The sequence below is a fragment of the Notamacropus eugenii genome, chromosome 4, assembly GCF_028372415.1.
Source record: "Notamacropus eugenii isolate mMacEug1 chromosome 4, mMacEug1.pri_v2, whole genome shotgun sequence".
Classification (NCBI taxonomy): domain Eukaryota; kingdom Metazoa; phylum Chordata; class Mammalia; order Diprotodontia; family Macropodidae; genus Notamacropus; species Notamacropus eugenii.
In genome coordinates this window covers 43919453-43991541 of record NC_092875.1, presented here as the reverse complement: position 1 = coordinate 43991541, position 72089 = coordinate 43919453, and the positions used below count along the sequence as shown (strand labels likewise).

Below are 72089 nucleotides of genomic sequence, written 5' to 3'. Positions count from 1 at the left end.
TAAGCTTGTATTAAGTACCTACTATATGCTGAACTCTGTGCTGGACCAAGGTAAGCAAACAAGAAACTTTTAAATATGTGCTATGTATGAAACACTGTGCTAAGTATTGGGGAGACAGAGAGAGGCAAGAAGAGTCTAATGGGGTAGACAACATGTAAACACTGAATACAAACAAGCTGTATTTATGAGAGTCAGGACAGTAACTTATCTAAGTTTTTTCAGGTTAAATTGCGTCTTATCTAAGATAGATTGTAGGTAATCAGTAAAAGGAAGACACGAGTTAAAGGGGATTGGAAAAGGGTTCCTGGAGAAGGGGGTATTTTGAAGGAAGTCAAGAAAGCCAGAAAGCAGAGAAGGATGTTCCAGGTGTGAGGGCAGCCAGAGAAAATGTCTTATGTAAAAAATATCAAGGAAGCCAGTGTCACTGTGGAACACAAAGACAAAAATCAATGAACCAAATATTTTTTAATCACCCACTGTGTGTCATGTCCAGCTCTAGGCCCTGGGAATTTAAATACCAAAGTAAAACAATCCTCTTCCTTAAAGAATTCTCATTCTAAAGGGAGAAAATAAATCTTAGTATTTAGGTATATGCAAAATAAATGCAGCTTAATATTTTGCAGACTCTATCAAGAGAGAATTCATCACTTGTCCCTCATTCTTATCCAATCCAATAAAATAATTTCCAGTAAACATTTAAGTACCTACTATGTTCCTAAGCTATAGAGATATAAATAGCAAAAAGAAAAATAGTCTCTTCCCTCAAGAGACTTATAATCTAATGGGGCAGACAACACAAAAAAAGGAGTCAGGAAGGTGGGGAGAAGGACCGGAGGGTATCTTGTTCTGTGGGGCTGAAACCAGACTTAACAGCAGATGGGAGTGGATAAGTCCAGTTTCTGCCCTTTATAAAGGAAGGCATTGGGAGGAGTTTGGTACTCTGCCCTCCAGCCCTCCAATCAGAAGGAAGAGGAAGCTGAAGGAGGTGTTGCCAATCAAGGTCATGGCATGACCAGATTGCCTCCTTTTCTATTCATATATGAATTTGGTAATGTCTTTACAAAGCTTGATACATGCAAGGCACTATTATAGAGGTGAGCATGGCACAGAGCATCAGGGTAAAGATCAGCAGAGGCAAAAACAGAGCCAGCACTGTCATCAGAAAAAAATAATAATATAGATCACCTGAACTGAAAGAGGAAATGAATGAAATGTTCAGGGAACAATTTGCAAAACCTGGCAGAGAGGCATGAGGAGTAGCAATCGAGGTTCTCAATTAACTGGATTTCAGAGCTAAAAGAAAACTTAGAGGTCATCTAATCCAATCCCTCGATTATATAGCTGAGGAAAATAGAGGTCCAAGCAAGTTATATAACTTGACTAAATTCTCACAGTTTGTGAGAGGCAGAAGTAGGATTTTAATCCAGCTTCTCTCATTCCAAATCTAATACTTTTTCCACTTTATATCTATCTCATATCTCTTGCTCTGCCCAAAGCATAATAGTGAACACTCTTGACTTTCCTTGATAATAATTTCCTTCCTAAAAGAAAAGATGGTGATATCACTGAGAGGGACTGTTATTCTGAATCTGATTCTCATTCACAAGGAAGGACCAGTTGCTGGAGTGGAAATCATGAGAACCTTGGGGAAAATGACTGTTCTCCCCTAGAATATATTAAAAAGAAGAGAGGAGCTGGGCAGTCTGCCCCTTACCCTTGATTTGATTTGGGTAAAGAAGATTTTGAAATATTCAGAGAAAAAATAGGCAAGATGTGATGGCCTAAAATTGTGAAAAGGAAGTCATTCCAGGAGGCTTTCAAAAATGAGGTGCTGAATTTGTGTGTATGTGTATGTGTGTGTGTGTATGTGTGTGTGTGTGTGTGTGTATAGATATATAGATATACAAAATAACATGCTATCAGAAATTCCAAGCACAGATCTTGGTAAATCTGGACAATGGAGAGTGCTCAACTGCCACAGGCCAGGAATTAGAGCTTTGATACTTGGTACCATAGTGCCTCCCAGCCATTCCCCCAGAATGGGAGCCAACTGGCCCAAAAGGCTGAAGCATCTCAGTACTATGCTTCAAGGTGGCTTTCTGTACTATCCAAAGCAGATTGGATCACAGTTTGAAGCCAGAGGTCTGCATGGAAAATGGGGGACTGGATTTTCAATAGATTTTGTTTTGTGGGAGATTTTGGGGTATGCTTCCTTGGTTTGATTTTAGCCAAATCTGGCTAATTTTTTAAAGGAAAACTCTATATATTACACCTTTTAAACGCTAATGTTTAAAAATAGGCATTTTCACCAATTCATTGTTGGTGGAGCTGCGAGCGCATCCAACCATTCTGGAGAGCAATTTGGAACTATGCCCAAAGGGCTACAAAAATGTGCATACCCTTTGACCCAGCAATATCGCTACTAGGACTGTATCCCCAAGAGATCATAAAAATGGGAAAGGGTCCCACATGTACAAAAATATTTATAGCAGCACTCTTTGTAGTTGCCAAAAACTGGAAGTCAAGGGGATGTCCATCAATTGGGGAATGGCTGAATAAATTATGGTATATGAATGTAATGGAGTACTATTGTGCCATAAGAAATGATGAATAAGAAGACTTCAGAGAGGCCTGGAAGGACTTATATGACCTGCTGCTGAGTGAAAGGAGCAGAACCAGGAGAACTTTGTGCACAGCAACGACCACAGTGTGCGAGAGTTTTTTCTGGTAGACTTGGAATTTTGTAATAACGCAAGAACTTCTTAAAAAAAAAAAATCCCAGTGGTGGTTTTCTAAGGCAAAATGCCTTCCACACTCAGAGAAAGAAATAGGGAAGTCATTCGCAGAATGCAGCAGAGCATGTTTGTGTATGTGTATGTTTTTGTGTATCATGTTTTGATTTGTTATATGATTTCTTCCATTTATTTTAGTCCGACTACATAGCATGACTATAGTGAAAATGTACTCAATAGGAAAGTATATGTAGAACCGATACAGAATTCTATGCAGTTGTGGGGAGAGAGGGGGGGTAGTGGGGGGTAGGTGTGGGGGAGATAAAATCTCAATTGTATGGCAGTGATTGTTAAACATTAAAAATTAAAAAAATTAAAAAAAAAATAAAAATAGGCATTTATATATTTCCATGACTGACATCCAATGCAAACCTCATTGTCTTCCCTTTCACCACCTTATTCCTTTTCTCCCTCTTTGCATACTCTTGTATTGGCTCCAGTAAATAGTTGCTTTTCAAATCTGGAAAAAAATAACATTCTAAGGAAAGAAAATCAATCAACTGAGGAAGAGGACGGCATATTTTCTAAACAGACTATAGAGAGCATACTGATTATATTACAAAAAAATAAAAATAAAAAAGTATGGACCAAAGATGAAAACAAGGGATGGTAAAAAAAGATGAATACAAGAGTGTAGCATGGTCCTGGCAGCAGAGTGTCAGAACGTCTAAGATTCTGAATGAGCTGAGGCTGGTGAGGAAAGTTAAAGACAACAAAAAGCCTCTTCTAGCTAACTTGGTGAATGGAGGAGAATTTTAAAAATGGGATCGCATGGATGCTTAGGATATATGAAACAATGAAAAAAGGTGATAGAGACAAGGTAGAGTTGCTTTACTCATCATTATCTTGTTTTCTCTGCTAAAGAAAATGACCTTTGGACTGAAAAGGACAGAACAAAACTGACTAAGAGGGAGTTGATGCCCAAATAAGTGGAAAAATAGCAAGAAAGCAACTCAGTGTCCTTTGTGAGTCCTACATCCTAGGGCAGAAAAAGAAGGGAAGGCTAAAAGAGAATGAAAGGGAAGGGAATGAAAAGGAATGACATTTATTAAGTGTTCACCATATGCCAAAGACTGGGAATATAAATTTAAAAAGCAAGACATACTCTGGTCTCATAAAACTCATATTCTAAAGAAAAACTTAGTGGAAGATTCTGATTGAGTGCAGAGAGAAAGACTTGGTGGTCCTAAGAGATCAGGGACTTGGTGGGTGACAAGGTCTAAAGAAGTAGAAGATGAGTCTGCTGAGCTAATGTTTTTGAAAGATCATGGAGAATGGGAAAGGCACCAAAAGTCTCTAAAATCTGCCCCAATTTTCAAGAAAGGGAAGATAATGGATTTCATTAACTATAAGCCAATTAACTTGATTTCAATTTATGATAACAATTTAGAGCATATTATTAAAGAGATGGTTAATATACATTTAGAAAAGGAAGCAGTGATTAAAAAAGCCAACAGGGTATCATTAATAAGAGTTTATGCTAGCCTAACTTAATTTTCTTTTTTGACATAGCTATTATGCTAGAAGATCAGAAAAATTCAATATGCCATGAAGAGATATAATACTTAGATAAGACATAGTGCCTTCCCTCATGAAACTCACCGTCCATGAGGAGGATGTTCTATCAATCCAATACACATAATTAATAATATATTATATGATAAATGCATAAGGGATATATTTAATATATGCAAGACCTAGATCCCACTTTTCATGTCTTAGAGTCCTCTCAAGAAATGAATTTATGCACTGCAATTTAAGAATCACTCTTTGAACCTCTGCTATTTAACATTTTTTTATGAGTCAATTCCCAAACATTGGCAGAGAGGGCATGTTTATCAGATTGGCAGATGTCCTCACACTGGAAGAAAAAGGTAGCACATTGAATGAGTCATATTTAAAAAAGAGTGCAAACAGGTAGAATATTGGCTCAAATATAATTTAATTAAATGTAATGAGAGTAAATATATAAGCTATTACATTTGAACTCAAAAATTGATTTCCCAGGAACAAGATTATAAAGTCATGGCTAAAAAGCAGTTTTCCTGAAAAAGTTTTAAGCATTTAAGCATTTGAGAGGTCTCCAAACTCCATATAAGTTGATAATGTGGTAGAGTAGTCCCTGAAACAAAAGAAATCTTAACTTATATTTTTTAAAAAGGCATAGATAGTGTCCAGGACTAAAGAAATGAAAGCCCTACTGTAACCTGTTCTAAGTAGATGATATCTGGTGTTCAGTTCTGCGCATTATATTTTAGGAAGGACATTGACACAGTGGAGAACATACAGAGAAGGGTGACCAAGAGGCTAATGGGACTTATGTGATTAACTTAAAGGAAAGGATGATTTATTAGCCTTGGGAAGAGAAGCCTTGTAGGAGACATGATAACTGTCTTCAAGAATTTGAAGAACTGTCCTTATGTGGAAGATGGGTTGGAATTATTTTGCTTGGCTCCCAGAGACCATAACCAGATTATCTCCCTCAAAAGATGCAAGCTCCCTGAGAGGCGAGGGCTTCTTCCTCTTTTGTCCTTGTATCTCCAGTACCTAGCACAATGAGTGGAATAATGATCGATTGCTTGGTTGTTGACCTGCATTCTCAAAAAGGAGCAAAATGGCATCTGTATGTTGGGATCAAAGTACGGTATGTCCACTGTGGCTGATCAGACCAATACAAGCTTGGAATGCTCCACCATAGGTGGGGCACAAATCATCTAGGTGAACATTTAGGGTGGAGATGTCTTTAAATTTATACATCTGGAATATAGTAAGTGCTCAATAAATGTTTGATTGAGTAATCGAATATGACTAAATTCCCAAGACTTAACTACTAAATTAAAAATGGACTGATATCTGCATTTGGTAGAAGGAGTTCCCATGCTGCTGGGAGTTGCGTCTGCTGATGAAATCAAAAGAGATTTGCATATTGTCATAATGATATTAATAAAGCTAACCTGCAATGAAACTGTTTAGACTAACCATATATGGAATACATCAGTGGCTCCCTTTGAAAAAGGACCTAAACATTCCCCAGCTAGCAGACATTCTGTTCTAAGGACCAGTCCTGGAACATAATAGAAAATAGCACTTGGTTTCCTTCTTTTTGGAAAGGCCTGGCCAAATAGAAGACACAAACAATTACTTCACAATTTTTTTTTAAATTTTGCTGATTCAGATTCAAGAAAGTTTAGTGAAAACCATAAAGTAAAATAAATCTCTGGGCTCAACATTTTTAAAAGTTTGCTTAAGTCGTCCAAGGACTATAGAAGAGGCATTGGTTTAAAAAAAAAAACAAAACCCAATATGGAGGAGGGGAAAACCCAGAGAGCATGACAGAAGAAGAAAAATGGGTCGATTTCAGGAGGGTTTTTTTTTTTAATTTCCATTTTTTCCTCCTCAGCGGTATTTACTTTTCCTTTTTATATTTGAGATTAATGGCAAAGGTATTGCTCATGCAATACAGGATAAAGATAAACAATTTTTTATATGGATGGCATCTTTCTGGACACATGGCCTGATTACGAAAATGTAGTCTGTTTACTTCACTTTGTGGCAAACTGTTGAGACGAGAGAAAAACGTGTATCTGATTCTAAAAGCTCTAGTGCATCTGTGGTCACCCCTTCCTTTTTCCCCCTCCTCTTCCCTGAGCTATTCAGACTACTACCTACCGGTAATAATAATAGCTGTCATTTATATAGAATTTTAAGATTTGCATTTATAGATATATGCATGTATATATATATATATATATACATACAGACCAATACATATATACGTATCTATGTACATATATTTACTCATAGTTATTTGATTATGTATTCAAATAAAAACATTTGAATGTATGTTAATTCATTTGATTCATTGAAATATATATTCATTTGATTATATATACATACATATGTACACACACACACATACATATATGTTACTCTTCACTTGTGTTTGAATTTTCGTGACCCTATTTGGAGTTTTTTTGGAAAAGATTCTAGAGTGGGTGGACATTTCCTCCATCTCATTTGAAGAACTGAGGCAAACAGGATTAAGTGACTTGCCCAGGGTCACACAGCTAAGTGTGTGAGGTCAGATTTGAAATCAGGTCTTCCCGACTCCAAGCCAAGTGAGCTATCCATTGTTCCACTTAACTGCTATCTCTCTAAGTATTTCTATGTATACATGTATGCATGCATATAAATGATATATACATATTAATATATGCTTGTACATGTATGTGCATATATATACATATGTATATGTGCATGTGTACCTATATGTATATTTATTTAATCCTCACAACAACCCTGGGAGGTAAGTGCTATTATTATCCCCATTAATAACCTACTCTCTACGGTGGGAAAAAAAAATGCTCCCATAACAGATTTTTAAGTTTACTCTCATTATTAATCTTTTCTCCATCACTTTCTTAGGTCTAGACCACCAATGAAACAAGTCATCAAGTCCAGTTGTATAGTATTTGTCAGTTTCTAAGGAGTAAATGCTCACATTGAAAATTTAAGTCAGTTCTCACCATTCCAGTTAGGTTCAGCCCATCCTTGCTCCCATTCCACCTTTATATAGATGTTATTAGGCAATGGCACAGCTTCCTCTATTCCAACTTCCATCCCTTGTTCCTAGCTCTGCTCTCTGGGACCTAGCCAAGCAAGACTAACCCTACCTTCCAGGTGAAGACAGCTACCATCCCTCCAACCCCATACCCCTAATCTTCTCTTTCCTAGGCTAAATAGCTGAAGTTCTCTCAGCTTCATATGTCATAGACATGAGGATATTTATCAATACAAGGTCTTGCATGTAGGAAACCTTTAATAAAGGCTCATGGAAAGAAGATGAATTCATTTTCTAGAAGAAAATCAAATGGTTCTGTTATTTGGATACACATTTTACTTTGTGAGCCCACCAAGGTGAAGACTTGGGTCTTAGGAACAATGACTTCAAAAGGACAGCTGAGATCAGTCACAGGATCATGAGAACAAGGGACCTCAAGGATCAATTAGTCCCCTCATTTACAGACGAGAAAACCAAGTCTGAGGGTAATGAGGTGACTTGCCCAAGGTGACCTAGGTAGTAAACATCATAGAAAGGATGAAAACCCAGGTCTTCTGATTCCAGAAAAATTGGCTTTGAGGTCAACTGAATCAATTGAAAGGCTATCCAGAGACTCTTTTTTATTGAACCATGTTGGTTTTTCATTTAAGGGTTTTGTCTCCCCGAAGCATTATCTGGATGAAAGAGAGGATGCATTTTTACTTCTTATCATTTGTAATCTTGATATGATGCTTTTTTAAGCCTCTTATCACTTGTAATGGGGGGCAGTGGGGTTACCCTCCTGTTCTTTATAATCATGATGTAGATACTTGTCATCAACCTTCCTCCTTGTGCTCCTACTCGTAATGAGACTTTTCTTCTGGTTTCTTTCAGACTTGGGAATTACAAAGCACTTTGCAAAAGATTAGTGGAGTGGCACCATGGACTTCCAGTAGGTTAAAAAGCAGAAACAACTTCCTAGAAATGGAAAAGTGAGATCCAGAAAGGGGGTGATTTTCCCCCAAAAAATGCAGGCTAAAGCAGTGATCATATCCAAAAAACCACCTCCATGAGCCAAATGCATTTGTTAAGTTTGTCTCATTCTTGGCATCCACCTCCCTATCACTCCAAATAAAACCTAAGTTTTGTCTTGCTTGAATGGCTAGATTTCCCAGGAGAGCTAGGGAATCCTGCTAAGTGAGGGAGACCTAGAATTTGACCTTTAGAATTTTCATGTGCCTTCATTTGAGTTCATGAATTCTGAAAACTCATTCCCTAATGGTAAAAGTTACTAGTGAAAGAAGGCCAAGAAAACTGGTTTCTTTATAGCTAGGGACCTAAAAACATCATAAAAACTTAAAAATAAATATTTCATTAAAAGAAAGAAAGGTAGGGAGACAGAGAGAGGGAGAAGGTGAAGGAAGGAATTTAAAATTGTGGTCTGATTCAGTTCCATACCTATCCAGAAGGTAAAATATTTTACTTTCCTTCACTGTTTCCTTCAGTATTTCCTTTATCTCTTCTTCCTATTCATCCCTTTCATTTATTCCTCCCTTCTTGCCTGTCTCCCATCCTTGCATTCTTCCTTTCATTACTCTCCTCCCCAGATTCATCTCTCTTTCCTTTCTCCCTCCTTTCCTTTCAGTCTTTCCTCCATGCTTCCCTTTCTGCCTGCCTTTCTTTCTTCCCTTCCTTCCTCCCTCCTTCCCTTTATTCCTTCTTTCCTTCCCTGTTTCCCTTTTCCCTCTCTCTTTTCCTTCTTTCTTTCCTTCCTTCCCTCCCTCACTCCTATCATTTTTCTTTCCTTTCCTCTTTCTGTCTTTCCTCCCTTTCTTCCTTCTGTCCTTTTCTTTCTACCTTTCTTTTCTTCCTTTCTTCTTTCCTTCCTTCCTTCTTCCTTTCTCTCTTTTCTCCCTCCCTCCCTTCTATAACTGTTCTTGATCTAAACACACACAGAATTCTTGGGTCATCAAAGGAAAAAGAGATTAGGATCAGCCCTAGTACAAAAAAAATCTTGCTAAGTGGGTGTTAAAACCTATTGTTTCTGCACTGGGACAGTATTGTAAGTTCAGTCAGGGACCCCTAAAATCATCACTCTGGGCCAAAGTTCTGATTGTTCTAACTATTTACGGCTGTTCAAAGGTGGGGGGAGGTGATATTTAGCCTTGAGCCCTCTGAGACAGTTCTGGGCTTCATGCAGGCCAGTTTGGAAAAGTACACAGTCAATGTCCCCTCTGTTCAAGTAAGTGCACACAGCTCAGTGATTTTTACTCAAGCCCCAACCTCCTCAGCTTGAGCTTTGAAATACAGCTTCTGACTAAAAGTACAAAAGCTTTGGGGCTTCTTTCTTCTGAGTGATTTTCAGATTAAAAGCATATATAGGGAAGTAAGTGGAATCTATTAAAATCCATGCACATGAAGTATTCTGAGCATTTCCGGGGAAGATTTTGAAATAAGCCATGGGGAGGATGTACCAAAGGCAGGAGCCGTGAACCGCTGAGGAGGTTTCTGGTCCTTTCCAGATGGAGAGGGAGTTGGGAGCTGCGACACAGAAGCAGTGATCTTAGGAAATAAAATGTCATCTCCCACAATGAATTTTCTAGAAAGAAAATAAAGAGGAAAAAGTCACTGCCTGAGGTTATTGTAACTGCCATGATTCTCCCAAACTGAGAAAGGGCAAAAAGCAAGATTTGGAAGAGAGATTGTGTGAGAAAAAGAAAAAAGCAGATCTCTTTATGGATATCCAGGGATCTTTCTAGAAATTTGAATTCAGAGCGCTAGAGAAGAGACCTGGGTTTGATATCAACTAGTTGAAGCTAGGCAGCTAACTTACCCTCCCAGTCTCAGTTTGGATCAAGAACAGTTATGGAAGGGAGGGAGGGAGAAAAGAGAGAAGGCAAGAAGGAAGGAAGAAAAGAAGGAAGGTAGAAAGAGAGGACAGAAGGAAGAAAGGGGAAAAGAGGAAAGGAAAAAAATGATGGGAGTGAGGGAGGGAAGGAAGGAAAGACAGAGGGAAGAGGGAAACAGGAAAGGAAAGAAGGAATGAAGGGAGGGAGGAAAGAAAGGCAGGCAGAAAGGGAAGCATGGAGAAAGGACTGAAAGGAAAGGATCCTTGATAAAAGAGAAAGTGTAATAGATCACAATCTACTTCACAATGTTTCTTCAGTTAATCAATCACCAAACATTTATTAAGCACCTTGTCCCAGGCATTGTACTGGGGATACAAAGGCAAAAATGAAATCCATCCATCCCTGCCATCAAAGAGCTTATAATCTCAGCAGGGGAAGCAACATGTTCAAATACAAATGTGTGTGTGTGTAGGTAGATAGATGATAAACAGACAATTCAACTCAATAAACTTTTGTCAGGTACCTACTATGTGCTGGGCACTGTTCTCAGTGCTAGGGATACAAAGAGGCATAAGACAGCTCTGCCTTCAAAAATCTAGAATTATTCCTCACTTTCTACAAGCAGGGTATTATCATCTACATCTCTGAGATTATTGATATTTCTCTCAGCAACCTTAATTCTGTCAACTAGGATAGTGAGGACATTGGCATAACTGGAACTTCTTTAGACTGGAGAAAAAACTTGGGAATGGCTAGACGGCACAGTGAATAGAGCGCCAACTCTGGAGTCAGGAGGATCTGAGTTCAAATTCGGACTCAGACACTTTGACACTTCCTAGCTCTGTGACGTTGGGCAAGTCGCTTAACTCCAATTGCCTTGCCATCCCCCCCTCCCAAAAAAATGAAGAGTGGGAGGATTTTGAAATATGTGAAGGGCTATGAAGCAAAATAATAATAATAATAATAATAGACTAGCTCTCTTGGTCACAGAAGAAAGAAGCAGGTGGAAGGAATAGACTGTTAGTGAGGGCTTATTTAGACTCAAATAAGGAAAACCATTTCCAGAATTAGTGTTAACCTAAAAGTGAAATGAGCTCCTCAGAAGATAACGTTTCCCCTTTCACTGGGGCAACTAGGTAGCACAGTGGATCAAAAACTGGGTCTGAAGTCAGAAAGATCTGAGTTCAAATGCAGTCTCAGACATTTACCAACTGTGTGACCCAGGGCAAGTTACTTTAACCTCTGTCTGTCTCAGTTTCCCCAACTGTAAAATGGGAATAATAATAGCACCTCTTCCAAGGGGTGTTGTGAGGATCAAAGGAGATAATAATTTAAAGCCCTTAGCTCAATATACATGTTACCTAATAGTGGGGCAACTAGGTGGCACAATGGGCAGAGAGCTGACCCTGGAGTCAGGAGGACCTTAGTTCAAATCTAGACTCAGATGCTTACTAACTGTGTGACCCAAGGGGCAAGTCACTTAACTCTATTTCCTCCTCTGCAAAATGAGCTGGAAAAGAAAATAATAAATCATTCCAGTATCTTTACCCAGAAAACCCCAAATAGGGTCACACAGAGTCAGACAGCACTGAAACAATATAACATGAGGAGTAATGGTAATAATAGAGGTGGTGGCAGTGGTGATGTTAGTAGTAATTGTTGTTGTAGTACCAGTACTACCAGTAATAGTCATTCTAGAGAGTGGATTCTTGGTCAAATTTATGGTGAACTAGACGGTCTCTCAGATCCCTTGTAACTCTGAGAATCTGTGACACTGGTGAAGAAGACAAAGACAAATAATAAGATGAAGAAAGAGGAGGAGGAAGAGGAGGAGGAGGAGGAGGAGGAGGAGGAGGAGAAGAAGAAGAAGAAGAAGAAGAAGAAGAAGAAGAAGAAGAAGAAGAAAGAGGAGGAGGAGGAGGAGGAGAAGAAGAAGAAGAAGAAGAAGAAGAAGAAGAAGAAGAAGAAGAAAGAGGAGGAGGAGGAGGAGAAGAAGAAGAAGAAAAAGAAGAGGAAGAAGAAGAAGAAAGAGGAGGAGGAGGAGAAGAAGAAGAAGAAAAAGAAGAAGAAAAAGAAGAAGAAGAAGAAGAAGAAGAAGAAGAAGAAAGAGAAGAGGAGGAGGAGGCATTAAGGTGAATTTAAGGTTTGCAAAGAATTTTACACATTTATCTCATTTGATGCTCTCAGCAACAGTGTGAGGTAAGTGTTGTTATCATCATTGTACAGTTGGAGAAACTAAGGCTCAGAACAGTTATGTGACTTTCCCAGGGTCACGCAGCTTTTAAGTATTTGAGGCAGCATTTGAATTCAGGTCTGCCTGACTTCAATCCCAGCTGACTTGAAGGATTCACTCCCTTTTAAGTGGCTTAATTTTGCACTTTCTTCTCTCCAATTCCACAAACATTTATTTACTTGTCCAGAGTGAAAGTCAGTTCCAAATAGTACACTATCACCAGAGAATGGGGCCAAGGGCTTCTTTTAAATAACGCCTTCTGCCAGGTAGGAGGCAAGAAGAAAGAACAGAATTTCAAACTTGGCCGATCTGTCTTTTAAAAGGAGAAAGGAAAAGAAAATACCAGCAACATAAAGTGTACCACAAAATCTGGTGATATTTAAATAAGATTTAAATTCATTCTGCATTTAAACGAAAAATGAGAAGTGGTCTTAAATTCACATAAATTCAGGATTATGCCAACCAGAGTCGGAAATATTAAGTGAGCCCAAGTAATGGAAGAAAGAATGGCAGGTAATGGGTTCAGAAAAGGACTTTGACTTTTAATAGATCGTTTCTCCAAACCATCAGCATTGTAAAGCGGTAGTTAAATTATTTGACATGTCCATTTACTCATATTTTAACTAAAAGTAATGAATGAGCTTTATCAGCTTACCTAGGCAACCAGTGCTCCAGAACCAATTCTCAGAGCTGAAATCTGAAGGAGTGAGTTACTTTCTGGCAGAGATGAAAATGGCAATAGGGAACACGGGAAGTAGAGATCTGCTTCTTTTGACCACTGGGACTCTGCATAATGTTATTAGACCCTCTTTTTATTCCACCTTTTTTTTTTTAAAGCTGTCAGGGTTAAGTGACTTGCCCAGGGTCACACAGCTAGTAAGTGTCTGAGTCTACATCTGAACTCAGGTCCTCCTGACTCCAGGGCCAGCACTCTATCCACTCTGCCACCTAGCTGCCCGATATTCACTTTCTACAGTAATAGGTAAACTCCTTGAGGGCAGGGACATTTTGCTTTTCCTTTTGTATCTCCAGAATTTAGCCCAGTGTCTGGTGCAGCATGAGATCATAGCTCTAGACCTAGATATAACTATGAGAGGCTCTCTAGTCCAACTCTCTCAATTTAGAAGAGGAAAGTGAATTCCAGAAGTGATTTTCCAAAGGTCACAGAGGGGAAATTTAATTCATTTCATAGCTTGTACAGGACGGAGAAAGAATTGGAAAGGAACTCAAAAGTCAATAAATTATTTCATTTTACAGATAAGAAAACTGAGGCTGAGGAAGGAGAAGAGACTGACCCAAGGTCACACAAGGAGTAAGCATAGGGATTGGGGAGTAGAGGCAAGGATTGAACTCCAGTGCCACTGCTTCTTAATAGCTATCATTTCTATTTTCTTTAAGTTTTACAAACAACTTTGCAAATATAATCTCATTTAATTCTCACAATGCCAGGAACTAGGTGCTATTTTATTATCTCTATTTTACAGATGAAAAAACTGAGACAGATAGAAGTTAATAGACTTGCCCAAGTTCAAACAACCAGTAAATTTCTGAGACTAGATTCGTACTCAGGTCTCCCTGATTCCAGGTCCAGCATTTTTTCCATTGCACCACCTAGATGTCAATAAAGAATATTTTGGGATGTTACCTAAGGATTAACTGTATATCTAAAGCATGTGAAAAATAGGAATAGCCCTAAATTTGGAATCAGGTGATCTTGGCTAGGAACCCACTTGGATCTTACATTTCCTAAGTGGGTGCACCTAGGCAAACCCCTTTACTTCTCTGAACTCTTTTGTGGTTCAGTCGTTTAGTCATGTTTGACTCCTCATGATCCAATGGACACCATGGCCCTTCTATCCACCACTGTCTCCTAAAGACTGTCCAAGCTCATGTTCATTGTTTCCATGACAGTATCCATCCATCTCATCCTCTGCCAACCCCTTCTCCTTTTGCCATCAACCTTTCTCAACATCAAAGTCTTTCCCATTGGGTCCCATCTTCTCATTATATATCTTCTCATATACATATTTAAGCTTCAACTTCAGTATTGGACCTTCCAATGAATAGCCTGAATTAATTTCTTTAAGTATTAACTGATTTTGATCTCTTTGCTGTCCAAGAGTCTTTCAAAAGCTTCTCCAGCACCACAATTTGAAAGTATCAGCTCTGCGGTGCTCAGTCATGCATTGTTACTGGAAAAACCATAGTTCAGACTATACAGACCTTTGTCAATAAGGCTGTGTCTCTGCTTTTTAGTTTGCTGCCCATATTTGTCATATCTTTCTAGTCAATTAATCTGTAAATTGAGGAGAGTCATATACACTCCACCTAACTAACAGGCTGTTGTGAAGAAAGTTTTGTAAACCTTAAAAGTTCTGACAAGTTCTTGTATTGTGTCTTCTCTTAATCATTAGACTGTCAATTTCATAAAGTCAGGGACCATTTCTCATCATTTTTGCATCCCCCACATAACCCAGTTTTGCCTTCTGGAGGGTGTAATGAGCCTCTCTGTAAATCTAGCATGTTTATACAGCTTTGGACCCAGGGTGACTCTTCTTGTTCCAGGAGGTCATGAGTGAATACTTAAATATCTCTGAAGTAGGAGGTATTGAAGGACTTGGGGTGGGGAGTATACACATGACACACTTCAAAGTTTCATTGGCATTATTATTAGCATTTTTTCCATTCCTTTCTTAAGCCTAGCTGATCAACAAAACTAGGTCAAGTCCTGATTTGTAGCATTTGCTGATTTCCATGGCTTCAGTGCTCACAATGAACATTTAACAATTGGCTCTTACTAGCTGATGCCAGTATTCCTGCATTCTGGAGAAGTGTAGGAGAAAGTAGAGGAAGGAAATCACTTCCAGTTGCTGAATTGGGGAGATTCTCTTTACTATCACTGCCAGGTGTAATCATTTTAGTTTTCCTTTCTTTCCTGTAGAGGCAAAACAGGACAGGAAAAGGAATATTGGACATGACGTAAGGAAACCTCTTTTAGAATCCCCACTCTGTCGTTTCCCATTGATGTGACCTTTGGTAAACTAATATCCCTGGACCTCAGATTTCTCACTAGTAAAATGATGAAGTTGAGCTAACTGACCTCAAATGTCCATTCCAACTCTAAATCTGCGGTTCTAGGATACTGAAAAACCAGCCTTCATAGCATTGTTGTAGCCACTCTCCTACAGGCATCAAGTGTTTTTCTCATTTTTCTCATTTGTGAGTGAATATGATCTCATCCTACATATCCTGGCTACTTCTGGAAAGCATCCAGTCCCACCTCTATCAAAATCAGTCTTGTGGTCTATAACCATCCCTAAAAAGTAGCCAGCCAAGCCCTGACTGAAAAGTTGAAGTGCTAAGTACATCAGTACCTTCACCTAATCCTCTATTAATGTAGCTTGAAATTACTGGCCTTCAGGGATGCCATGGCTCACTGTCAACTAATATTGAGGTTGCAGTCCACTTATACCCCCACATCTTTGTCAGATGAGATGCTATCACCATTATCGCTGTAATACAAACAGGATTGTAGGAATCTCCTCCATTGCCCAATCTCAAGCATGCCCACACTGGTAGTAAATCAAGCCACAGATAAACAATGATTTCTGTGACTTAAAATTTAACTAGGCTGCTCTTGGTTTCAGAATGTGCAGCTACCGCTACATGAGTCTGTGTGGTAGGAACTGATGAGAAAGTAGGATGAGCACTAGGCTGAATGAGAGAACCAAAGTGTTTTCTTAAAAAATTAAACTGTGAGGCTTTTGTAGAGGAGTAGAGTGGATCTATTTTGGGTAATGTGAATGGTTCAATAGATCAGAAATCTGGTGTTATGTTGTAAAGCTATGGGAGACTGCCAAGCACAGAATGAGAAGACAAGATCCCATCCCCAAAGTCTCTCCCTCTGCCCCACAAGTCTTCAAGGACAGTAATGCACCTGGCCTCAATCATGATGGATCCCATACATGTAATGCTTAGTGGCAACTGTCCTTGATGTCAAAGAGCTGGCTTCAAATCCAACTGATGACACTAGTTGCGCAATCTTAGGCAGGTGGCTTAACCTCTGTATGCCTCAGGAAACTCCCTAGAGCATATCTAATCAGTGGAAGATGGACTGCTATCTATGTTGGTGGACTATTTCCTGTACTGAGAGTTCTCCAAACTGATGGGCTCAAATTCCCTTCACATATGTAGGTTGTCATTCAGTTGTTTCAGTTATGTCTGACTCTCCATGACCCCAATTTGGGATTTTCTTGGAAGAGATGCTGGAGTGGTTTGCCATTTCTTTCTCTAGCCCATTTTACAGATGAGGAAACCAAGGCAATCAGGGTTAAATGACTTTCCCAGGGTCACATGGCTAGGAAGTGTCTGAGGTCAGATTTGAACTCAGGAGGAAGTATACCATGTATATGTGTGTGTATGTATATATATATATATATATGTGTGTGTGTATGTATGTGTGTTTATGTCTATGCATGTATATAGGTACATGTGTACATGTGTGTATGTAGGTATATATATGTATATACCCACATATACGTACATTTATGTGGGTGTTGGTATACAGAGCATTTTAAAATTTGTAGAAAGCTTATATTCATTGCCTGCTAGTGCTAGCTCCCATGAAGTTACCTGCAGAGAGAAAGATATATATTTCATATATAATGTTTATACAGTATATACTTATATATAAATTACATATTTATAATATTCCATACAATGTCTATATAGATAATATATTTTACATTTAAATTATATATTTATATATAAATTATGCATATATCATATTACATATCACATATGCATAGATAAATAATTATGCGTATATTATATTTTATATTGTATGTGCATAGATAAATAATTATGCATATATTATATGCACACACATATATATTTGTATGCAAGGATATGCTGGTAAACATTTAGCAACTGACTTTGCAAAAGCAAAAAAAATGCAAGCATGAAACACTTTTAAGTTTAATTTTCATCATCAATATTTTCTCCATCACTTCTTTAAGTCTATGCAATCAAAACAACAATAAATCAAGCTTTGATTCATAGCATTTGTCAATTTCCAAGATGTGAATACTCATATTAAAAATCTAGCAAGCAGCTCTGGGGAGTAGAAGCTGGCTTGAGCAAACTTCTGCTTTTAGCTGTACGTGTTGCCTTCCCCAATACAATGTAAGCCCCTTGAAGGCAAGGATTATTCTGGTTTGTTCTTGTATCCTCTCCCCAAAAAAGAGTACAGTGTTGGTTGATAATAAATACATTTTGCCTGACTGACAGGCAAAAATCTTTACAGGGGTACAATTATTTCTAGGATTAGGGACTGAACCTAGGGCTTCTTTGGTCTAGGGAACTCTCTGGTAAGACAATGCAGATCAGCAGCTGCTCTGCAAATTATAGTCTTAAAACAACTATGAGGACACTGAGAAAGGCAAGTTCAAATCTCACCTCAGATACTTACTAGTTGTGTCAATCTGGGCAAGTCATTGAATGTGTTTGCCTCGGTTTCCCCATCTGTAAAATGGGAAAATCATAGACTGTACCTCCAGGGTTTTTTTTTGGGATCAAATGAGATAACATTTTACAGTGCTTTGCAAACTTTAGGGCACTTTCTAGTGCTATAATCATCATCATCATCAGTAACTTGCCTAGAATTATACATTCAGTATGTGTCAGAAATAGGTTTTGAACCCAAGCCTCCTCTCCTTCATTCTTCCCTGTGCTCAACTCCTGATTCTCCAGACTTCTTTCCTCACAATGGCCTTCTCACCCTGGAAGATCCATCCACTCCTGAAGCCCCTTCCCCTGATTAGTCAGTTCCTCTCAGAACTTTTGGAAGAGCCCAGGTGAGACATGTCTCCACTTTCATTCCTCTCCAAACTTTGCTCCTCACTCTCTGAACTCTTTTCTCCCCTATCTGATACTTTCCCCCATACTTCCTTTTTGGGTTATCTTCTCTCTTTAGAAGGTAAGCTCCTTGAGGGCAGGCTATCCTTTTTGTTTATGTTTCTATTTCCTACTCTTAGCAGAGGGCATCTAGATGGGACCATAGCACATAGAACATCTAGTCTGGAGTCAGGAAGACCCATCTTCTTGAGTTCAAATTTGATCTCAGACTCTCACTAGCTGAGAGACTCTGGGCAAGTCACTTAACCTTGTTTATCTCAGTTTCCTCATCTGTAAAATGAACTGGAGAAGGAAATGCAAACTATTCCAAGTGTCTTTGCCAAATAGGGTCATGGAGGGTTAGATATGACTGAAAATAACAGAACAACAAATTCTTAGTGTGGGGCTTAGGCACAGTACATATGTTTGCTGACTTGTGATTGACTTTCTGGTTTCAAAGGGGATTCTGTCCATTAAACCACACTACCTGTCACTACTATTATCCACACTTAACAATGGAAGAAACAGAAGCTGTCAGGGGTTAATAATTTATCTGTGGTCCAAGTAAGTGCCAGGGCTGGGGCTTGAGATCAGGAGGTAAATTTCAAGGTTCATCTCCCAAAATACTAAGAAATCCTTATATCTCTATGAAACTTGGAGTTTTTGAACATGTTTACCTCACAACCTCTTTGTGAGATTGAGAGCATGGGGCTTTTTCTCTCCATTTTACAGATGAGAACATCAAGGCTGAAAGAGCTAAAATGATACGGCTACAGTCAGGCAGCTAGGAGCTTTCAGAGCAGGGATTCAATCTCAGCCTTTCTGAGTCTGATTCCATTTATTCTTTCCACTGCTCCCCAGTCTCTAAAGAAATCTTTCTACAATAGCTGTATTCACTTCTGGTTACTACTTTAAAAGCAAACCCTCAGTGTTCTTTGACTCAATTTGTATTGAATAAGTCATCCATTTGTCTTTAGTGCTCTGTTAGAGGTCTTGGATTATAGGTGTGTGTGTGTGTGTGTGTGTGTGTGTGTGTGTGTGTGTGTTTGTGTTCTTTCTCTATTTCAGAAGCATAACTAGGAATTTTTTCACCAGGGGCAGAACTTTGCTGCTACCGCTGCTGCTGTCTGTCCTTTCTTCTGGACGAGGACCATGACATTAGGATGGTGATGCCATGACTTGAAAGTGGGTTGGATTTAAGTGAGAGAGGGCTGTGCAAAGTCACCAACCTCACTTTCTGCTCTGGAGTCATCTGGTTCCAGTGGCAAGATGTAGATAGATCAGGATAACTGGAGATGGCCCCCACCAGGCGCAGTCAATTAACTAAAAATGGTGGGGAGTTGAACAGGGCAAAGCCATCATCGATGACAATCTTACGGCTTATTCAGCCCATTTGGGAAAAGGCAGTCCTTTGCTCCCGTGGAGATTTGGGGAGAGAAATGGACCCCCATATAAGGGCACAGGCAATATGCTCCTGGATGCGGTAGCCCAGAGACAGTTAAAATTGAGTTCACACCAGGAATCATGAACTAATATGGAGAAGGTAGTGTCCAGACTGCCACGGGAAAGAAATACCTTGTCCCCTGGGATATTTTTACCATGGGGCAAAGTCTAAGTTTTTCTAGGTATTCAAGTGGATTGAGCACTGGTCCTGGAGTGAAGAAGATCTGAATTCAGTTCTGGCCCCAGACTCTTACTATCAGTGAGACCTTGGGCAAGTCACCTACAGCCTCCTCACCTCACTCTGCCCCTGTAGCCCTTTTCTCTGATTGGTCAGATTCCTTTTTTTTAATCATTGATTTTAGACTTAAATACAAAAAGCTAAAAACACAATAAAAAAAGAAAAAAACACATTATAAACTTAAATATTGAAATTTAAATACAAAATAAGAAAAGATTTTAAAAAGCATGTCATGTGAACAGCAGAATGTAACAAAGGATTCAAAATATATAGCCATAAATTTCCATTTTAAGAAAGACTATATAATACAGGGTATGTGCGTGTTCAGAGCTGTCTATTTTTTCTGTATTTCCTTGCAAGTTTTCTTTTGTTCCCTGCTGTGCACTTTTTATTTTGTTCTTTTTCCCCCTTCCTCCCCACCCCCACCCCCAAAGGCTGAAATTAAGTACAAATATATATACATATATATACATATATGTATATATATTTACCTACACATATACATATACACACATACATACATATATAGACATGTATTTCCCTAACAAATTCTACTCTAGATCTTTGTTTTTAAATTTCTGCATATCTCTTATTAGTAATCCCTCCTGACCCCTCTATTTTACTTCTACCTACTACCTTGTCCTCCAAGGGCAGCTAGGTGGTGCAGTGGATAGAGTACCAGTGCAGGAGTCAGGAGGACCTGAGTTCAAATCTCACCTCAGACACTTGATACTCACTAGCTGACCTTGGGCAAGTCATTTAACCCCAATTGCCTCATCCTGGGTCATCTCCAGTCATCCTGATGAATATCTGGTCACTGAATTCAGATGGTTCTGGAGGAGAAGTGAGGCTGGTGACCTGCACAGCCCTCCCCTCACTCAAAACAAAGACAAGTGCAAGTCATGTCATTATTTCTCTAATGGCATGGTCTTCTTCGGCAACGAAGGACGAATACACACACCTTGTCCTCCTATTACTTAACCTACCCCCTCCCAGGGATCCTCCCATTCCCATTAATCTAAACACCCTTCTATATGTCCCCCCTAATCTATCCCCTCCCCTCTAGAGATCCCTCCCTTAGCCTTGACTGGTCAGATTCTTAAGGAAAATGTTCAGGTTAGTCATGTCCTCATTCTCCTCAAGGCTCCCCTCCTGACTCTGGACTTTTCCCAGCAAGTTTCCATGTGGGTATCTTCTCTTTCCTCACTCCCCACTTTTCAGTCTCCCTTTATGTATTACCTTCCCCAGCTAGAATGAAGCTCCTTGAGAGAAGGGGCTATGTTTCTTTTTATTTTACTTGTATCTCTAGAACTTAGCATGGTGTTCAGCACAGAATAAGCATCTAATAAGTTCTTGATCACTTGACTTAGCCTCTATCAGCCTCAGTTTTCTCATCTGCAAAATAGGGATATGCATATATGCCAGGATTGTTGTGAAGATAAAATGAATTAATGTTTGTAAATACTTCACAAAACTTAATGTACTATATTAATGCTAGCCATTATAATTATTATTTACCTGCCCTCGCTACTGTTCTGCTGCAGTTAGACAGAGTGCTTTAAGGGAGGAACTGCTCCAGATTTCTCTAGTGTTCTTTTCCCAAAGTTATGCACAAGCTAATTCTTCACTTTTAGGAACAACCATATGTTTCTATTTCACTTTTCCCTTAATCACTGGGAAAGATTGGCCCCGTTTCATTTGCTCTCATTACTTAATAACAAATCTGGATTAGCTGAGATAATGTCTAATAATAGTCATATAATTTCTGGGCCCAAGGGCTTGAGTTTTGGCTCATTTCGAGGGTCTCCCTGAAAGAGTAGAGTAGAAAGAGAATTAATGTAAAATATGAATCAGGAACGAGACAGAAACTCCTTTCCTTTCCACAAAAGAAATGCTGAGAGACACAAAAGACCCACAGCATGCACTGACAAACTTTAAGCAATCAGTGCTAGAACTCCTTATAATCTACTGGGATGTTGAGTCATAAATGCCAGGAAATGAAGCAATTTGTGGGGCTACTGAATAGGCATCCCACATGTCACCTTGGCTTGGCACTGTTCTTCTCCCAGCAGCTGTCTTCTGGCCAGCCTTGCCAAGGATTGAGTTCATCTTCCTCGTGGTAGTCACCTTCTCCAAGAAAGGCTAGAATAGTTGTCAGGATCTCCTCTCCATGACTTAAGGACTTATCCTAGGCCATCTCCAGTCATCCTGATGAATATCTAGTTACTGAATCCAGATGGCTCAGGAGGAGAAAGTGAGGCTGATGACCTTGCACAGCCCTCCCACTCAAAACAAAGCCAAGTGCAAGTCATGTCATCATTTCCCTGATGGCATGGTCCTCTTCAAAAATGAAGGACAAACACAACAACAACCAAGGACCCAGAATCACCAAAACTCTTGAACTTTCAAGGGGACCTCCACAGCTGGACATATCTATCTCAGGATTTAAGCTCATTCACCTAAGATCAGGAAACAGAGAAAAGACATCCCACTATCAAGAATCAGAATGACTTAGGCAGGACATGGGCTTTAGCCACCATGCATTCATGGCCACACGGTTGTCCAGAGCAGCAGAGAAGTTCAGTTGCCTTTCTCTCACTCATCAAAAGAAGCAACTTAACCCACAGTCGAGAAGCAGCCCAGAGAGAAGATACCCCCCCCCCCTTTCAAAGGCTACTGTATCATCAGTCCTTCCTACTCAGTGGCCAATAAGAGGGTTATTTTGTCATCTCAAAGGCAAATGAGCACTTAGTTACACTTGGCTGACAGGAAGCAGCCAAGCGAGAAACTTTTCATTCTAAAAGCACCCAGGTTCTGAGCCAGCACACCTGGCCAGAATTAGAAAGAACAGCTTTAGAACATGACCTTTTCAAACCCCTGTTAAAAATGCAAGGTGGTTTGTAGTCTTTAAAGGGGCATCAAAATGCTATCCTCATCATCACCATCATCAAAAAACCATCAATTAAACTAAATAATGATGGAGTTTTTAAGTCATATCAAGCTAATTACTTCATGCCTCTTCACCATTTGTATCCAATAATGGAATTTTCTACTCCTTACCTAGGTAAATGGTCATGCACTCTTATTCATGGAAAGGTACGATTTGAATTTCTTCTCTCTCACATGCTAGCACCATGGCTTTGAACAAGTCACTTTTCCTCAATGTGCCTCAGTTTCTTCATTTACAAAATGGGGGAGAATAAGTCCTGCCCTGCTTATATCTCGTAGAACATATGGGCATATGGATTTTGTAAACTCTCCAGGACTAACCATGACAGGAAGCAGGGCATTGTGACTAAAGATCTGGGGCCTCAATGCCCAGAAACACAGGCTCAAATACTGCCTGTGACACACACTGGCTATGTGACCTTGGGCAAATCACTTAGTGTCTTGTTGCTCTAGGCAACTCTATGAGACTCTAAGGTGAGGACCTACATTAGCAGAGGGAATGTTTGTTTTGCTTTGCTTTGTTTATATCCAGACATTCACTCTGGCAGTGAAATAGAGATCCCCAGGTTGTATCCTATCCTTAAGGCACCAAACAATAAGTAAGAGATTATCTGATCTGAGTTCACGCACATAGAACTTTGAGGAGAAAGGATGTGAAGAAATGAATTTACTGAAGCATCCAGTTTTCCTGGACACTGGTTATTATCTAGAAGCTTATCCAGATTCCAGTTTGGCTGACTGGCTGGTTAGTCTGAAGTAGGTCTGTTTGGGTAGACACAGACTGAATTGGAAAGAAAAGAATGAAGCAAATTCAACTGAACATTTATTAAGCCTTTGCTCTATTCCAGAGACAGCTAGGTGGTGTAGTGGATAGTGCTCCAGGCTTGGAGACAGGAAGACCCAAGTTCAAATTCAACCTCCGACACTTACTAGCTGTGTGACCCTGGACAAATCACTTATTAATGTTTGCCTTTGTTTCCTCATCTGTCAAATGAGCTAGAGAAGAAAATTGCAAACCATTCCCGTATCTTTACCAAGAAAGCTGCAAAAAGGGCCATGGCGAGTCAGACCCAACCGAAAAAATGACTAAACAACAAAAAATGTTCCCAGGCACTATTCTAGTTACTAAGGATTCAAAGACAAAAAACGAGACAATCTCTGCCTTCAAGGAACTGACATTCTCTTAGAGATTTTCAGATATGAAAGACACAAATACATAAGAAAACACAAAATACATATGAAAAAATCTCAAGAGGACTTGAGGAAAGACCTCATCTTGTGTGCTGGTGGTGGCACCTAAGTAATGCTTCAGAAGGTGTAGCATGGAGAAATCTAGCCATGCACTGACTTGGAGTCAATCCTCCTGAGCTTGTTTTATTAAGTTTTCCCATCAGGCTTAAGGACTTTTTCTTTTGGCAGGTATTTTAACACTACAAAAATCTCAAACTGATAAATGAGTCTATCTCTGAAATATTATTATTTCTTTTTTTAATTATTGATTTTTTTTTCCTCCATGTATTAAACAACAAAATATTGCCTCCTGTTTCTTTTTTTTACTGGTGCTGCCTCAGCTCGAGAGAGCAGTCTTCCGTGGAATTGCTTCTGAACTTAGTTATTTCCACTTTGTTTTTCATCAAGCTCTCCCAGAGGCTGAGTAGCAATTTTGCTCTTGGAAATAGCCACGAGCAAAAGGAGGTGACATAGCCTGATACTTCGAGGTCTGAGGCCAGAGGGAGAGAGGAAAGACTCTTTTTTGACATCAGAAAATCAGAAACATACCAGTCTTCCTGCTGAAAGCCAGAGGGACAAAAGGGAAAGCACAGTGGCCCTCTTTGGCACTTGGCCTTGCTAAATACTTATTAACGTGTTTATGACCTAAAAGAAAACAGAATGACACTGAAGCATTGTGGTAGTTATAAAAAGTATGACAGATGTGGATTCAGGGAATGTGGATTCAAATCTCTTCTTTGATATTTTCTACCTTGTCTTTAAGTAATTAGCCTTGCTTTTTTGTTGTGTTTTTGTTTGTTTAGAGGGGGGCAGGCAAGACAACTGGGGTTAAGTGACTTGCCCAAGGTCATACAGCTAGTAAGTGTCAAGGGTCTGAAGTCAGATTTGAACTCAGATCCTCCTGACTCCAGGCTGGTGCTCTATCCACTGCACCACCTAGCTGCTCCCTAACCTTGCTTTTTTACCTCAGTTTCCTTAACTGTAAAATGGGGGTAATAACAGCATCTACCTTGTAGGGTTGTTATAAGGATAAAGTGAAATAATAATTTTAGTGTTTAACATAGTTTCTAGCACATAGTAGGTACTATGTAAATGTTAGCTATTGATGATGATAATGGTGAAGAAGGTGATGATGACAGTAGTGGTGATGGTGGTCCTTGACTTTAAATTGCTATTCGGTTTGAAGTTTGGTTGGTTTGAACTATTTTTATCTAAAGGTTATAAAGAGCCATTGAGGTTCCTTGCACAGAGGAGTAACTAACTCTTCATACAGGAAAGAGTAAATGGATGAAAATGCCTATGGTCATTTCTGAATGTGAGTTATGGAACACCACCTTTAGGAAACTGAAAATTAGTATCTCACAGAACAGCTAGGTAGCACAGTGGATAGAGCACTAGTCCTGGAGTTAGGAAAACCTGAGTTTAAATCTGACCTTGAGTACTTACTAGTTAGGTGACCCTGAGCAAGTCACTTAACCCCATTTGCCTCAGTTTCCTCATCTGTAAAATGAATTGGAGAAGGAAATGGCAAATCCCTCCAGTATCTTTTCCAAGAAAATCCCAAAGAGGGTCATGAAGAGTCAGACACGAATAGAATGACTGAACAAGAACAAATATACAAGGAAGGGTTAACCATTCAATGAGCATTCATAAGGCATTTATTATGTGCCAACCTCTGTGATAAGTGTTGGAAATAGAAATACCAGCAGAAAGAAAGATAGTGGAATGTGATGCGGACAAAGGAAAGACCTAGAGATATGTATCACACCTTTAAGTTTCTCAAGGGAAGGGCACTATTTTTCCTTGTATCCCTGGTAACCAGTATATACTTGAATGAATCTGATCTCATGAATACAGACTTTCATCACAACATGTAGATTGCAGCCCATTCAATGCTGCCCATCATGTTGGACTCTTGTTCATGTCTTCCCATAGGCTGACCTTGCTTTCTTTTCACATCATGAGGATACTGGTAGACCATACAGTCCATCCATGGGTTAACTCTTACATAGGGTCAACTCATGTTCTTTTGATCATACAAGGTTAAGTAACTTGACCAGGGACACACAGCTATTAAGTGTCTGAAGCCATATTTGAACTCAGGTCTTCCCTGCTCCAAACCCAGCTCTCTATCCACTGAGCCACCTCACTGCCCTGCCTCCTTTTATTATAGCATGTCTTATATCATGCCACAACCTCAAGTAGAATATAAGCTCCTTGAAGGGAAGAGGTCTATAATTTTTATCCTTGCATCCAAGAATATACTAGGTCCATTAAGAATATATTTTTGGAATTAATTTGAATTGCTATCACTGGATGGCAGATATGGATGGACATCAACACAATGATGTGTCTCTACTGGTGTCATATGAAATGATCACTTAGAAACAACAGAGAAGTAGATCCAAAATAATTCTGCATAGACTAAGTCTGTAAGGGCTAAGAGTAAGATAGATAGATAGATAGATAGATAGATAGATAGATAGATAGATAGATAGATAGACAGACAGACAGACAGACAGACAGACAGACAGACAGACAGATAGATAGATAGATAGATAGATAGATAGATAGATAGATAGATAGATAGATAAAGACATAGAGGGATAGATAGATAGATAGATAGATAGATAGATAGATAGATAGATAGATAGATAGATAGATAGATAGATAGATAGATAGATAGATGAAGTTAGTTTGGCAAAGAAATCCTGAAGGAGATATCCCAATAGAAGATAAACTTCTTGAGAGCAAGTATTGATTTTCATTTTGGTTTTATATCCTCAACACCCAGAACACTGAGGGATAGGCGGTGATGTGTCAATAATCATCTTTACAAAAATAGTATGCATTACTCACTTTTAAATTTCATCTACATTATTGACATTTTTCCATCACTTTCTTAAGTCCACAAATAAATTAAACCATAAACCAAGTCAAGATTTATAGGATTTACTGCTTTCTAAGGTGTAAATGCTCACACTGTAAATATAACAATCAGCTCCCCCTGAGTCAGTTCCCAACATACCACTGGGAAGGGAGTCATGAAGAGAAGCTGGTTTTAACCTGTGAATTTTTCAGTATCAGAAATTCCTGACACTTCATCATTTATGACTTAGAGGTTGAGAAAGTATCCTGGGGCAACAAGACATTAGTTGATTTACCAATAGTCACACAGCTGGAATGGGTCAGTGGTAGGATTTGAACCCAGGTCTTTATGGTTCCACAGTTGGCCCCCTATTAACTATGCCACGTTGTTTCTTACTTTGTACATAGTAGGTACTTATAAACTTTTATTGAACCATGTTGTAATGTAAAGATCTTCCCCACCCATTAATGGACCTCAGTTTAGGGGAGGCTTGTTTTGTAGGAAGGCTTGTACCTTTTGTAATTGGTAATGAGGCACTGTGTCGTGAGAGTCACGATGCCCTGAAAGTGATGGCTCTGAAAAGTGTATATACACTCTGAGGTGAGGTTTTTCTTTGGGGGCTTACTCTTTGGAAGAAGGTTCATGCGCCAGATGAGACTCTGGGCAGCCTCTAAGGAGCCCTCTGGCTTTGAAAACCCCAGTGTCGGTGCTTCTCTCTCTGGTAACTATGTACGTATGGTCAGATGATTGGATCTGTCTGCTGATCTCTGATGTATGTATTGCTTATGGTCAGACAGTTAGAAGCCCTGTCTGTTGGTCCTTAATTCTCTGCTTGTATTTTCTCTGTTGGGGAATGTAATTAAAGAAGATTGACGACCCCCCTTTAAAGTGGCGCTCCTTTCAGAGAAGCAGGTCTAGCAACCTGTGCCAGCAGGTTGTGCTAGATGTGTGTCAAGGTGCTTGCTGCTACAAACATATACCCTCCCCATCAAATAACTGGTATTGATTTTGTATAAAATGTGTGTTTATGCATGTATGTGTATCTATGTACATGTTATATCTGCTGATAGAATGTAGTAAGCTCCTTGAGGGCATTTACTGTTGCATTGCTATCTTTTAATTCCTGAGACATAGCACAGTGTCTTACATTTAGTAGACTATTCACACATGTACGTTGAATTTTATTCAATTTACTCTTCAAAGTTACAGTACAATATTAACTGCAGACCTTATACCTCCTTCTGCTCCCTCCCCCTTTTCTTCCTCCTGTTCTCCTGGGAAATGGTTCCATCAATAAATAAGCATTTATGAAGCACCTACTATGTGTCAGGCAGTATGCCAGGTGATGAAGACACAAAGGTAAGAATAGAACTGCCTATTCTATATTTTCATGAAGTCTCTTTCCTTTTTTTTTCCCCTTCCCTTTGTGTCAGGTGTCTGACAGGTGTGACTACGTCTTTGTCAATGGGAAGGAAATGAAGGGCAAATTGAATGTGGTGGTGAAGTTCACCTACCAGCACCTGAGCAGCCCCCTGGAGATGACTGTGTGGGTGCCCCGGCTCCCACTCCAGATTGAAGTGTCTGACACAGAACTCAATCAGATCAAGGGCTGGAGAGTCCCGATTGTCTCCAATAAGAGGTAAGTTTTCTCAGACTGCCCCCCCCCACACACACACACAAGTGTACACACACACACACACACACACACACACACACACACACACACACATCTCTTACGGTACAGGGGAGAGAGTGGACTCAGAGTCTCTATATTCAAATCTTGACCATTTACCTCTCCTTATGGACAGGAAGCATTGGAAAGGTTTAAAGTTAAGAAGACCTGGTTTGAATCCTTTCTCAGGTACTTAACTAGCTGTGTGGCCATGGGGCAACTGATGAGACAACCTCTCTGAACCTCAGTCCAATCTTCAAAATGGGAATAATAACACCTATGGTGTCTTCTATATCACTGGTTTACTTGGAGATTTTATTGCCATAGTTTTAAAGAGCTTTGTAAACTTTGAAGCACCATCTGAATATCAGTGATTGTGATCACTTAGGTCACCTTGGGTCAGTCACTTAACATCTCCTTGTTTCAGCTTCTTCATCTATAAAATAAAGGGCCTGGACTAGATGGCAACATAGGTCCCTTTCAACTCTAAATCTATATATTCACACATGGCACTCAATCTCCCACCTCCATTTCTTTGCACGGGCTTTCCCTCATGACTGGAATGCATTCTCTCCTCACCTCAGCCCCTTAGAATTCCTCATTTTCTTCATACCTCACTTCAAGGGTGGCCTTCCACAAGAGGCCATTTCTCACTTTTCTTAGTGCCCCCAATTACCCTGTATTTATTACGTATATATTTTACTTATACATATACATGTATAGGCTCACTATGGACATGAACCATTTCATTTTTCTTTTTGAACCTCCATCACCTAAAATAGTACATAACACAGAGCAGATGCTTAATCAATCTTTGTTCATTGAATAGTCAGTTGATTACTTGATCCTGTGATCCTAAGAGCTGAGCAATTTCTCCCATACTCATTGAATCAGAAACTCTGAATACAGTCATCTGGTCTTAATATAATTGCATGAAAAAACAGAAAAACCATCACCTATCCACGCTAGTTAGGTGACCTTGAGGGTGCCCGATAAGAGAGGGGTGGAATGTAATGAGCACCACCATCTTAACCATCAAAAACTTTCCACTATCGCAACTAATGGAAAAGGATACTTTAGTCTGGTCAGCATAAAGAGAGTTGTGTAAATCCACTCTCTGCCTTTGAGGAATTTGAAAACAGACACTCTAGGAAAATAGAAACAAAAGAACTTTAGAGATTGTCTAGTCCAACTTTCTCATTTCATAGAGAAGGAAACATCTTCCAAGGCCAAGAGAGGAAATGACTTGCCCCAGATCACACAGATAGTAAGTATTAGAATCAACCCATATCTTTAGATTCTAAATTCAGTGTCCTTTCTATTGTACCTAGTTCCCTAGTGTGAACTAGTCCAGAAAGGACAGAGACAGACACTGATAACAGAACATTAACTTTATCTTGACAACATAAAACATAGAGACTTCTCGATGGCACAGCGAACAGAACCCCATGCCTGGAATCAGAAAGACATGAGTTCAAATCCAGCCTCAGACAATTAGTAACTGTGTGACTTGGGGCAAGGTCACTTAAATCTCTGTTTGCCTCAGTCTCCTTGTCTGTAAAATAGGTATAATAATAGTACCTTCTTCCCACAGTGGTTGAGGATCAAATGAGGTAATCATTGTAAAGTAATTAGTATAACCTGGCATGTAGCAAGTGCTATATAAATGTTTGCTATTCTTTATCATCATTATTATTATCATTCTCTGACATTTATAGCCTTAGTGAGCTTCCTGGAGCATTGAGAGTTCGTCCAAGGTCATAAAGTCAGTATGTGTTAAAGGTAAGCCTTGAATCCAGGTCTTTCAGGCACCGCCCAGTAAACAAAACTCAAGTGCTCGGTAGGATGAAGATTTGATTTGTAGTCAAGGAGAAATTGGACCAGTCAATGATTCTTAATCTAGGCACCATGATGTATCACCCTGCCAGGGGTCTATGGACTTGAATGGGGAAAAATTATATTTTTATTTTTCAACTGAAATTTTAAGATTAAGATAAAAAAATAGTCTGAGGATTCCATAAGTTTCACCAGTCTGCCAAAGAGGTCCATGACACCAAAAAGGTTAAGAACTGCTAGGCTAGATAGTATAGCATCTACATCTATATGGAATTTTTAGATTTTTGAAGGCCCTTTTGACTTTCATCTCACTTGATTCTCACAACTACTCCATGAGGTCAGTGCTGTTGTTAATCCCATCTTAGAGATGTGGAAACTGAGATTCAAAGAGGTTTTCTAACTTACCTAAGGTCACATAGTACCTAAGGACTAGAGAAAAGATTTGAAATCAAATCTCACTGACTTGAAAGACAGCACTCTAACAATCTTCTTTTCTTGTTGGCCTCTGAGGTCCCTTCCATTCTGCAATCTATTAATCAGTCCAGCAATTAGCATTATTTATTAAGTACCTACTATGTGTCAGGCACTATGCTAGGTCTTGGGGATACAAGTACAAAGAATAAAACAATCCCTAAACCCAGTGAGTTTTCATTCTAACCCATCAATGAGTGAGAAAGATGTCTACCCCAAGCATGTGAAGACTTCTCCCAGTGGAATGGGTGGATGAAGACAATTTGTTCCAATGGCCATGAAGGTGGCTGAAATAGGTGCTATGGAGCACTTAGAGCTTGGTCAAACATTAAAGATGCCAAGGGCATCCACTGTCATCCCTGATCATCACTAGTCATCTTGACTTTTGTCTTACCACTGGACTTCCACAATTCTGGAAGAGAGTGAGGCTGATGATTTTGTGCAGCTCTGCCTCACTTAAGTCTAATTCACATGGGAGTTAAGACATCACCCCATGATATCTTTGAAACAAAGACAAAATGAGCAAATGCGAATATACACAAAGTAATTAAAAACTAGGTAGTTTGGGAGGGAGGGTACCAGCAAAAGAAGGAATCGGAAAAGACTTCAATCAAAAAGGGTTGCTTAAGCTGAGATGAATTCTGTAAGATAGAGAGATAAGGAGGAAGTCATCAAATAATGATGAAGAATATGGTTTTTTTGGGTAAGCACACTTTAGCAAAGGAAGAAGCATGAATTCTCAGTAAGAGAATAAGGTAACAAATTCCTTTTCCTTGAGGTAGTCCTACTAACCTCAGAAAGAATGGGGTTTCTGGCATTGATTAGAAAGTGGAGATGGAGGAAAGGTGTTGCCACTAATGAAAAGGGTAAAAAGTGCTGTATCTATACAAAAGTCTGTGTCAATAAGGGCAGAGTTATTGTGTGGGAAGCAGTCCTATGGTCCAGCCCAGATGTTGTAACAGCTGCATAGTCCATATAGTTAACACAGTTTGTGGGACTGAGTAGCCACTGTGGTGGAATGTGAGCATCTATACTGAGGGCTTGGGGAGGAAGGTATCCTCAAATCTAGTAAAAGAAGCAGAAACTCTAAAGAGGAACCAAGCAGAGGAATTGATCCATATGCTACAGTGGACAGAGTTAGCTTCATCATGTTTTTGATCCTCTACAGGAAATGGGGAAAGAAGATGCAGACACTAACCCAATAGCACATGGGTTTGCTTGGCTTCTTGGGTGGGGGCCCCTGGTGCTGAGTGAAGCCTACTAACCTCCCAGTTCTAGCATCCTAAGAATCTAGTGCACCAAAGACTTCCTCAGGGCATGGGCACCAACCTGTCTATTTGGCAGGGATGTGAGGATTGGTATGAGGAAGTAGGAGACGTAAGTCAAGCAATTCGGTATGGCATTGCGCATGGGTCTGCTTCTGCTACTGACTACCTGTGTGACCCTGGCAAGTGATTTAATCTCTCTGTACCTCAACTGCCTCTTTTGTCAAAATAAAGAAGTTGGATTCAATGACCTCTAAAGTCCCCAACAGTTCTAAATCTATGATTCTATAGCTTGACCTGAAGTCAGAAAGACTGAGTTTGAATCCTGTTTCATGTACTTATTAATTGTGTGCCCCTGGGTAAGTTACTTAGCCTCTGAATCACAGTAAAATGGGTAAAATAATTGCACATCTTTTAGAGGGCTGTTTACGAGCAGCAAATGAGAGTGTATAGTTAGATATAGATATATGTAGATAGATATGTGTATGTATGTGTATGTCTATGTGTATATGTGTGTATGTATATGTATGCGTATGTGTGCAGATGTAGATGTATACATGTGTAATTTGTAGAGTGCTTTGTAAATATCTGCAATTCACTAGTATTATTATTTACTCATCTTGAAATAATAATGACTTCTATGTAGGTAACAAAGTATGTTATTATTTTTAAATTTTATATATGTGTATTTACATTATATATAATACATATATACACATACATATATGCATATGTGCATATATAATACATTATATATAATTACAGTGTATGTATAGCATATATACACATTATAGTTAATACATTATACATATACCCATATAGAGAGTATTGACTTCTCTTTGTACATATTGTGTCTTCCTAGTAGTATGTAGGCCCTCTGAGGACAAGGGATTGTTTCACTTTTGTCTCTGTATCACTAGGGCTCAGAATGGGGCCCCCTGACTGAATAAATTCTCCTTCATTGATTGACTATAATGTGATCATTACACTCACACAGAACTCCTTATCCCATTCTTTGAGATCTTAAGTTGCCTAAGACCACTGATGTCAAACACAAATAGAGATGGATTCCTGTGAGCCATAGTTTGACCTAGAAACCACAAATTCACATTATGTATTTTGTATTTTTATTTATTTTGTTAATTTCTCAATTACGTTTTCATCTGAGTCTTGTTGGGTTTGTGGCAGTAGGTTACGAATCTGAACATCTGCCTTAGATTAGAATGCCTAGTGTCTTCTTGCTCGTTATTCTAAAGCGATCATACCTATGATGCTTAAGGTACTCTAGAGATAGAATGAAAAATGTTCCACTTTTCCTCAAGAACGACAGATTCTGTAGATGTAAAGGAAGGTAATGGCTCCTGTTCTTGTCCCCTCTACCTCTGCCAGGCCAGTCCGGGACAGTGATGATGAGGAAGAAGATGAGAGGCGGGGTAAAGGCTGCACTCTCCAATACCAACATGCCATGGTGCGTGTCCTTACCCAGTTTGTGGCTGAGGTCTCCGACTCTGGGGGGCAGCTGGCCCACCTGCTGGGCTCTGACTGGCAAGTGGACATCACGGATTTGGTGAACAATTTCATGCAGGTGGAAGAGCCACGCATCGCCAAGCTCCAAGGAGGGCAGGTTCTGATTGGGCAGGAGCTCGGAATGACCACCATTCAGGTAAGGAAGCCCAGAGAGCTGACAGGATCCTGGCTGTCTTTGCCTCAGCCCTACCCCTTCAAAGGAGTTTGCCCAATGGTGAGAATTTGGCTCTAAGGGAGGGATGGGGATGTAGTATCTAGGTCCAAGAAGGAGACCATTTCTTCTCATCCCTTGTCATCCTCTCCTTACTATCGCTTCATTGCAACAATCATTCATCAAGCCAGAGCTGTGTGCAGGGCGCCATGCCAAGTGCTAGGGAGAGGTCCAAGTTAGTTTAGAGAGGGTGACAGCCCTCACAGATCTTTCAATTTTAAAGGAGGATAAAGCAAATATATAAATAATTCAACTTCCCAGAATTAGTTGATAGCTTCCATGATGCAAATTGCAATCTAGCAATGCCTACCTATTGTGAGCAACTCTCGTCTATGTTCTCTGATAAATGTTCATGAGACCCATACGATGTTCCCAGACCTCTTTCAATCTCTTGATATTGCATGGATACCAAAGGAGAATACTAGTTATACCTCTCAAGTCTTTTAATTTTCATCATGTATTTCTTAGATGATGGACCACTAGGTGGTGCCATGATGCATAGAATGCTGGGTCTAGAGTCAGAAAGACTCATCTTCCTCAGTTCAGCTCTGGTCTCAGACATTTAGTAGCTGTGAGATCTTGAACAAGGCATACAACCCTGTGTGCCTCAGTTTCCCCATCTGTAAAATGAGCTAGATAAGGAAATAGCAAACCTCTCCAATATCTCAGCCAAGAAAATCCCAAATTGGGGTCACAAAGAGTTTGACATGATTGAAAACAATTGAACAATTCTTAGATGACATCCTGGCCAGTTCCTTGTTTATAATGTGTTACATGCTGCTCCTGTCCACCATGAATCTCTCCTTTGTCCTTTGAGTTGTTCTCACTTTCATTTCTTCAGAGTGTAGCATGCTTCAATTTGTAGCAAAGAGAACAGCAAAAGAAGAATATCAGTGTTAAAAATGTTGCGAGAGAGTAAGAGAGAGACAGAGAGAGAGAGACAAAGAGAGAGACAGAGACAGAAAGAGAAAGAGACAGAAAGAGAGAGACAGAGAGAGAGAGAGAGAGAGAGAGAGAGAGACAGAGAGACAGAGAGACAGAGAGACAGAGAGAGAGAGAGACAGAGAGAGAGAAGGAAGGAGAGGGATGGCCTGAAAGTCAAGGAGACCTGAGTTCAAGTCTTTGATGTGCTTTGCCTGGGTGACCCTAATCAAGTCATTTAACATCTCTGTGCTCTAAGAAACTTCCTTACTATAAGTCACAAAAAATTATCTACATTAGCATAGGGAGTTTCCTTGCTGTACCTTATACCAACGAAATTTTACATCTAATACAAAAGTCCTGAAGAAGAAGAAGAAGAAGAAGGAGATGATGATGATGATGATGATGTGATAAACAAGTACAGAGGGTGGAGGAAGATAATGTATTTCTAAAAGCTCTTTAGACTATTTGACAATTCAATGTCTGTTGCTTGAGTCAGAACAAGTCTTACATAATTTGTAACTGGGAGAGATCAACCAATTTGACAGTCAGCAGGAATTAATGACTTGCCTACTTTGTGTCAGGTACTGCACTAAATGTTGAAAAGACAGACAAAAAAACGAAATGGTTGCTACCTTCAATGGGCATACATTCTATCAGGAAAACAGCACATAACTATTTGAGATTTTAGGAAATCCCCTGTAAGGGAAGAGGGGCTATGACTCCCAACCAGTAACTCTCATTCCTGGGTGTTTTACTATCACAATATTTCACAGAATCATGGATCATCACCTTAGGAAAGAACAATATCTCTGTCTCATCCAAACTGTATTAAAAACCGTAGTACACTCTGATCTTGTCCTAAAGACTTCCAAAATTTTTCACCTCCTGAGACAACGGTTTGGGGACAGTTCTAATTTATAAGCGAGTTGACCCTTAAATGGAGCCTAAATCTGACTCTTGACAATCTCTGCCCATTGCATCTGATCCTTACTCTTCATCAGTCTTCTACATGACAGTCCATGTTTCCCATTAATTATTCTGGGCTATACATTCTGTTTTCCTTAACCAATCCTCATATGATATGAACTCAACCCTTTCAACTTTCTTGCCTATTCCCCTCTTAACATTCTCAGAGTGTTAAGTGTTAATCAACATCTTTCTTAAAATGTAAAGCCCAAAATTGAATATGTCATTATTCACTTAAGTTATTATTCCTAATTTAATTCCCATCTTAATTATATCTTCTAACTACCAAATCTCATTTCTGATGATAAAACATATCTATATTACTTGCATCAATTTATCTCATGGAATTAAGCACTTCTTCCAATGGGACAGATCCATTCTTTCTCATCCTTTACAATTTCTGCCCATGTTTTCCCCTAATTTCTTTACCCAAGGGTGTCCACTGAACTCCTTGGGGAGTTTCCACAAGATCACTTGAAAAGTTCTAGATACCAGTGAAGTATGCAGAGATACATACAATCATCCTTTACTCTGGCTACATGGCTACCTCCTCCTCCCACTTCCTTTTCCAATCATATCTGGTGGCAATAGGTATAGTAGAAAGAGTTCTGAACTTAGAGTCATAGGACCTAAGTTTAAATTCTGATCCTACTACTAAGCAACTTGGGCAGTTCACAAATCCTACGAGCCTGTTTTCTCATCTGTAAAATCAGTTGATGATCTCTGAGCTCCCTTCTAGTTCTAGAAACATTGTCTTCTCTGACATCTGTGTGTTCATCCTTTGTTGCCAAAGAAGACCATGCCATCAGAGAAACAATGACATGACTTGCACTTGACTTTGCTTTGAGAGAGGGAGGGCTGTGCAGGTCACCAACCTCACTTTTTCTCCAGAGCCTTCTGAATCCAGTGACCAGATATTCATCAGGATGACTGGAGATGACCCAGGATGAGGCAATTGGGGTGAAGTAACTTGCCCAAGGTCACACAGCTAGTGAGTGCCAAGTGTCTGAGATGAGATTTGAACTTAGGTCCTCCTGACTCCTGCAATGGTGCTCTATCGCCTGCACCACCTAGCTGCCCCAGAAGAGGAAGTCATTGAATCATAACCATTTGGGAGTTGGAAAGGACTTGAACAGCCAGCTGGTCAATCCACAAGCAAAGCAGGGGTCTTCCCCTTTTCTTGTGATGTACCCCCTTGACCTCCCCACCCTTCTCGAAATGGACCTAAGTGCAAATATTACACAGGATTTTGTGGCATAATCTCTGACATAATTCTTCGTTAGTAGTAGTGGTCACCCTATTCACTGCTACTATTGTACTTTGTGTGATTCATGATTTTCATTTATCAGATTCTGTAGTATTTCATGACCTCACAGCCTCACTGAAAAAGTACTGATGTTAAAAAGATGTTCCCTTCCCATCTTTTCTAATACAAGTTTCAGAAATTAATTAATTGATTAAAGTTTTTTAGAGTATTCAGAGGTTTTCTCACATTCCTAAATATATCTACTTTTCCAGTGAAGGATACTGAGTCTGTTTATAACCTGTGCCAATTTTCTAGGTTAGAACAATGGTCCCTCTAATCTCACATCAAAACATAAAGCCATCCTTGGGTTGCTGTTAGAGAGTACTGCTAGTCTTCTGATCCTGGGGCCATCAAGTGTTTCTTTTTCCTTATCACTTCCTTGTCCCCTCATGGCATAACTTTTCTCATCTGCTATTGCCTTAGAACACACAGTTCATCTCTCCCTGTCAAAGTCAGACATGGGAATTGATGAAGGTGGCTGGATGGGGCTATTCAACTTGGGTGTCAAGGCTTAAGGAATTTGGGGTCTTGAGGTGCAATTCAACATGTGTACTCATAAATCTCTCTGGCAGCTCTGAAAGGGGAATTCAGAGAAAGACAGATATCCATGAGGTCAAGCTTTTAGCAGCAATTCAATTATAATACATTCAATCCAGAAAAGTAAGTTTCCAAAGAGTACTGTTTAACCACAAGCCCATCCCACTTATCTACTCAGGCTATGGAAAAGAAAAAAAATCCTACCCAAACAGCAATCCCCCCCCCCACCTCCCTGGGAGTCCTTATGTCAATACCTGCTCCATGTAGTCCATTATCTTGTGGTTATTGTGACATGACATCAAGGAGATGATGACATGACTTGTTATTGACTTTGATTTGAGTGAGGAAAAGATCGTGCAAAGTCACCAGCCTCACTTTCTCCTCCAGAGTCATCTAGGTCCAGCGGCCAGATATTGATCAGAATAACTGGAGACAGCCCAGGATTCTTTGCTAAAGACCTACTGGGATAGACATAAAATTCATTGTACAAATAATACAAAAAAAAATTGTACATTGTACAAAAAAAAAGTTATACAACATCGCTGACATTGGGGAGAAGGAATACCATATCTAGATGGTACAATAAATAGAGTGCTACACTTAGAGTCAGTAAAATCTGAGTTCAGATCTTGCCTCAGACACTTACTAGCTGTGGTGTGAGCCTGGGCAAGTCATTTCAACTCAGAGCCTCAGTTTCCTCATCTGTAAAATGAAGATAATAACATCACCAAATTTCCAGGGCTCTTGTGAGGATCAAATGAGAGATATATAAAGTGCTTCACAACCTTAAAACACTATTATTATTTTTATTTTAAATATTTTATTATCAAAGTATTATTAGTTACTAATGTAGGTTGTTAATTAATAATTGGTATTTGATTCACATTGATTATAGAATTTTTTCATTCTTATCATTACAGGTACCTTAAAGGCAGAGAGCAGGTCTTAATCTAGCACTGAATAATATTTCCAAATAAAAGAGCATATCTAGCTGTTATTCAAAGTAATAAATACTGATTAACAGCTGCCATTGTGGTAAAGTGGGAAGAAGACTGGATTTGGCATCAGAAATCCAAATTCGAATCCTGACACTGCTACTTAGGATCATAGGGTCACAGATTAAGCCCTAAAATGGGCCTTAGGGGCAATCTAGTCCAACTTCTTTTTTTTATAGATGAGGAACTGAGACCCAGAAAAGTTTAGTGACCTATCCAAGATCACACAGCAAGGATCAAATGAAATAGTAGATGATGAGTTGAATAGAGCTCTAGTCCTTGAGTCAGGAAGCCTTTAGTTTAAATCCTACCTCAGATTTGCAAGCTTTGTGACCCTGAACAAATTTAAGGAATTTGGGTTCTCGAGGTGCAATTCAACACGTGTACTCATTTACCTTCATTTAGCCTCAGTTTCCTCACATGCAAAATGGGAACAATAAAAAACAGCTATATCACAGAATGGTTGTGAGGATTAAATGAGATAATATATGCACAGTGCTTTGCAGATCTTAAAACATAAATGCTAGCTATTACTATTATTAAATAAGTAAAGTGCTTTGCATTCTCTCTATATATGTATATAATATACATAAAATATATGATATATAATATATAAATACATGTGGCTATATAAATGCTAGTTATTGTTAAATAAGTGCTTTGCATCTCTCTACATGTGTATATAATATACATTAAAATATATGATATATAACATAATATATATATATAATATATAATAATATAATATATAACATAGCTACATAAATCTTTGATATCATTATTATTAATTTCATTATTAATAAGTGGCAAAATTCTAATACTCCTTCTAAATCTAACCTGTGACTTAAACACGTCCCTCATAACTTCCCTGGGAAATAGGTAATGCAAGTATTTTTATCCCCATTTTGCAGATAAGGAAACTGAGGCTTAGAGGGGTAAAGTCACTTTCCTGTAGTCATAGAGCTAATTAGTGACAGCCAAGAACTCAGTCTCCTGAAACCCAATCCCTCTCTCTGCTCCATTCCTAGTGAGGAATGAAAATGTTTCCCTTTTATAATGCAAGATCAAATGGAAGGTTGATTGGCATTAATACTGGTTCATGTTTTGTTTTTTTGTTTTTGTTTTTGTCATAAAGTGTTGCTTCTGCAGGGATTGTGTCACAGACAGGAATAAATATTTTAAAAAATAATCCTAATGCTGATTCTTCTGTTCAGATCCTGTCCCCGCTGTCTGACGCCATCCTGGCTGAGAAAACAGTGACTGTGTTGGACGAGAAGGTGACAATCACTGACCTTGGGGTCCAGCTGGTGACCGGGCTCTCCCTCTCCTTGCAGCTCAGCCCAGGAAGCAACCGAGCAATCTTTGCCACCTCCATAGCTCAGGAGCTACTGCAGACACCTAAGCAGGTACTAGGGCTCCTGGCCATTCTAGAGGGCAACAACTCCAAGATCCAGTCTGATTATACCCTCCTTAGTCCCTGGGCACCACAGGTGTTCAAGAGGGGCTGCCAGAAAGATTGTAGAAGGCAATGACATATAGAGGAGGCCACTGTCTCCCTTTTCCAGGCAATCCTCCAAGTAGCGTTCTTAACTCGCATATTTGACCAAGTCACTCCCCCACTGAATGCATTTTCTGGAGTCCAGGTTATTGTTAGTTCCCAGTCATTTTCATGCCACCGTACCACCAACACCCTTTCACACTCCCCTTTGAGCCTTATACTTTTATATTGGAATGTAAGTTTATTAAGGGCAAGGATTGTCTTCCTCCTTTTTATTAGGATTGTCAATGTTTAGCAGACTTCCTGACACATAGTAAGTACTTAAATGCTTTTTCATTCAGCCATTGATTCATTCACTTGTTTTTTCAGCAACTCCTTACTGAATCTAAGACAGAATATCAAGTCATCCTGCATTATGGAGCACTCTGCATCAGAGTTGCCCTCAAGGGACCCACAATCTAATGGGGAAAGCAGCATGCAAACAACTACATACATTTTGTGTGCACATACTGTAAAAGCAAGTACCCTAGCATTCCCAGGTTCTTTCATCTGCTTTTCTAAAAGGAAAGGCAACTTTTGAGGGGTCAACAATCACTTAAATCAAGCACATGTATCATTCACTTAGCTTGGGAGGGGGAAGTCAGAACCCTGAAATTCAGAGAAAACACAAAGAAATAATTATCAGCAGACAGGGCTTCCAACTGTCTAACTGTAAGCGATACATATATCACAGATCAACAGACAGATCCAACTGTCTGACCATACATACATACATAGGTACCAGAGACAGAAACATCAACATCTGGGTTTTCAAAACCCAGGGGTCACCTTAGAGGCTGCCCAGAGTCTCATCTGACCAAACAAAAACTTCCAATGAGTAAGACCCAAAGTAAACCCTCACCTCAGATTATTTATACACTTTTCAGAGCCAGGGGGCATCACAACCCTTGAGAACCAATGTGTCATTAGAAACTAAGAAAAGATGTGGGCCTCCCCTAATCAAGCTTTCCTTGGTAGGCAGGCCCATTAATGGGTGGGGAAGATCTTTAACTCTCTGATTAGCATTACACATGCATGTGCTCACAGAGACACATAGATATTACATATCCATATTATTTACACTTTTATGTAAATATATACATATTTAAATTTTATGTAAATGTGTGCATATTTTATATAAACATGCATATTTACATTTTGTGTAAATATGTGCATATTTACATTAAATATATCCTAAACATATAAATATATACACATGCAGAGGGAGGTGCTAATTGATGTTTAACAACAAAATTTGAAAAAAATGTGCCTGATAATTTAAATATTAAATTAAAATTCAACGAACATTTTCTCAAATCTAGACAATCAACAAAACAATAAATTAAGCCTTTATTTATACCACTTGACAATTTCTGGGGTATAAATGCTCTCACTGAAAATGTGATGATGGTTAGCCAGTTCAAGCTGGCACCAGTGAAATTATATACGTGTGTGTGAAAAATATAGATATAGGTAGATATAGAAATGTGTGTGTGCTAGTATATGCATATACATGTGTGTGTGTACGTGTGTGTGTGTGTTTTTATATTATATTAAAAACATGTAACATATGTTGTGGTGACTTGATATATGTTATATTAAAAACATAACATATATCAGGTCACCATGGTCATACATATTCATATCCACATATGCATATTGTGGTCATCCTGGGCCATCTCCAGTCATCTTGATGAATACCTGGTCACTGGACTCAGATGGCTCAGGAGGAGAAAGTGAGGTTGGTGACCTTGCACAGCCCTCCCTCATCCAAAACAAAGTCCAGTGCAAGTCATGTCATCGTTTCTCTCATGTCATGGTCCTCTTCAAAAACAAAGGACAAACACAATTGTAATAGGTATATATGTCTTTAAGTGTAATATATAATATATACTCATATGTGTATAAATAAATTGGGGGTAATCCTAGAAAGTCTTCTTGCATAAACTCCTTAAGAGCCTTCTGCAATCTGACTGTAGTCTCACTTTCCTTAAGACTTCACATTATGTCCCTTGGCACCCTCTGTTCTAGTCAGACTTGTTTACTAACTCTTCCCCCTCTTCAATAAACTATCTCCTGCACAGAAGTGCCTAGGCAAGGGTTACCCCCATCACTTGAAATGTACTCCCACCTTACCCGCACCTCTTAGAATGCTTAGCTTCCTTCAGTCTTCATCTCAGGAGCCTCCTCCATGAAATCTTCCCTCCTACACCATTTTTTTCCCTGGCTTCCCCAGTTGTTGATGATCTTTTCCTCATGAAATTGCTCTGCATGTATTCATCTAGCCTAGTTCCACCCCCAACTTTCTCTGTAGAATGTAAGTTTCTTGAGGGTAAGGATCTGTTCCACTGTTTTTGTTATTTTGGTAACCCAAGTTTCTAGCCCAGTGCCTTGCATACAATCAGCACTTGGTTGTCAGCACGGGATACTCCAAGGTTTGCAAAATATTTTTCATACATTATTTCATTTGAGCCTCACTAGGACTCTGTAAGGTTGGAGATATTACTGTTCCCATTTTACAAAGGAGGAAACTGAGGCTGAGAGTGGTTAATAGACTAATCAAGAGTCACATAGTTCACAAGCGTTAGAGGCAGGATTTGAACCCAAGACATCACGAGTATTGTTGAATGGGATGGACCACTCACCATTCCTGTTTAAGATGCTGTGATTCCCAATGCCAGGTATCCCATCTGTCTTCCCTTAGGCTCTAGCTGGTTTAAGCTTTCTGCTACTGTTTCTTCAGGGAGTAGGAAACTGGCACCTGAAGAGTATGAACCTCCTACTCATTTTGCTGTGCCCACTCAGTGCTCCCAGACCAGGTGTTTGGTAATCTTCCTTTGCTCTGGGTAAGTTTATTGGCTTTTCAGGCAGTGGCTGCCATCCAAAAAACACTTGAGTGTCAATGATCCCTGTAACTGAGGAGAATTCTTGCTGAGTGCCAGCCATAGCCCCTCCAAGAGATCCAAGCTGTAGATCCCAAGTGAGAAATAGTGAGTGTGGCTATGGTTAATGGGTGATAAAGATCAGCTACCTACTTGTTGTCTGGGAAGAGTTCAGAAATTGATGTGCCTTGGCTAGAAACCAGGTCAGTACACTAATCCATTCCTGACATAAAGAACTAAACATGCTACCTTGAAATCACTTCCAGAGTTGTTTTAGATGGCATTTAGGCACAGCATGCAATTTGGCTCTGACATTTCAGTTGCACAAAAAGCAAAAATGCATTTGAATTCCTTTTCTGATTTCTTGGAGAGCTCCAACTGTGGTGGTGTGACAGGGGCTCTGCCCACCAGGAACGCCCATGTCAGAGAGCACTGAGGGTAGTTTTAGCCCTTTAGCAATATAGAAAGAACTAAGTTACTTATTGTAGAATCATAGGTGTAGGACTAGAAAGGAACTTAGAGCTCACGTAGTCCAATTCCTCTCATTTTACAGCTGAGGAAACTGAGACCTAGAGAAGTAAAATATCTAATCTTCTCTACTTCTTGGCTTCCTGACATCCTTCAAATCCGAGCTAAAACTTATCTTCTTTAGAAACATTTCCCAGTTCTCGTTAATGCTTACACCTTCCCTCTGAGGTTGGCTCTAATTTATCCCACAAATATCTTGTTTGTGCATGGCTGTTTGCATGTTATCTCCCCTTTAAAGTGTGAACTTGAGATTAGGGATTATTTTTATTTTTAACATTTCTTTGCATCCCTTCTGCTTAGTTGAGTGTCTGACACATAGTAGGCACTTAATAAAAGCTTTATTTGACTCTCTAGAGTCCAGCAGCAGGGAACCTGTGGCCTTGAGGACACATGTCACCCTCTAGGTCCTCAAATACAGTCCTTTGACTGAATCCAAACTTCACAGAACATTTGTGGGACTTGAGAGCCTAGAGAGCCACAGGGCGCTTCAAGGGTGCACGTTCCCCACCCCTGCCCTAGACAGTTATTGATTGGACTGTAGCTACTGTTCAGCTGTTTCTCAGTTGTGTCCAACTCTTCATCACCCTATCTGGGGTTTTCTTGGCAGAGATACTGGAGTGCTTTGCCATTTCCTTCTCCAGTTCATTTTACAGATAAAGAAACTGAGGCAAACAAGGTTAAATAACTTGCCCAGGGTCACACAACTAGGTCAGATTTGAACTCAAGTCTTCCTGACCCAGGTCCAGTGCTCTATCCACCATGCCACCTAGCTGCCTATTAATTGTATGTTCAACTTCCCCAAGGCTCATGTAGTGCCTACCATACAAGATTGTTGGGAGGATCAAAGTAGATAATGTGTAATGCTTTGCAAGTCTTCTAGCACTGTAGAAATGCAGCTATTATTACATTCAAAGACGAGCACATGATCAATCTCAGCCAGAAGGGTGTCCTAGTTAAAACTATAGAACCACTGGAAATTGAAGGTTATTATCTGCTCTGGCTAAGCCTGCCTGAGTGAACAACTGATTCACCAAAGGCATTGAAAAGGCTGATATTCCAAAAGGGATCAGGGAAACAAGTGAAAGCAGCCCTCACTCTCTGGCCTGGCATTGCCCTTAAAATGCCAAGTCTGCAGACAAGATAAAAGATAGCTCTGAGTGTGGCTCATTTGATTGCTAGTCTCCATGAAAAGAGCATAAACCACGGGCTTGTACAGAATGTACTTTTGCGAGAACAGAGTAGTCAAGACCCAATAAAGCCAGGAAACATGGCACCATGAGGGCATCGTCTCTCAGATTGTATCCTCTGATGTTTGTTATGAGTAATAAATGGAACCTTTGTATTAAAGCAGCTTCTAAAATAATGTAGTAAATATTGTGTTTTTCTTTTCACTTAAACACATAACACTTGTAAATAACCCCAGTAACCAGTAATGCCTTTTGACATGTGATTTATTATCCTGAAACGTAGAAGCCATACAGCCTGGGAACACATCTTTCTTTTAACACCTCTAGGAAAAACAAATCTTATTACCAAGTGTTTAAAACTGGCCATGTGTTTTATGTCTTCATAGAAATTTATATTCTCTCTTAGCCAGGATAGGTCTTGCCTTTTATTTCCACTGAGTAGGAAAGTTGGCCCTTTGTATTTCTATTGTCTTGTGGCATGAGGGCCATCACAGAGAAAGAATCACAGTGTCACAGAATCTCAGAGTTGGAAGAGACACCAGAGATCCTCTAGTCCAATGGGTACGTGGCATTCCCTCTTCTGCCTCCATGACTTTGTTCAATTTCACCCCCTCACTCCCCAAACATTCACACCTGCCTTTCTGGAAATGAAATTCATTTCTTCCTCAATTCTACCTCTTATCATTTCTCACTCCCTTCTAAATAGAGTTCAAATGTCACATCTTTATGTGATGCCTTTCCAGATCCCTCAGTGATTAGCAATATTTCTCCCTTGAAATGACTGTTATTTTGTATATACTTCATATTTACCCACTTGGGTACTTATTATATTCCCCACTCTCGATGGACTGGAGACTTCTTGAGGAAAGGGACTTTTTTTCTTTGAATCTTCAGTTTTTACCAAAGCGTCTTCATGATAATAATCAACACTTAATAAATGTTTGCTGAATTAGATCAGATTGCGTTGGATTGGGTTTGGTTGGGATGGTTTGGGTTGGATTGAATTGGATTGGATGAGGTTGGAATGGTTTGAAGTGGAATGGGTTGGGGTAGATTAGTATCCTGTTCATAGCATCTTCAAGGATTGATCCTCCAGAGTTTGAAAACTTCCTGTGAGATATTATTCACTCTAGGTAGCCAGACCCACAATTTCATCACTCTAATAGGGAGAAAATTTCTCCTGCATCAAATTTAAAATTACCTCTCCCCATCTTCTACTCATTACTCCTAGCTTTGTCCTCTGGAGGTAGATTCTTGAGACCTGAGCCTCAGTAAGGCTTTTTTTGTTTTGTTAATTTGTGATTTGTACATGTGCTTTATTAACAGGAAGCTGCCATAAGCTGCTGGATCCAGTTCAGTGATGGTTCAGTCATGCCCTTGGATATTTATGATGTAAAGGACTTTTCTCTGATGGTGACATCCCTTGATGAGAAGGTGGTCTCCATCCACCAAGACCCTATGTTCAAATGGCCTGTTATTACTGCTGAAATGGAGGAAGGGCAGGGTGCCCTGGTGAAGGTGGAAATGGTGATCAGTGAGTCATGCCAGAAGTCTAAGAGGAAGAGTGTGCTGGCTGTTGGGACAGGAAATATCAAAGTTAAGTTTGGCCAGAATGATGCCAACCCCAATACCAGTGACAGCAGATATGGGGGAAGGGGTCACCTGGAAACGCATGCCAGTGACAGGAGGTCTAAAACAACCTGGCAAGAAAGAATGAGGCCAGATGGGCAGTTTTTCAGCAATTTCTCCATGGACCGAATGGAAGGCAGGGGAGCCACAACAGATAGGTCCATCTTCTGGAGGAGGAATAAACAAGAAAATCTTTTAGATGATAACAGCCATCTACAAACCATCCCCATGGACTTCACCAGCTTCCCTGCCCAAGGTGATCTCCCAAGGAGCAATGGAGAGACGGAGGAGAATGATCTAGACCAGACTCCCAGGGGCTTAAGTGACTTAGAGATTGGGATGTATGCTCTCTTGGGTGTCTTCTGCCTTGCTATTTTGGTCTTCTTAATTAATTGTGTGACCTTTGCATTGAAATACAGGCATAAGCAGGTTCCTTTTGAGGAGCAAGAGGGCATGAGTCATTCACACGATTGGGTGGGGTTAAGTAACCGGACAGAACTTTTGGAGAATCAACTGAATTTTCCCTCCCCACAGGACGAGCAGATTACTGCTATTGACCGAGGGGTAGATTTCGAGGAGAGTAAGTATCTCCTCAGTACAAACTCCCAAAAGAGTCTTAATGGTCAAGTTTTCAAGTCTTCAGAATCTCCATTTGCTGAGGGGAAAGACCAGAAAAGTGAACCCACAGCTTCCCCTACCTCTAAGCGAAAAAGGGTGAAATTTACCACATTCACCACCATTTCCTCAGATGAGGGATGCCCTACATTTAACTCCATCCTGATGAGCAGTGTGGATGATATAAAATGGGTTTGCCAAGATATGGACCTAGGAGAATGTAAAGAACTGACAAACTACATGGAAAGGTTACATGAAAAGGTGTAATGGGACATAGGTGAACATTCATTTTTCTGCTCACCTTCTGCCTTTAATTTGGGGTAGTGGGGCACAAGGAAATCTCAGAAGAAAGTAAATTGACAGGAAAAGAGAGAGCAACATCATCCACTGAGGACCAGAAAACCATCTGAAGTCAGCTGGATGGAGTCCAAAACTTAGAATCAAGATAGGAATTCCCATTCCAAAAATCTTATTCAAAGTTAGGTTTATTTGATGTCTGCCAAGCTTGGCAGGATTTTCACAACAGGAAACAAAATAAGATTTGATTCAATGAACTTTTCCAGGAAAGAACAATTTCTCTTTCTCTTTTTCTCTCTATCAATCTCTCTCTTTTTTTTAAAATAAATGTAGCAATTTGGATATTTCAAAATCCACAGACTGTGGAGAAAAGAAAAAAAAAAAACAAGACTTAGGGTGAGTTTGTTTTCGTTTTTGTTTTTTCTTTAATGGATCAATGAAAGGAAGCACACCAGCTAAAATAAAAGCAAAATCTCTAGCCATGAACATTATTGATAATGGACAAAGATTGGTTTCACACTACACACTGAGAAGTGACTGTTGTGACTTCATAACCCCCAGAGAACTGGGAGGAGGGGAATCTCCTTGGCAACCGAAAAGGCAGGCAATTATTGCCCCATAGAGATAGGAGGAAAGCGTGCCGAAAAGATGTAACCATATGTGTAATAAGATAATGAGAAATAAACTCCATGGGGTGCTTTGGAGTAGTCTTTAGTTTTTCAAGTAAAGGAAAGTTACACTGGCATCAATTTACCAGACACAGAATTCCAATTAAGTTCAAAGAACTAGTTTCTTTTTAGCAAGCTCACTCCATCCATCTCTAACATTTCAATGTACACCTCATCCACAATCCACAAAGTTAAGTCACTGGTCACAGGGGACTTTACAGCCCTCAGCAAAGGTTTTCTGGCTTGCAGAGGTAGAATAAAGATGGGATGAGGGTGGCAAGAGTAGCTGGCATCCACAGAGCTAGCATTCTCCCTACAATGGACCTCTCAGTTGCTATTGCTAAGAATTCTGGTCTTCTGCATAACATAACCATCCCAGTTGCTTGCCAACCCCAGGGCTGGGCTAGACCGTCGAGGGAGCTGCACTCAATAGGAATACCCTTCTTCTTCCCACCTTACTATCCAGATGGATTTTCCTTGAGTAAGAGAATTCCTAGTTACATCTCCACTAAGTTGGGAAATCATCCTTGACTTTCCTGTATATGCCCCTCCCCATCCCCAAGCTCTGTTATCATTTCACAGGACTCATTCTACCATGCCATCTGGGATCACTTGGCACTTGCTTCCCATATGGTTATTTTAATAAAGTAGCTGATTGGGTTTAGAGAGGAAGGATAAGTATTATTCATGCTGAACTCAAAAGAGCCTTTCATTTAACTTTTAAGAAAAGATCACTGGGCTATTCCATCATCCATCTCTAAGTCTGCTTTCTGGTGTCTCACATCTGAAGACTTGCCCCCAATAGACACCGAGATGGGAAAGCTAGGTCTCAGAGAATGACTGTGCAGGTGGGGAGGAGCAGACCTAGCACTTAATAAAAACCATTTGTCTACCAAGAAAGTCATTGTACTTCTTTAGTTTAATCCAATTAGAATGTGAGTTCCCAGAGGAAGGGAACTCTTCTCTTCCCCCTCTCCACTCCACCCTGTTTCTTTGTACCCCCAGGGTTTAGCACAATACCAGGCACATAGTGAACACTTAATACATGTTTGTTGACAACTCATTAAGCTAAACTCTCTCCTAGGCAGCAGAAAGACAAAATCCAAAGCAAACCTTTAGTCTTTGTCCTCAGAAGCTTATAACCTACTTGGAGGGATATAGTATGTCCATCAGGAAGGGTTATTATAGCAAGTCACTCCAAGAGGGGATGATCATTGCCGACTTAGTGAAAAGGTGGAGATAAGGAGATAGAATTGAATCAAGAAATGGACCAACTCCTGACCCAGTGAGTTGAAGGAAATTAGGGATCCTAAGGAGTGGAGGTGAAGGTGATTCAGAAAGTTTGTCCCTAAACTGGGACTTCAATATCCACATATCACCTGCTTCCAATCCTAAAACTGCCTAATTTGGTACTGGGGTTTTTTAAACCCAGCGCACATCTTTCATGATTTTTTTTTTTTTTTTTTGGTTCATTTACATCCTTATGTCTCTTTCACTCCTTATCACTGCCCCATTCAGCTCACTGCTGCTCCCCCTCCCCATCACTTCCCTAGTTAGAATCCACTATACTTAGAATATACTGTAGATTGTAAGAATGTAATATATATTTATAAACATACTAACTGTAAATAAAATTTGCATTCAGTGGCTTCAGTTTTTCCCTCCTTTCTGCACATTGTCCCCCGGAAAGGCTTGGCAGTCAGTTTTCAGCAAGTCATCCAAGGCTCTGGCTTTCAGTAAATGAAAATGCAGATTTAAGGATCCCTGCACAATCTAATTACAAACATTTACATCATGTAGCACTGCTCTTCATGTGGAGAGGATGTTGACACCCGATGACAAAGTGAACAGTGCAAGGCTCTCATTCTGAACTGGAAAGTATTTGCAAATAAATCACATGTGTACATCCCTACTAAAAGCCTGCTGAGTGTGCCTGAGAGGACAGTAAGTGGTAGGCAGGGTGAAACAGGTGCTGAAGCCCCTCAGTGAGGGATCTGCCTGCCTAGAAGACGGGGCTCTTCAGTATAAATTGGCACATTTGAACTTCTCAAAGGAACAAAGTACACACACCCAGACATGTCCCTTCTGGGGCATTTAGTGGGAAAGTACAATTTGAGAAGAGAACTCTTGGCCCATATTGTGGGTGGAGTGGAAATAATAGAGGTGGCTAGGTGGTGCAGTGGATAGAGCACTGGGCCTGGAGTCTGAAAGATCTGAGTTGAAATTTGGTCTCAGACATTTACTAAATGTATAACCCTGGCCCTGGTCACTTAATCCTGTTCACCTCAGTTTCCTCATCTGTAAAATGACATGGAGAAGGAGACTGAAACTCACTTCAGTATCTTTGCCAAGAAAACCCCAAATTGGGTCACTGGGAGTTAGAACAAAAACAAATGTGGAAATTATGCCAGATCTGTAGTCAGAGGACCCATGTCTGAAGCTCAGCTCTATTTCTTTCTCTGCGCAACCCAGAAAAAATTTTAAAAAATAATCTAATATATTTATGGAAAATGCTCTGGAATAATAAAATAATAATGATAACTGACATTTACATATCACCCTAAGGCCTGCAAAGCACTTTAATTATATCATGTCATTTGATCCTCACAATAGCCCTGGGGGGAAAGTGCTATTATTATCCCCATTTCACAGTTCAGGAAACTGAGGCTGAGAAAAAGTTCAGTGACTTTGCCAAGGTAACATGACTGATAAATATATGAGACCAGATTTGAACTTGGGTCTTCCTGATTCCAAATCCAGCACTTTATCCCTTATTCCAGACCTTTTTTTAGTCATTAGATGCGACTCTATTGGTGTGGAGAGTGCCTCTTGAACAAAGCCCCTCCATCAATGCAGATGAGGACTTGCTCTGCAACTTAAAATATGAGATATGATAAAACACAGACTAGTCACCTATTTGCATATGGACTTATAATTAGGCAAGTGACTTTGCCTCTCTGTGCCTCAGTTTCCCCTTCTGAAAAATGAAAAGGTTTGAGTTGATGGCTTCCGAGTTTCCTTCCAGTTCATATGTTACTGTGTTGAATATAAAAATATGTGTCATTTTTAATAAAGAAACGTACTCCCTCCTCCAAAAAAATACAACATAAAGACATGGTTTGGGAGAAGACCAGCAGGGTTTGGAAATAGAGGTCCTAGGTTTGAATTCATTAACCATATGACCTTTGATATGTCACTTTGGACTTCAGTTTCCTCATTTGTCAAATGAGAGGTTGAACTAGATGACCTCTAAGGTCTTTCTACAGTTCAGTTAACTGAGGCAAGCAGAGGTTAAATGTCATGTAGTCCAACCCCCCTCATTTGACAGATGAGAGAAACTGAGGTTTAGATAGATGAAGTGACAGCCAAGGTTGCATAGGGAAAAGAGTGTCAAATCAGGATTTGAACTCAGGTGCTCTGATTCCAATTCCTTATTCTTTCCTCTGAACTTCATTTTTATTCCTGATCTCTGTCCTGTATTTACTTACATTCAATCATTCTGAAGCCGTTTATCAACTTTCGCTTGTGTGAAGGATTGTGTGCTTCTGGCCCATTGTGAGAAAAGGCTGCTCTTTGAATAGGAATATTTTTACATCCATTTTTACTTTCAAAAACTCAAATTTCTTAGGTCAAGATTGGAACGTGACTGAATATCAGGTCAGGTGAATAAATCTGAAGATTGTAGTGAACTGTGAGCTTAAAAGGGGTCAGCACTATGATAGGCTTTGTAAAGGTATGTGTATAGGTACATAGATAGATAGATAGATAGATAGATAGATAGATAGATAGATAGATAGATGATAGATAGATAGATAGATAGATAGATAGATAGATAGATAGATAGATAGGTATAGATAGATGATAGATGATAGATGGATGGATGGATGGATGGATGGATGGATGGATGGATGGATGGATGGAAACATAGATATAGATAGATAGATAGATAGATAGATAGATAGATAGATAGATAGATGATAGATAGATAGATAGAGATAGAGATATAGGTATAAGGAAGGTTAATATTCTCTTAATTTGCATTGAGAAGCTTCTAGTCCAGGACAAAGAAAATGATTAATGAGCAGAAAGAGGTAAAATTAAGCTTGACAGTCAGAACATCTTTCTTAACAATCTGAGTCATTCAAAAGTGATATAAACTGCCTGAGGAGGTATTCAGCTTCCCCTCTCTGGAGGTGTGCTGATTAACGTTGGATGACAACTTTTGAAGTGAGAAGTAGAGAAGAGCCTTACTTGAATTTGATGAGGTGGCCTTTGAGACACTTTCCAACTCAAAGTCTAGAATTCGATGATCCTTAAGGTCATTTCCAGCTCTAAATCCTATGAAAACAAAATCCTAATAAATTCAAGGCTGGATATGTATATCTAGAGTCAAAGCAGTTGCCAATTTGCATAAAAAAGCTAATGCATAGTGACAATAACTGATTCACTTTTTTCAGGTCACTAGGAGACTGAAAAGACTGGGCTTCCTTCCTTTTTTTTCTTTCTTCCTTCCTCTCGCTCCCTTTCTCTTCCTTTTTCTTTCTCCCTTCTTTCCTCCCTCTCTTCCTTCCCTTCCTCTATTTTTCTTCCCTTCTTCCTTCCTTCTTTTCTTTCTCTCTCCCTTCTTTATCTTTCTCTTCCTTTCTCTCCCTGTCTCTTTTTTCTTTCTCCCTCTTCCTCCCTCCCTTCCTTCCTTCTCCCTCTTTTCTTTCTTTTTTCATTTCTTCCTTCCTTTTTTTCTTTCCTTCTTTCTTTCTTCCTATCTTTCTTTCTTGCGCTCTCTCTCTCTCTCTCTCTCTCTCTCTCTCTCTCTCTCTCTCCTCCTTTTTCCCTAAAACTTGTAAAAAGCCCAGAATCCCACGTACTGGTCTCATGGAGAATAAAAGATTAAGTCCCTTTCTAGCAGAGAAAGGCTTATGGAGAAGAAACCTCACCATTTGACTTTCCCAAAGTGGAATAGACTACCATGGAAAGTAATAGATTCTCTCTTGGGTCTCCAAACAAAAGTTGGATGACCACTTTAAGGTTATGATGTATTAGGGATTCTTGTTCAAGTATAGGGTGTCACACAAGATGGTTGCCAATATCCCTTCCAGCTCTCAGATGTTGTGATTCTGTGGTTGTCCAAAACAAAGACAAGTGCTTATGACAGTTGGAATTAGATGTATACAGCTGAGTAAGAAGCTAAAATTTTGAAAGGGTCCTAATACAATGTTCTTTATGTTATGTTTTGTTTCCATGCTCATGGAAGGACTATTGTATTTGAAGCCAGGAGATAGGGATCAAATCCAGCCTCTGATACTTACCTAAATGACCCTGGGAGAGTCATTCACTTCTCTCAAACTCAGTTTCCTCACCTGTCAAATGGTGATAATAAGACCTGAAGCACTATCTCACAGGGTTGTAATGAAAATCAAATGAGAAAGAATTAAGTATTTACTAATCCTTAAAGGCATCTAGGTGGCATAATGGATAGACAGAATTTCAGGTCTGGAGTAAGGAAGACTCTTCTTTCTCAGTTCATATCTGGCCTCAGATACTTACTAGCTATGTAACCTGGGCAAGTCGTTTAATCTTTTTGGTTTCTTCATCTGTAAAAATGAGCTGGAGAATAAAATGACGATCCACTCCAGAATCTTTGCCAGGAAAACCCCAAATGGGGTTAAGAGTCAGATGCTATTCAACAACAATCTTAAAAATGTTGGTAGCAGAATTCCTGGTTGTGATGCTTTGTTAGCAGGCTATGAATTTAAAATACTAGATTTAAGTACTTAGGATTCATGCCTATTCCTTATGAAGGTTAAGCATGATAAAAGCAATGAAAAAATATGCAGCACTTTAAGGTTTACAAAGCACATTTTATATATATATGTATATATATAATTATGTATATATCATATACATAATTTGACCCTCACAACAATCCTATGAGATAGATGTTGTTGTTATCCAAATTTTACAGATGAGGAAACTGAGGCTGCGAGTGGTGAGGCAGCTTGCCCAGGGTCACTCAGCTAGGAAGTATCTAAGATAGGAGCTACATTCAGGTCATCTGATTCCAAGTTCAGAGTTGTTGTAGGTCATAGGTTAGGTGTTACAGGTCTAGAACTGGGAGGAACCTTAGAGATACTCTGTTTACAGCTTCCTAATTTTCCTGATGAGAAAACTGAAATCCAGAGAAGTTGCCCAAGGTCACACTGCAAGTAAATACCAGTGTCAGAATTTGAACTCAGAGCTTATGACTTCAAGTCAAATGATTTCTGAAAATAATGCTATGTGATCACGTAAGACACGTTCAATGTTTCTTTGAGGATTTTTGCCAGTCTCTGGAGTCATACATCATCCATATTTGGTAGGAGAAACTATTCTTTTATCTGTTCAAACAGATCCTGGAATATTGTGAAGGATGCTCAGGTATGAATTGAGAGACTGGGTACACAATAAATTTCCTTCCACCTCTAAGTTTCTAATTTTAAAAAGATGGAGACAGACAGATAGAGACAAAAACGGAGAGAGTTACAGAGACAGACAGACACAGAGACGGAAAGAGACAGAGACAAAGAAAGGAAGAGAGAGAGGTAGACAGAAAAAGATTTACTTTGTATAATTTTATATTTGCTTGTCTTTATACAGCTGAACATTCACACTTACCCAGCTAGGTGGTCCAGTGTCTAGGGTGCTAGGTTTAGAGTCAGGAAGACCTGAATTCGAATCCTGCTTCAAACGCTGGTGAGCTTTGTGATGCTGGGCAAGGCACTTAACCTCTCTCAGTTTCAGTTTCCTCTGTTATAAAATGGGAATCATAATAGCACCTACCACACAGGATTGTTGTGAGGATCGAATGAAATAATATTTGTCCAGCATTTAGCACAATACCTAGAATACAGTGGTGCTTCATAAATGTTTGTTTCCTGCCTGTCCCCCCCCTGCACCCAAGAAAAACATAAACTCCTTGAAGGCAGGGACTGGTTTTTGTGTGTCTTTCTTTGTATGTTCAGTACCTGGCACACAGTAGAAGCTTTTTGAAGACTTCTTGAATGAATGAATGATTGATTGAATGAATGAACGAATGAGTGAGTGAATGACTCTAAGAGGATGCTAAGTAGCAAATAAAATACTGAGAAACACCTGAGGAATAGTTTTCACTTTTTTCCAGTCACCCGGACACTGGAAAAGTTGGCCTTCTTTCCTTCTGTCCTTCCTTTATTTTTTTCCTTTCCATCTTTCTCTCCCTTTCCCTTTCTCTCTCTGCCTCCTCCCTCCATTTTTTCCTTTCTTCCTTTCTCCCTCCCTACTTCTCTCCTCTCCTTCCTTTTTTCTATCTCTTTTTTCTTTCTCCCTCCCTCTTCCTCCATCTCTTCCTCCCTCCCTCCCTCTCCCTTCCTTCCTTCTTTTCTCTCTCTTTTTGTCCTTCTTTCTTTCTTTCTTTCTTACTCACTCTCCCTTCCCCCCACCAACTTGGAAAAGCCCAGAAACCTATGTACTGGCCTCATAGGGAGTGACAGATTAAAGCTCCCTGCAGCAACTACCTGGGAGGGCAAGCCCACATACAAGCAGCCACTCTTAGAAAGCTCCAAATGAACAGAACTTAGAGCCAAAAGGGAAGCAGCACTAGTTAGCACACCACTGCTAAGTCCAATTTTTTTCAGTATTTCTCTCAGATCTTTCTTTGTCCTCTTGTTTCCCAATTACACTGACAGATAGCGGGGAGCATGGCTTCCAGCCAACTGGACCTCAAATTCATGGAACTAAAATGCAGAGGAGACCTGTGCGCAGCAGCCCTTCCATTCTCAGTCCTAATTAGTGGCCCTGGCAGATAATTGAACTCATTGTGGTTTTAGGCTAAACTAATGGCTGAGTTTGGGTAAGTGACACGCACACCAGTTGGTAAACTTGGCTCAAGAGGGAAGGTATTGTGGGCTCACTAAAATCTGACAGGCCTTCCAGGAATGTGGCTCATTAAACAAGAGCTTTTAGAGCTTAAGTCCTAGGCTGATACTTGGCTTCACACCTTGCACTGTGCAAATCAGGCTATAGGGGGAAACTCGAAGGAGGGGGAGTCTATTTTTCTCTCTGCCTCCTCCCTCATGATAATTATAACTGCTAATGAATGATGCTGTTTGGCTTTTCACCAGATACAGGCATTATCTTCTCACCGCTTCCCAGTTCTGCCCTTTGCTATCCTAGCAGTGATAATGCTTTGAAATGATGCCTTGGGTTGATAATGGGAACTCTCCAAAAGAAGCCCAGAATTCCAGAATCTCAGAGCTGGAAGAAACCTCAGTGACTGGCTGGTTCAACCCATGGTTTAATGAGAATTCCTTCTATGTTAGTACCGACAAGTGATCATCCGGTCTTTACTTAAAGACAACCAGGGAGAAGGAATCCACAACTCCCAAAGTAGCCCATCTTTCCTTTGAATGGCTAGCATGGTGATGCAAGCTTAGATTTGTTTCCTTCCAAATTCTTCCCATGGCTCCCACTTTTGTCCTCTGGGCCAAGAAGAAACAAAATCTAACTAGCCTTCAAAAAAGGAATGGCCAAATACTTGAAGACAAATTATCATGTCTCTCATCAGATTTCTCAAGGTTAAATATTTCCAATTCCTTCAATGGGTCCTTATGAAATAAACAGACCCTTCACTATCCACTTTGCCTTCCTCTGGCATCACTCCTGTTTGTGGCAGACAATACTCCAGATGGCATCAAACAGAGACCATCTACCTTGTTCTGAATGCTAGACCTCTCTTTTTTGCATTAATTTATTTATTTGTTTTTAGCTTTCTATAATCACTTCCATATATCTTAGATTTTTTCCCCTCCCTCCTCTTCCTTCCTCCTCCCTCCCCACTTCCTCCCCGAGACAGCATGCAATCTTACTCTTCTATGCAACATGACTAAGGTGAAAACGTGTTTCATAAGAATGTATGTGTAGACCTCTCTTAATAAAACTAGAGATCAAACAAGATTTTCTTCAGCTGAATCCAATCAATCAATCATTCAACTAGCATTTTAAGTGCCTACTATGTGCCAGGCAGGCACTCTGCTAGGAAATGGGGATACAAATATCAAAATGAAAGCTTTCCTACTCTTTAAGAGCTTACATTTGATAGGGGAAGATAACCCTTTATGTAGACATATGCAAAACAAATTCAAGTCACTAGAGTCCAGAGGAAGGGGAGACAGGATGATGAAAGGTATTTTGATCACTCTATATAAAAATCAGATAAAGGAACTGGAAAAGAGAAGTGGGGGGTGGAAATAGAGCGGGATGTGCTATGACATGATGGCTATCTTCAAGTATCAGAAGAGCGGGAAGAATTCTACTTGTTGTCTTTTGACCTTCTGGGTAATTTGCAGTGGGTCAAAGTTGCAGAAAGCAGATTTAGGCTAGATTTCAGAAAGAATTTCCCAACAATTAGAGTGGCCCAATTGTGGAGTGGACCGCCTCAGGAAGCTGTGAGCTCCCCCTCACTGAGGCTCTTGAGAAAAGATTGCATGACCACCGGCCAGGTGTGGCCTACAATCTGTTTTATTAGATTGGGAGCTTCTTTGGGGCAGGGATTGTCCCTAGTCTTTCTTTATATCTCATGGCTTAGCACATTGCTTGGCACATCACAGGTGCTTAAAAATTGTTTAATAATTGTAGAAAAGATCCTTGTTCAAAAATAGGGTTTAGACAAGATAGATGGCCTCTGGACATCTCTGCCAACCCTGAGATTCTCTGCAATTCTGTGAGCCTACATGGAGAGAGCAGATGTAGCACAGACCTGGGTGGGAATGTTTTCTGAGCCCAGTAACTATAGAAACTATTTTCACACTTGGTCTGAGTAATAGATGAGATGGAAATTAAATGCTGCTGTGGAGCCAGGCCCCAGAGGCCTGTTAGGAGAACAGTTTCTGTGAGCTTCTTGTCCGTCCTCCTTCTGTCTAATTCTCTAGGCTCAGGCAGGACTTCGCCAGTCAATCGTTAAGCCTGATCTGTGAAGAACACTGAGACAATATGAATCTGCCTGGGGTGGCAACTTTCTCAGGCTCCCACCAGGAAAGTTCAACAAGAATTATTTGTTTATTTTTGAGAGAAAAACGATTGGGTATAAAGAGTGTCAGGGGGATAGAGAGTAGTAGGCTATTCTGTGACCTGCCAAAGGAGTAAAATCTTCATGTATTCAGGGTGTAACAGAAAGAACTAACTAATGATTCATAGGATCATAGATTTCAACCCGGAAGACATCTTGGATTGATTGATTAATGTTAATATTAATAATTGATTCATCAATAAACATTTATTAAGCACCTATGTGCTAGGCACTGTGCTAAGCTCAAAGCACCTTAGAGATCTAAGACCCTCATTTTAAACTCAGAAAGGTGAGTTTACTGGTCCAAAGTCTCACATCTTTTTTAATAGTATTTTATTTTCTCCAATTACATGTAAAATAATTTTTAACATTCTCTTTTTAAAAATTTTTGTGTTCCAAACACTCTCTCTTCCCCCTCCCTAAGATAGTAATCAATTTGACATGTTATATATGTTTCACATCTTCTAAACAACTGATCTGGGATTACTTTTGTCTTTTCAGTAACGTACTCAAATGTAGAGAGAAAGGCATCCTCTAAAGAAGACCTGGGATGTCTTCTTCCTCTGAAAGGCAATGAAACTAATTTATCCACCTCTATACTTCCCCTTCCCCAGTCTAATACACTGCTGGGCCCCTAAGAAAAAAATGAACGTTCCTCCTTTTCAGAAAAAGTCCATGCTTACTTGGAAATTAAATGGTTCAGTGGATACAGCACTAGACCTGGAGTCAGTAAGACCTGAGTTTAAATATGTCTTCAGACACTTATTAGATGTATGACCCTGGGAAAGTCACTTAACCTCTGTCTACTTCATTTTCCTCAACTATAAAAGGGAGAAAACAAATAGCACCGACTTCCCAGGGTTATTGTGAGGATCAAATTGTAAAATGCTTATCATAGTGCTATATAAATGTCTGCTATTGTTATCATTACTGTTGAGTATAGTAGGTCCTGGATTCAAGAAAGAGCTGAGTTAGAATCCTACTTCAGACTCTTAATAGCTATGTGAACAGGTTCTCTCATCTGTAAAATGGGGATAATAAGAACACCTACCTCCCAGGGTTGTCATGAGGCTCAAAGGAGATGGAATTTGTAAAGTGCTTTGCAAACCTTAAAATGCTAGTGAAGTACTAACTATTAGTATTATTCTTACTGTACCACTACAGTGATTTTTCCCTTAGAATCTTGCCAGGATTTAATATATAGGATCTATTCAGTTGTTTTTCAGTCATGTCCAACTCTTTGTCAGCCCATTTGAAGTTTTCTTGGCAAAGATACTGCAGTGGTTTTCCATTTCCTTCTTCAGCTCATTTTTACAGATGAGGAAACTGAGACAAATAGGGTTAGGTGATTTGCCCAAGATCACACAGCTAGTAAGTGTCTGAAGTCAAATTTCAACTCATGAAGATGAGTCTTACTGACTCCAGGCCCACGCTTTGTCCACTTCACTACACAAGTGCCCCTATAGGACTTATACCTCCCTGCTTATATTTTGTCTCTAAATCAATTGCTGTTTTCATTCATGTATGTCTTATCTTCCCTATCCCAGGCAAGTTCTTGCCTTCTAATTTTTTTGTAAGCACTGGGTCAATCACACAGAATCACACGAACACAAGATCTGACTTGGGAGGGGCCTTGGGGCCATCCACTCCAACCATTACGATACTGAAGAAGGATCTCCGTACAACATATCTGATATCCATCCAGCCTTAGTGGAGTGAGGAGGACCCCATCCCTCCCAACTCTGCCACTGGGACAGACCATTCCATTTTTATGTACCTCTAATATTTAGAAAGTGGATTTTTTTCCCTTCATATCCATCCATCAATCAGTTAATCAACAAGCACTTATTAAGTGCCTACTAGGTGCCATTAGATTGTGATCTCCTTGAGGGCAGAGACTGTTTTTTGCCTCTTTTTGTTTCTTCACTTAGCACAATGCCTGATGTTTAATAAATGCATATTTATTAAGACTGCCTGACTGACTATGCTGCATATTAGGAACACAAAACCAAAATGAAATCCATCTGAATTTTTCCTCTTTTAACTTCCATCCATTCCTCCTACTTTTTTCCTATAGGATGGAGCAGAATGAATCTAGTAGCTCTTCCACATGACAGTCCTTTACTTGAAGACATCTAAGATATTCCCAAGTCTTTTGCAGTCTAAATATCCCCAGTTCCTTCCATTTAAGTAGCAAGAACCTTAGGCCTCTTTTCATACTGGACACTTTTCAATTTATTGAAGTATTTCCCAAAATGTGATTCCTAAACAGCTAGGTAGTGCAGTGAATAGAGGGCCAGCTCCAGGGTCAGGAAGACCTGAGTTCAAATCCTGCTTCAGACATTAGCTGTGTGACCCTGGGCAAGTCACTTAACTGTGTTTGCCTCATTTTCCTCATCTGTAAAATGAACTGGAGAAGGAAATAGCAAACCACTACAATATCTCAGACAAGACAACCCCAAATGGAGTCACGAAGAGTTGGGCACAACTGAAAAACACCTGAACAACAACTGATGCCTTGAATTGAACTCAGCACTGACATGAAAAGACTACATGAGCACTATCACCTCCCTAGTCCTGGACCAACATGTCTCAATGCAACCCAAAGCTGCCCTAGCTCTCCTGCCTGCCATATCACACAATGAGCACATAGAGGGTTTCAGTCTACTAAGACTCCTAAATCTTTTTGGGGAGAATTCTTTCAGCAGGTGATCAGTTAATACATCATTACATTGCAGTTTTCTTAATTAAAAAAAAAAACGGTTGGGGAGAAAAGGGTTAGGAGGTTCATTATCTAAGCAATGAAAACCAACTCTTCTAGGATCTGCAGGGGTAACTATTCCTGGCCAAGGGAGCCAGGACAGATTTGACACAGAGAGGGGGTAGCTGATAAATCCTAATCCTGTCTCCCATGGAAAGTTTAGGGACATGTGCCCCTCCCATTGAGTTAGTGACTGGGGGAAAATACTCTGTTTTGACTTAATGATTAATTAATTAGTCAGCATTGCTAATCGAGGCTCCTCTGTAGTTTGCAGCAACAGTTGGAGCCAAGAGTTTGATTTTTCCCATGTGCTCTGCTGATGGCCTTGTTCTTTTTCTGGCTTAGTACATGACCCCAAATAGCCCTAAATTGTCGCAGCAGCAGCAGCAGCAGCGTTTTATATGGCATCATAAGCTTTGCAAAGCAATTTACGTATGTCATCTCATTTTGTCTCTTCTGCAAAGTAAGTGCTATTGTTATCCCTGCTTTATAGATGAGGAAACTGAGGCCCTGAGAGTTTTAGTGACTTACCCAGTGTCACACAGCTACAGTGTCTTAGGTAAGATTCAAAAACAAATCTTCAGAATTCGAAGACTAGCATCCTATGCACTGGGCTCTATGGGAGACAAAGTCTCACTTTATTTGACTAGCCAAGGCTGATGTCCTCCTCTACCATGCCCCAAAAAACATAGACTTCAGAATCCAAGAACCCACAGGACTAGAATCATAGTTATCATTGGAACATACCTTAGACATGATTTTATCTGACCTCATTTTCCAAATGAGGAATCTGAGACCCAGAGAAAGTCAGATTCTATCACCTGAGGTCACATTAAGTAAGTGGGATTTTTAGTCTAAAGCCTCTGATGCAAAACCCAGTGTGCTAGAAGGATCTTTAGGGGTTACCTACTCATAATTTTATAATTTTTTTAATAAATTTATTATATATATATATAAATTATTTTATAAATTAAAAATAAGAACACCTGAAAGTAGGAGACTTCTTCAGGATCACTTACATTGTCAGTAGCCGAATTAAGACTAGAACTCATGGTTCCCTAACACTCCAACCCAGAACTGCTCCCATACTCTCTGACTCTGCTATTTATTTTTTCTGTGACTTGGGAAAGTTACTTCTCCATTCTGGGCCTCTTTGTCCTCATATCTATTTAGTTATTCATTTATCTATCAATCTATCTATCTCTCTGTCTGTCTGTCTGTCTCTCTAACTATCGATCTATATCTTTTCCACTATTTTAAAATAGGTTTATTGATACTTTTGGTTTTTCATGCCTAAATTTTCTTGTCCTCATATTTATAAAATAAAACCACTGGTCTAAATGATCTCTCCCTAGGTCCCTTCCAGCTATAAGCCTATGATTCTATCTATGTTTCCTCTTGGGGAACAATGACTCTAAGTTTCTTTCCATACCTTGGACCCTGAGTTCCTCAAGAGAGTGGCTTTCTGCATCCCCATCCCTACTGTCTTTCTGTTTTCAATAGGCTTTGAAGATGCCTCTGTCCGTGGTGACAAGCATGTAAAGGTTTGATTGAAGGTAGTAGGGTGCTGGGACATCCTTCTTGGGAGTTCCACCTTCACAGATCTTTGTCTCTGCAAAGATAACCACCTTCCTAAGAAATCTACTTTCTGTTGCTTCTAAGAGCCCACAGCCTAGGGCTTGCACATACTTAAGGATGGATTTGGGGATTGGCACACCATCATGTCATCTCTTTAAGAGACCTTCCTTTGGCAGTCTTTCAAAGTTGACCAAGTACCTGCAGGTCCTTTCAGAAGAAGGAAAAGTCTTTCAAGAAGAGACAAATCTGCTCGGTTTAGAGGAGATGAATAGCCTTCTGGTCCAGGCTAAACCTAATCATCAAAGCTCATTTGGGAAGCACAAGATTCCATATCCAAGGCAGAATTTGAACCTAGTATCTCCTGACTCAGGGTTCAGTTCCTTCCCCACTATTTCACACAGTAGAACACAAGCCCCTCAAAGACAGAAAATCTTTAAATTTTGCCTTGATGCACCTAACATAGTTCTTTGTGCAAAGTAGGCTCTTAACAAATTTCTGTTGAACTGAACTCTTTTAAACATCCTGTTCCCTCTTTAATTAATTAACATTAGTAAACACCTAATATGTGTCAGGTACTATGCCAAGCACTGGGAGTACAAACAAAATATAGAATAAAATTGTCCCTGACCTCAGACAGCTTATATTCTATTAGGCGGAGACTATGTACATTAATTAACACAAAATAAGTAAGCCCATAAGCATTGACTAGGTACCTACTATACAACATAGGATACAATGCAATAAGGATACAAAGACTGCTGTGGTCCATATTCTAACATGGAAGACATCAAGTATATGCATAATTATATAGAAAATAAATGTAGTTAGGTTTGCAAAGTGCTTTACAAACATTGTTGCATTTGATCCTCACAAAAACTCTGGGAGTTAGGAGCTAATGTTATTCCTGTCTTATGTTTGAGGAAACAGAAGCAGACTTGCCCCGGGTCACACAGCTGTCTGTGTGTGTGAAGCTGGATTTGACCTCAGGTCTTTCTGACTCCAGGTGCAATACTCTATCTATATTATCTATGCCACTTTAAATAAGGAGTAGTTAAATATAAATGTAGCCCATACGATATTGGTCATCTGTATTTCAACTCTAATCCAGAACAAAAAGCTACATCTCCTGAGGATTTGAGAAGCACCCCTCAGGGGTTGGAGTAACCCTTCTCTAATGCTATCAGTTTCAGCCCCCATTCTAGTGTCTTGTTTCCAACACCAGCCATTGGTCATTGATGTTCTAGTTCCTTTTAGCCAATTAACATCAATCAGCTTCTACAAGGATAGCTAGGTGATAAAGTGGATAAAGCACTGGGTCTGGAGTCAGGAAGACCTGAGTTCATATGACCTATTAACTGTGTCACCTTGGGTAAGTCTCTTAATCTTCTTTGCCTCAGTTTCCTCATCTGTAAAATGAGCTGGAGAAGGAAACGGCAAACTGCTCCAATATCTCTTCCAAGAAGGCCCTGAATGGGATCACGAAGAGTTGGACACAATTGAACAACAGCTTTTACAAAGGGATATTTATTGAGCAGATAAGATATTTCAACAAAACAAGTATAAACCTTTTCCCTCAACGCTCTTCGCTATATCATCTTAGTTTTTAGGAACAGGAGCAAGTTTTTTTAAAGTTGCTGCAAAGTATATGTCTCACCAAGTTCACTGCAGAATACAACATAGTGGATGGATGAGTCCCTCCCTCTTAAAGTACTGGGTATTTTGTCTGTAGCCATCACTCCATTACTGGGACTTCCTGGTTGCCCTGGTAGACCAGGTTCAGATGGCTGAAAACTCTGGCTGGGACTCTTGCTCCCAGAGCTCTGGTGGCCTTTAGAAGCTCGCAAGATCATAGCCTAATTGTAGCCATCTCTAGTATTCCTTCACCTAAGGCAGGAATCAAAGAAACAAAAGCAGAGTTCTGTGCTCAAGAATTTAGGTCAGTGTGGGTAGGCAGAGTAGACTACCCAGTGCTGGCTCAGTCCCAGCAGAATCACAAACGTATAACTTCTCTGAGAAATGATCCAAGGTCCTGCCTCCACATGGATGTCCACAGCAGTCCATTCTCCTCACTGGTACCAGAGGAGGAAAAAAGGGCCATTTGCCCCTGACAGAGACAGTTCTAGCTCAGCTACCAACAAAATTTCTTTTGTTTGCTATGTACTTAGCAGACAGGAAAATTGAGTGCATCTCCTGAAGTGCAGAATTGAGCTTTTCATTATGTGTCATCAGGCAATGCCAGAAGTCACCTCACAAAGCCTCTCCATGGAATTTGGCAGCAAAATATACTGTGTTTGTTCTGAGGGAGAGCCTTATTCTCTTCATGCACAAGATAGTTTGGAGAGAACAGGAAGGATGTCATATATAAGGTGGGAGTTGGCCTGGTACTAGAAGAAAGAGGGTGATTCAATGAGGAGGCAGAGCATTCCAGGCCTGGGGTCCTCCAGTGCAAAGGAATGAGAATGAGAGACAGAAGGTCGTGTGAAGGATGCTACTGCATGGGAAGAAGTCATTTTCAGATAGTTGATCTGAGAAAATGTAATGTTAATCAGAGAGTTAAAAATCTTCCCCACCCTTTGGTGGCAAGCCTATTAAGGGAAGCTTGATTAGGGGAGACTCACACCTTTTGCTAATTTCTAATGCACTGGTTCTCAAGGCTTATGATGCCCTCTGGTACATATATATATATATATATATATATATATATATATATATATTCTGAGGTGAAGTTTTATTTTGGGCCTTACTCATTGGAAGTGTTTGTTTGCCCAGATAAATACTCTGGGTAGCCTCTAAGGAGTTTCCTGGCTTTGAAAACCCCCATGTTGCTTCTCTCTCTAGTAACTGTCTATGTATGGTCAGACAGTTGCATCTGTCTGTTGAACTGTGATGTATGTATTACTTACTGTCAGGCAATTGGAAGCCCTATATGTTGACTATTATTTCTTTGTATTTTCTCTGAAGTTCAGGGGACTGGCGTTTTCCCCTGAACTAGGTGAATGATACACGTGCTTGATTAAAGTGATTGTTGACCTCCCCAAAAAGCTGCCTTTTCTTTTAGAAAAGCATATCTAATAACCTGTGATATCAGATTTTCTTGGATGTGCCAGGGTGCTTGCTTTTACAGGAAGCTAGACAACATCTCAGATTTGTTTCTAATTGATCCATTGAGTTTTCCTGAAATTGAAACAGTATCTTTCTAGCTGAGACAAAACATCTGGAGGTGGGGGAGGGGAGAGATTCAGGGGGGAAGGAGGAAAGAGAAGCATCTGACATGGCTAACTTGGCTGGACTGGAGGGTGTGTACATCAGAGTATTGTATGAGGAGGCTGCTTCAGCTACCACCTAAACCAGTAAGATGAGCTTTCCTTATGTTTATCCTGTGCTGACACTTGCCCCACTACAAGTGCCCTGGCCATGTGGTCTTGATTTCTTCTTCTACTGTAGATTCTCTATGCCCAGGAGAGGTTACGGACACAAGAGAAAGCAGAACCACCTGCTTCCAGGCTCCTCATTACCCTGAGGATTCTCTAACAGGGACAGTGAAAAGAGAACAGCAAACCTAATCAGTAAAACATCAGCCCGCATACCCCTACACTGGTAGACATGGAATCTGTGTGTGGTCAGTGATGAATTGACCTGTGCCAGCCTTCAGTCCATCTTCTCTGGGTTAATGGTTGCATCAGTGATGTTAAAATATTCAGCATAGGTTGAAATGTTTCCCTCAACCTGACAGAGTCAGATAATGAGACCCATATCACTGTCTCTATTGCCTCATTCCAGAGAACTCTGTTCAGTTCCAATTCCAAATAACTTTTTGGATGTTTAGATATATGGAGTGTAATGAGAAATAAGACCAAGGACACCTTTCCTGACTTTCACTAATTAAGCATCAATCAAGAGGTCCACTGAGAATCTTCTACTTTCTTTAATTAAGTGTTGGTTTCCAAAGACAGCAATAATAAAAGGGGGAAAGAGAAAGGGAATATGCGTTTATTAAGCACCTACTGCATGCCAGGCAATGTGCTAAGTGCTTTGCAAATATTTCATAATATAAATATAATCTCATAATAATGAGTAATAATATATAAATAAGCAAATAATTTTAAAATAAATAAATAATGATATATAATAATAAGTTAAACAATAAATAAGATAATATGTGAATCCTAGAGGGATTCTGAGTTATTTGTATTCATGATTATTCACCTGCTCAAATGAATCTGTTTATCTTCTCGGTTGGGGTGGAAAGGGGACAGGAGAAGAGCTGAGGAGACATAAATCAGCATTGACATACAACTGTAGCATATGTAGATCTAGAGTTGGAAGAACTTTATTGGCCACCTGGATCAACTCCCTCATTTTACAAGGAGGAAGAAGAACCATTTTGTTGCTAGTGCTGACATATTTATAGAACAGAAAAACAAAGACAGAGGTTGCCCACCTCCCTTTGCTCTACTTGGACCTGTTCATCTTCCCTCAACATGACCAGACATTAAAAGGGTGAACACACTTGGAAAGCCATGTTTGAAGCAGTACACATGTAGGAAATGAGTGTGATTTGGGCATACATGTCAAAGGCAGCCTCTGAAACTGATGATGTCAATGGGCTACTTGCTTTTTCTGATAACCTGATGAACATGTCCTTAGCTCCTTGGATCCACATACCTACCTCTGAATTTAGCTGTGTGACCTTGGACAGATTCCTTAACTCCCCAGAGGCTCAGATTCTCCTCGTTGTTTAATGGGTTATTTAATCGTTTTTGTTTAATCATTTTAATTTGCCAATTCTGTCTGACTCTTCATGAATCATTTTGGGTTTTTCTTGGTAAAGATACTGGAGCAATTTGCCATTTCCTTTTTCAACTTATTTTACAGATGAGGAAACTGGGACAAGCATGGTTAAGTGACTTGCCTAGGGTCACACAGCTAGTAAGTGTCTGAGGCTAAATTTCAGCTCAGGTCTTCCTGACTCCAGGCCTGGCGCTCTATGTATTGCACCATCTAGCTCACCAAATGAGAGGAGATGACCTAGATGGCCTTTAAGGTTCCTTCCAGCTCCTATTTTCAGCTCCTATTTTCAGCTCCTGATCCTTCCTTATTAGCTTTTCCTAGCAACAAAATCACTTGTCTTCCTAGCATACTAATGCAGAAACCAAAGTCAAGAGAAGTGACTTACCCAAGGTCACAGAAAAATGGCATGTCTTGATCTTGCAGTGTAGTGTCCAGAGAATTAGTAATCAGGGCTATCTGAAGTGGATGCTAAGTACCTTGGTTTGAATTGGGTTGAAAAGAATCTAGAGAAAACTGGGCCTGAATTTGAATCTTCCCTTCCTCCTCTAACTCTTACTAGCTGTGAAATCATGGGCAAGTCACTTTACTGTTGTAAGCCTTAGTGCACTCATCTGAAAAATGGATATGTAAAATATGCTTCACAGATTTGCTGTCAGACTTAAAGGAAATAATACATGTAAAAATTCCTTTCAAACCTTAAACTGATACATAAACATCAGCTCCTACTATGATTAAAATCTCATGATTATCTCTTGTCCTAATTGTGTAAAGTCAAAGGATCTGTGTACATTGTTGGAAATATGTCCATCTATTTAAGATGTGAATGTCCTACACACACTGCATGCATCCTCTCTTCCCTTTAAGAATTACCATCTAGGGGCAGTTAGGTGGCACACTAAGTAGAGCACTGACCCTGGAGTCAGGAGGACCCAAGTTCAAATTTGGTCTCAGATGCTTACTAGCTGTGTGATGTTGGGAAAGTCACTTAACCCCAACTGCCTTGCCTTTCCCCCTCTAAAAAAAAAAGAATTACCATCTAGGTGATCAAGATATTGGGGAGAGAGGCAATGTGCTTTGGATAGAATACTAGACTTAACAATAGGCAAGTTGTTGTTGTTGAGTCCTAACTCTCTGTGACCCCATAAAAGATACTGAAACAATTTGCCCTTTCCTTCTCGAGCTTATTTTACAGATGGAGAAACTGAGGCAAACAGGTTTAAGTTATTTGCACAGGGTCACACAGCTAGGAAGTGTCTGACACCATATTTGAACTCATAAACATGAGTCTTCCTGATTCCAAACTCAGCATACCATCCACTGTGCCACCTAGCTGCAACTGAGGCTAAAGGATATTAATTTACTTGTTCAGAGTCACACATCTTAGGAATGAGAAAAAAATTACCTTTAAAAGAGGAGGATGACTTGTCCAAGGTAACACAGGGACAGAGTTGGGATGAGAGCTATAAGTCTGGTAGGAAGGACAGGGCCTTGACTCAGGGTGCCAATATCTAAAGGGTCATCCTTCTCCCCTGGATTCCCTTGGTCCTGTAGTTTACTATCTCCATGTCATTTCCCTATCTGTCATCTTTCCCCCAATCTAAACCCCACTGTGGAGATTAGGGGATAAATGAACAGGGACAGATTCTCTGAGAGGTGAGCCTCATGTCTCCTGACGAGACTAAACCAGACTAGACCAGATGATCTTCTGCTTTGATACTCCTCCCCTAAACTGAATTTGCCCTGGACATTAAAATACTGCTACAGGCTTTGTCTGACACTAAAAGTCAGATAGCATCATTACCAGTCATGACCACTTTCCACAATCCCCCAGTGGCTGTAAAAAAGATTTCTTCTCTGGTTGGGAGTCTGGAAGAGATAACCTCACTGGTCTCTTCTCTAAATTCTGTGATTTTCCAGCTTTGATTTTTAGCCCTTCATCTTCTGCCAGAAAATCCAACCTCTGTCCCCTCCCTGGCCATTATAAAACATTTACCGCTCACTGTCCTTCCTTCCTCCCACTAGAGCTAATCGATAGCTTCCCTCTTAATATGTGGCATTCACCTGCTTCTGCTGATCAGACCACCAAGGTTAGAGCTTGCTAGAGAGGCCTTTCTTTCAACAACACCATTAACCTGCTGAGCCAAAATTCAGGATATTCTGCATTATTGAAGGATCCCTAGCATTGGCTGACTTGTACACTAGCATTTGCTTTTCACATAACAGCAGAAAATGACTTGCAAGTGGTCTTCAACAATGTGTGATTTGTAAGACCAATTCTGAGAGCTGGGAAGGGATTTCCTGCAGACAGGTGGAGAGAGGGAAGAAGGAGGACCCAGTTAAAGGGCTCTTACACTGGGAATGTCTGTAGGAGCAGCATCTTAGGTTCTCTCACTACAGGTGGAGAGGAGACTGTTTCCTGACTTTCCATTAATTCATGATGCATTGATTAAGTACCTACAATGGACCAGGCATTATTTTAAACATTGGAAATACCAAAATGGAAAACCAAATCATTCCCGCCCTAAAGGGATTATTTTCTTTTCTAGAGATTACACCATACATGCAGAGAAGCAAATGCAAAATATATTTTTGTTGGTCAGCATTTGTTATGTCCAACTCTGTAGTCCCATTTGGGGTCTTCTGCAAAGATCCTGGGGTGGTTTGCCATATCAATATATATACAAAATATGAAATGTTGGAAAGGGTACTGGGCATGAAATCCAAATGAATGAATGAGTAAATGAATGAATGAAACTACTTATTTAGTATTATTGCTTCCTAGTTTCCAAGTGTTTTGCTAATGACTGAGGATACAAATACACAAGTGAGACAAGATCTGCCTTCAAGAAGCTTATACTCTAATGAAGAGACAACAAATATAAGAGAGTAGAGGTCAAAGAAGAGAATTATGGTCTAGGAAGTCACAAAGGTGGAAAGTAGGGCAGTCTATTAACACCCCCCCATCCAGAGAGCATGGTAGTCAGGATTTAATTACTGTTCTCAAAACAAAAAGGGGAGGAAGCAGGAGGAAAGGGGAATGGAAAATATCCAGGATGAAAGTGAGGACACATAGTTTGAAGAGAGAGCAGTCAAGTGGTTTAACTCCTCCAAGATGTGGCCTCTGGTGGGTGCACTTGGACAACAGAATCAAAGAAGCAACAGGAAGGGCAAGTGAGAAAAATCAGAATGTCAGTTCAAATCCCAGCTCTGCCACTTACCACCTTAATCACTTAAGCCCTCTGGTCCTATCTATAAAAAGAGGGGGTCAGACTAGATGACTTCTAAGGTCCCTTCTAACTCTAGATTTATTACCTATGTACAAAGTAATATAAGGGTGGAAGGAGCACTGGCAAAAATAGAGATTAGAAGAGTGGTATCCCCATCTTGGAAAAGGTCTGTGGAAAAGTGTCACTTGAGCTAAGATTTAAAGGTAGCTAAGGATTTGAAGATGGAGAACTAAGGAGGAAGTGCATGGAGAACAACTTGGGCAAAGGCTTGGAGAGAGGAAATGAAATACAGAGTTTAGGGATTTGATAGGGCAATTTGGTTAAATACAGTATATGAAGGGCAATAATCCTCCCACTCCATAAGTTGTGCACAAATAGACAATATGAATAAAATATAGTGAAAATGAGCAATAAACCTTAGATATTTAGTTGGAGCCAGATGGCAAAAGCTTTAGATACCAATCATAGGAGTTTGTATTTTATCCTAAAGGTAAAAGGGAGTTATTGCAACTTCTTGAGCAGGGGATGATACAATCATGCTTGTGCTTTAGGAATATCAGTTCACAACGATATGGAGGATGGGTTGAGGAGGGGAAAGGCTGGAAGTTGGAAGACCAACAAGGATACTCTTGCAGTATTTCTTGAAAGAGGTGATAAAAGTCTGAACAAGGGTGGTAGCTATGTGACTGGAGAGAAGGGGATGTCCATGAGATTTGTTGCAAAAGTTAAAAAAAAATAAACTATTATCCAGAGGCTGTGTCCTAACTGAGGGTCTCATGAAAAGGTATTTCCCCAAGAACTCTGGATGAGGACTGGGAAGGAAAGGGAAAGTTTTCTCCTCAAAAATAGTCTGGGGAAGGGGGTGAGGACCTAGAGAGGAGAGGGTATCTAGAAGGAGATGATGGGGAACAGTGCCAAATTGTTTTAAAGAGACTGAGAAGGATAAGGACTAAGGAAAGGGTCATTAGTGATTGAGAGATCCTATCATCTGTTCCCTCACAAATGGACTCCTTGCCCTATCTTCGCAGTTTCTGCCAAGGACACTACCATCCTTTCAAATACCCATGTTTGGTATCTCAGAGTCATTCTTCCCTCTCCCTTCCTCCCTCATCCCACAATATCCATTCAGTTGCTAAATCTTGTTGAGTCTACCTTCACAACAAGTCTCAGAATTGTAGATTTAAAGACTAGAAGGGAGCTTAGAGGTTGATTTGAATCCCCAAATCTTATAGAAGAGGAAACTGAATTTCTTGACAGAAGTTAAGTGGTTAGTGTCTGAGGAAGACTTAGAACCCAAGTCTTTCTGCATCTGTGTCCAGCAATTTAGTCATCTGTGTCTCACATTAATTCAATTTCAATTTGGTATACATTTATTAAGCACCTACTCTGGGTTAGACACCATGAACGGCACTGGAGACATACGAAACAAATACCTACAGTCTCTGACTTCAAGAAGATAGCATATCCATGTCCACATGGATAAGTAAATGCAGAACATATGCAAAACAATTCATTTCATCACAGGGACTCTAGCAACTGGGGAATCAGGATAGACCTAATGTA

At 39.9% G+C, this 72089-nt stretch overlaps 1 protein-coding gene across 1 annotated transcript; it reads left to right on the top strand.

The window, feature by feature from the left end:
- Nucleotides 1-28474: 28474 nt before the first annotated feature.
- LOC140499386 (transmembrane protein 132D-like) lies at nucleotides 28475-49638 on the top strand. The gene is made up of 4 exons (XM_072600723.1): nucleotides 28475-28677; nucleotides 33672-33945; nucleotides 39963-40154; nucleotides 46209-49638. Exons 1-4 carry the CDS (start codon nucleotides 28514-28516, stop codon nucleotides 47391-47393), a joined length of 1815 nt encoding a protein of 604 aa, XP_072456824.1. The 5' UTR covers nucleotides 28475-28513; the 3' UTR covers nucleotides 47394-49638.
- The last annotated feature ends 22451 nt before the right edge of the window (nucleotides 49639-72089 follow it).

Excerpts from the sequence above, each read along its gene's own strand:
- LOC140499386 (XM_072600723.1), top strand. The coding sequence starts at position 28,514 with ATGAAGGGCAAATTGAATGTGGTGGTGAAGTTCACCTACCAGCACCTG. Across the intron at positions 28,678-33,671 it reads CCGATTGTCTCCAATAAGAG|GCCAGTCCGGGACAGTGATG; the intron begins GTAAGTTTTCTC and ends TACCTCTGCCAG. Across the intron at positions 33,946-39,962 it reads TCGGAATGACCACCATTCAG|ATCCTGTCCCCGCTGTCTGA; the intron begins GTAAGGAAGCCC and ends TCTTCTGTTCAG.